This window comes from Gadus chalcogrammus, chromosome 14 (genome assembly GCF_026213295.1).
Source record: "Gadus chalcogrammus isolate NIFS_2021 chromosome 14, NIFS_Gcha_1.0, whole genome shotgun sequence".
Taxonomy (NCBI): Eukaryota; Metazoa; Chordata; class Actinopteri; order Gadiformes; family Gadidae; genus Gadus; species Gadus chalcogrammus.
In genome coordinates, this window is record NC_079425.1 from 11,943,871 (window position 1) to 12,014,864 (window position 70,994).

The 70,994-nt window shown below is 46.2% G+C and overlaps 4 protein-coding genes across 11 annotated transcripts in view; 2 read left to right on the forward strand and 2 right to left on the reverse strand.

The window, feature by feature from the left end:
- The first annotated feature begins 8,339 nt into the window (after nt 1-8,339).
- On the forward strand, nt 8,340-32,184 carry sema6dl (sema domain, transmembrane domain (TM), and cytoplasmic domain, (semaphorin) 6D, like). 6 transcript variants are annotated; one of them, XM_056607694.1, is made up of 20 exons: nt 8,340-8,495; nt 15,188-15,363; nt 15,822-15,933; nt 16,931-16,991; nt 17,231-17,293; nt 17,451-17,552; nt 17,668-17,758; nt 17,979-18,098; nt 18,484-18,572; nt 19,643-19,860; nt 19,985-20,116; nt 20,877-21,032; nt 21,502-21,675; nt 22,900-23,040; nt 23,307-23,384; nt 23,562-23,620; nt 24,347-24,403; nt 25,047-25,232; nt 26,338-26,579; nt 26,675-32,184. In XM_056607694.1, exons 2-20 carry the CDS (start codon nt 15,237-15,239, stop codon nt 27,800-27,802), a joined length of 3,336 nt encoding a protein of 1,111 aa, XP_056463669.1. In that variant the 5' UTR covers nt 8,340-8,495; nt 15,188-15,236; the 3' UTR covers nt 27,803-32,184. The 6 variants fall into 6 exon arrangements, with proteins under 6 accessions (XP_056463669.1, XP_056463672.1, XP_056463671.1 ...); XM_056607695.1 differs by lacking the exon at nt 8,340-8,495 and adding an exon at nt 8,848-9,124; XM_056607697.1 differs by lacking the exon at nt 25,047-25,232.
- Nucleotides 32,185-50,687: 18,503 nt separating this feature from the next.
- LOC130403829 (E3 ubiquitin-protein ligase RNF128-like) lies at nt 50,688-52,343 on the reverse strand. The gene has a single exon (XM_056608331.1). It carries the CDS (start codon nt 51,930-51,932, stop codon nt 50,829-50,831), a length of 1,104 nt encoding a protein of 367 aa, XP_056464306.1. The 5' UTR covers nt 51,933-52,343; the 3' UTR covers nt 50,688-50,828.
- A 6,612-nt stretch (nt 52,344-58,955) lies between these two features.
- slc24a5 (solute carrier family 24 member 5) lies at nt 58,956-64,815 on the forward strand. The gene is made up of 9 exons (XM_056607949.1): nt 58,956-59,337; nt 59,554-59,733; nt 60,014-60,097; nt 60,403-60,506; nt 60,708-60,808; nt 60,969-61,246; nt 61,695-61,904; nt 63,439-63,540; nt 64,158-64,815. Exons 1-9 carry the CDS (start codon nt 59,178-59,180, stop codon nt 64,478-64,480), a joined length of 1,542 nt encoding a protein of 513 aa, XP_056463924.1. The 5' UTR covers nt 58,956-59,177; the 3' UTR covers nt 64,481-64,815.
- The window catches only part of myef2 (myelin expression factor 2), an 8,409-nt gene continuing 1,605 nt past the window's right edge, over nt 64,191-70,994 (reverse strand). Inside the window, exons 3-17 of one of the 3 annotated variants that reach the window (XM_056607952.1) lie at nt 70,886-70,938; nt 69,986-69,993; nt 69,775-69,868; nt 69,461-69,652; nt 69,209-69,362; nt 69,062-69,111; nt 68,745-68,805; nt 67,694-67,801; nt 67,444-67,488; nt 67,238-67,327; nt 66,990-67,064; nt 66,736-66,795; nt 65,773-65,954; nt 65,564-65,615; nt 64,222-65,367 (exon numbers count right to left, since the gene is read on the reverse strand). In XM_056607952.1, the coding sequence (XP_056463927.1) occupies nt 65,204-65,367; nt 65,564-65,615; nt 65,773-65,954; nt 66,736-66,795; nt 66,990-67,064; nt 67,238-67,327; nt 67,444-67,488; nt 67,694-67,801; nt 68,745-68,805; nt 69,062-69,111; nt 69,209-69,362; nt 69,461-69,652; nt 69,775-69,868; nt 69,986-69,993; nt 70,886-70,938 (1,388 nt within the window). In that variant the 3' untranslated portion in view covers nt 64,222-65,203. Of the gene's footprint in view, nt 65,368-65,563; nt 65,616-65,772; nt 65,955-66,735; nt 66,796-66,989; nt 67,065-67,237; nt 67,328-67,443; nt 67,489-67,693; nt 67,802-68,744; nt 68,806-69,061; nt 69,112-69,208; nt 69,363-69,460; nt 69,653-69,774; nt 70,804-70,885; nt 70,939-70,994 lie in introns of those variants that run through there. The other 2 variants (XM_056607950.1, XM_056607951.1) reach the window with 2 other exon arrangements.

The window sequence follows — 70,994 nt, forward strand, 5'->3', positions numbered from 1 at the left end:
GTGTATGTGTATGTGAATCCTGATGATGCCCAAGGTAAAGAGAGACATTACCTTGTAAGACAGGGATGTTGTGCTCCTCAAGTGCAGATGGCATTGGAACTAAAATAATTCAATCATTTAATTGGCGGAACTACCATGATGTAGAGAAATTAAAATAAAAAATAAAACATAAAATCTGAGAATTTAATGGCGCTGTAACAACTGTTTGGGGTAGCCCCAAAATAGGGATTTGGGGAGAGGCTGTGCCGTTTTTCAGCATGCTTCAATTTGGTTCCAACCAAGTCACACTCCTTTTTCAGTCTGCCCTGACAACTGCTTTTTTTAAACGACACCCGATACAACTGGACCCTCCTGGAACCCCCACCCTGCCAGTCTAACCCCCCCCACCCTCCCAAACCCCCCCCGTCCTCCTCGTCAAGATAAAGATACACTCAGGGAGACAGGTGGGGGAGGGGTACAGAGCTGGCTGGGATCTGCGTGTGTGCGTGCGTCCGTGATGTACGCGAGTATGAGTGTGCGTGCAAGTGTGTTTTGTCTGGGGTCCTGACGCCAGGGTTGCACATCTCAATTCCGTCCAGTGCTGTGTCTTCAGCATTCCACTGGGCCGCTGACAGTTCGGAGTCTCACACATACATCCCACTTACTAGCCCCCCACCGGCGCCTCTGCTCCTGATCCAATACTTTGAGACTACACACAAGAGGGAAGGTCAATCCTGAACTGTGTCTAACCTAAAATAGCCTGTCTTCTGTCCGGAGCACAGGTACAGATGAGTGATGGGGGCAGACTTTGAGCAGTAAATGGAAATAAACAACACAGTTCCGCTCACATATTGAGACAAAAAGGGGGAGACTTAAGCTGCCACTCAAACTGAATACCGGAGAAAATTTGAATTGGTTTGCTTGGTCCACTCATCCATCTATGCACTCAATGATCGAACAGTCTCAGTGCGAGTGTGTATGTTTGTACGTGTGTGTGTGTGTCTGTGTGTTTGTGGGTGAGTGTAGGTGCATAGGTGCGGCTATATGTATTGTGTTTCTGAGTACATGCATGTGTGTGTTGTGTGTGTTGTGTTTTCTTGGTTGTGTGAGTGTGTATCTGTGTGTGTATGTGTGTGAGTGCTTGCGTGCGTGCGTGCGTGCGTGCGTGCGTGCGTGCGTGCGTGTGTGTGTGTGCATTTGTGCATATGTGCATCTAAGTGTAAGGGCAAAAGGGGACAAGCTGCAATGGAAGACGGTGCATGTTGCAGCCAGCCAAAGCTTCAAATGGATTGGGAGGTGGAAGGTGAAAGGTACTAACCCTGAAATAGCTATCTGTCTAAAGAGGCGTGTGTCTACGAGAGGTGGGTGGGTGGGGTGGGGATGGGTCCAAGCAGATCACGGCCCTCCGGTGAGGAGGGACGAAAGGGAGGGGAGAGATTTCCCTGCTGACGAGTGTTAATTAGGCCAGAGGTAGGCCGACCTGCTGCGGCTTGTTCCATGCGACACAGACCTGCGGAGACGGGATTTACCTTCTCCAGCTGCTCCCGAACCCCCCCCCCGGTGCCTGGCCTAATGCCAGCCTTATTAAAGGGACATGTGACATTCAATAGGGAGGGGCGGCTGGTGATAGCACTTGGTACCGGTCTGGGGAAGCCGGCGGTTTAAAACTGCCCGCTCTATTTATCTCTGACTCGATCTCGGTCTAATTCCAACTCCCCCACCACTCTCTCTCTCTCTCTCTCTCTCTCTCTCTCTCTCTCTCTCTCTCTCTCTCTCTCTCTCTCTCTCTCTCTCTCTCACTCTCTCTCTCTCTCTCTCTCTCTCTCTCTCTCTCTCATTTGCCCTTGTTCACCCTGCCGAATCATCTTTATTAGCCTATTGAAAATAGAGCAGGTAGGGCATGTTAAACCATGTGTTCCACATGCCGCCGATGACAAACGATATTACCGTTAATGGAGAGTCATTAATACTTATAAGTGCCTTTCCTGGATTCGGTAGGAAAGTCAGTTTCTTGTGTGGTCAGGTATGATATGGCCTGAGGTAGCCAATCACAGAAAATTGGAAGCGAGAAATCTGTGGTGAAAGCAACAGATTCCATGGTGGGAGGGTATGTAGAACATGGGTAAGCACATGCTCCTGTTCCATATTCTTGTAGTGTCTTCTTACATGGGGACAGTTAAAGTAATTGTGTGAAGGGATACCAATGCTACAAATGGATTCCAGGCAGGCCGGTATTCCTTGTTAAAAGCTAGCACATGCTATTGTCATGCAGTGAATAACACACGCACGTGCACGCACAAACACAATACACACAGATAGCCTTGCGTCCAGTTGACAGTGTGTGAACACCTGGTGGGGATCTAGGAGCAATTGACATTCCTTGGGCCATAGGGTTTAATCCCTCCAGATTAGCATAGATAGTTTACCTCGGGGGTCATCAGCATGCAGCACCACAGACCTGCAGCCAGTCTTAAGGCTCCGGCAGTCAAATCGTCTCACAGAGCTCAGTGGATGTGGAACAGCGAAGCCCACAGTCCATTGCCAAATTCTGTTTTGTGCATGGAGAACGTGAACTAGTAACATATGCTTTTCCACAGTGTATCAGTTCCTCCTGACTCCTGTCTGGGAGTCTCACACGAACACAGGCAAATAAATACCACACACACACACACACACACACACACACACACACACACACACACACACACACACACACACACACACACACACACACACACACACACACACACACACACACACACACACATCAGCACTCACACTCACATACAGACACAATCACAAACACACCAGTGCTCCCAAAAAGGGAGAGAATAGCCACCTTTTGTAGCGTTTTCGATGTTTTGCTGACATTCAACATTTGCCATCTCCTGCCTTAGGAGAAAGTCCCTGGATGAAGGGGCTTTGGCTTAAAGCCTTGATTGCCTTAAAGCTTGCCTGCCTGGCGGGGCTTGTGATAGGGGGGGGGGGGGTGGGGGGCTGGCCGACGGCATGCAAGGTGAGGCTGGGTCTCTTTGAGAGGTGGGCTTATGGCTGGCGCTATGGAGGAGGTCAGTAAAGAACATAGGTAAACATTTGCGGCGGAGATTGCGGTGGGAGGGGGGGGGGGGCGGTGACTCTGCCTGTGCCTCGACCGTGACGGGGTCGGAACCCCAGTGCCATGTTCTTGTGAGCAGTAACACACGGCTACACAGTGACTATGATATGACTGTGATATGACACAAGAGCTGTTGCGGAGGCCGTGGCCACATGATCAACGACAGCGGAGACACAAACCCCAGTGGGATTTGTGTGAGTCATCGCAGTTGGCTCTTCAGGGCCTGGGAATGCCCCTTTACAGCTGCCCTAGTCCTCTAAGTGTAGCAATGTACAGTACGAGTGTGTGAGTGTGTGTCTTCTGCTGCATCCGGTGGGGTGGTCTGAGAATGCAACAGCTATACCTCCCGGCGCTCCTCTCCCACACACAGCTGCTCATCATCCAGCCAGTGTGTCGCAACATAACACCTGTCTGCGTGTGTCTGCCTGTATGTGTGTGTGTGTGTGTGTGTGTGTGTGTGTGTGTGTGTGTGTGTGTGTGTGTGTGTGTGTGTGTGTGTGTGTGTGTGTGTGTGTGTGTGTGTGTGTGTGTGTGTGTGTGTGTGTGTGTGGTGGTGTGTCTCTGGGCCTGCCAGTGAACCAGAATGCAGTGACACACTAGAAGGTACATTCAATTGCATTAGCAATCCCTGCTGCACCTTAGATGGAACAGTCATATCCTTCCTCTGAGCCTGTCTGTGTCTTCATTACCGCCCCCCGCCCCGCTCCACTGCTGCGTCGGGCAAAAACCCATTCATTAAGCACGGCTACAGTGATGGATCTGACCAGAGAAGTCCTGGGATCAATGCTGTAATGAAGGGCACAGCCGCGGTGTGTGGGTTTGTGTTTGTGTGTGTGTGTGTGTGTGCGGATGGGAGGGTGAATGCATTTATTATCATTAGCAGAGATAATGAAATCTGCATCCTCCCCCCCCCTCCACTCCTTGCTAAGAATGGGCTTCCTCCAACGCCGGAGTGAATGTCAAAATGAAACGCGGGCACGGCCCTAAGGGTGGGCCAAAGGAGCTTTGTGTGTGACAACGACAACCAGGTCTCTCATGGTTTGAGGCCCGGTGGGTGGAGGGGCCTGGTGTCATGGGAGGACTCTGTGGAGGGGATGGGGGGCGGTGGGGGAGGGTAGGCAGATTAAAACATTTAGATAGGAATGGAAATGGGATCAATAAAAAATGAGTGAGAAATGTCACGCACGCCTCTCAATCATGAGCGATCGCAGCCTCTGCCACCTGCAAATTATCCACAGCATTGGCTATGAATAAGATTAGCATTTCCATTCTTACTGGGGAAACCCTCATAAACTAAATTACAGGGTATCCAGGTTTATTTCATACTTTTCCGTGCGTCTTAAATGCGTCAGTCTGACAGTCATCGCGATTGCATCGGGGCAGACTGAATCACTTCCTGGAATTCTGAAGGGCAAAACAAGTTAGGACAAAATATGTTTGCTTTGCCCCTACCTCTTTCATCGCAGCGGAAAAAGAATGAAAAAATGAATGAAATATATAATGAAATAGAACTGATGGAGTTATATAGCCGAGCAGAGTCAGGTCATTTTACCAGAAAATTAGTGGAAACTTTCCAATACTGTCTCCTGTCTTTGAGTAAAGACCCACCATTTGTCACTTTTCTCTGACCTTTGGATGAGATTAATGTCATACGGAAGCAATTTGCGGCTTCAATTGGATGGAGAAAATGTTCATATATACAATTCAGGATCAATTACTCATACCATTGGCATTTTCAGCCCTCACCTGCAAGCGTAGATTAGTACTGAAATTATGTGTCTAACACATTTCAGCAGCCACAACAACGACAAGGGCTGTTAGACATCCAACCCCAGAGTTGAACTAGTTATCTAAGTGTCTTCTAGGTTGACAGTATGATCCTACAGGGGGGGTGAACCGATTCAAGCAGGACATTGCTCATCCCTTCTAATAGGTTTAGACTGGTCAACAGTAGTTGATCGCTAAGCACTTAGCGGGGCTAAGGCGAGATAAGTCACCTGCTTAGAACACATGGTGTTTTGGTAAAGTTCTAGATATTAGGCGGGTTTTGTCATCTTAAAGATTGCCTCAGAACTCATCGGAGAGACCTCAAGGATTCGTAGCACCCACAACCAGGGCCTCTTGAGAGAATTTTTCTATAAATATATAATTATTAGTATGGGCTATATACTTAAACATGAATAGGCTTGACATAACTTGTTTCTATAATCTCGGCTGAATATATTCATATCACTTTGCATTTGTTTGAACCCAAAAAATCCACTACATGCGATTTGCTATAATTGGCGCAATAATTGGAGAAATAACGAAATGGAGTGATGAGTTCCACATGAATAAATACATGTCGTCGTCTCCCCGACATGGTGGGCCCTTGGCTGCAGGGCTAGCTCAGAGCAAGGGCTTCAGGGTGCAGACTGGGGGGCCAGGCGGCACCACAGCAGGACTGCACAGCCAGGGGACAAGTGGTGGCCGGGGCCATGGTGGAGTGCCAGGAATGGCCTCTTAATCAATCAGAGGTCACTGGAGAGGACCATCCCCCCCCCTCTCCCAGAGAGAAGACCATCTGATAGAAGACTCACGGCCAAGCCACTCCGAACATCGACATCTCTCCCTTAGCTGCACCACCTTCGCCCCACCATCGCACCCGTCGCCTTCGCTAAGCTCTGCACACCCACAAGCCTGTTGTTGTGATTTGTCTTTATCATGGCGTTATTGACGTAAAACCATAAAGACACGCTGCCCCCGTCGGACACCCTTCCACCCTGTCCACCGCTGTCATTGGATGGAGGTTGGAATGGATATAAATGTGTTTTTTTTCCAGCAAGTAATTGCATACTTTTTTTTTTTGCCATTGCATATTTCTAGACCAATAGGTCCAAGGGGAGAAGTGTAACACCTGGTGCCTTGGTATTTATCTCAGGTGGGGCTCTTTTGCGACGTCCTCTCCTCGTATCATGCAAATGGTGACACAGCAGGACAATAGCAAAGCCTCTCGCTTGTTCTGTCCCGCTGACGGAAGCTCCAGGCTCCATCCCCTCCTCCTCCCTCTATTGTAGGACCCACAGCCATCTGTGGTGGCGATTCAGGCAGTAAATTAGGGAGCGGACACGGACGTCCCAGCGGTCAGGCTGTGACTAAAGGCCGAGCCCCCCTGTATCATCCCCCTCACATCCACAGGACCACGCACCTCCCTCAGGGTCAGCCGGCACTATGCGTGGCTCCCCAGGGAGGGGACAGCTCCGCTCTGCCACGGGCCCTCGGCCCTCATCAGGATCCAATGCATATGGCTCTACGCCCGCAGCACAACCCCCACCCGTCCCCTCCCCCTGTCCATCGCCCCGCCCTTCACCTGCATATCGCCTCCCCAGCTCTGATCGTGTTTGTATTTGTTTTTGCCATCATTTTATACACTCGACCGGTGTCAGTAAGACTCCTAAAAACTAAATCATCAGCTTCCCTGCTGATGATACACAGTATGTGTCTATGTGTGTATTTGCACAGCTGGATATACAAGTGTAAGGCTCTATAGTTTGGAAAATTAGCTCAAAAGTTTCTCAAAATGATGGGAAATACGGACCTTTGGGAAATATGTGCAAATGATTATGGGAACTATGAAAAAGACACAGAATTGTGATAATTGACCGTTAGATAAGGAAAGCCACAATTCCCTGTCAACAGAGAGTCTCATTAAAAACTGGGGATTTAGAGACCGACTAATCAATGTGTTGCCTCTTCTTCATTTCCTAAATCCAGACTATTAAAATTCCCTTAGGGTTAATTCCAGTTCACATTACCGCTCATACGGCTTTAATATAAAACAATACCAACATGCCGAAGACAAAGGCATCAGGGGCGGTGCAATAAAAATACATTTAGCCCTGTTGGGATGGCCTCACGTACCGTGCTGAAATAAAGCTGTCAATGCACAGAAGGGTGAGGCAAGTCAATACACTAGTGCCCCCCCACCCCCCCCCCCCCTCCCCCCCATCATGCAACACCTAGCCTCTCCACAGATCCACCCACCCCATACCCATACAGCAGGCACTTAAACCCTGTTCGCCTGGACGCATCCACCTATCCGTCTACGTCACCTCCTGCCGTGACGGACGCTCATGCTGATTCAGTACTCCCTGGACCCGGTGTCCAATAGGAGAGGCAGACAGACTGTCAGTCAGTTAGACGGACAGAAAGACAGACTTTGATGAACGGGAAAAGTTGAGTAGAGTGCTAACAATCACAGATGATGAATTAAGGTTCAGAGTTAAATGAAACAGTGCCACACACATGCAACCAATGAACTGAGACGATTTTATCCGTCGAATTACCATGTCTATGTGTTAGGGAAATGTAGGTCTCCTATGCCATGATGAGCTCAAAGATATGGAGGGATGAAAACAGGGGGCTTGTTGAATGCCAACGCAGGATTAAGTAGATCAGCAGAGCAAACTAGTATTTCCTGTGGACATATTGACATGCAGATCGCACTTCCACAGCTCATAATGGGGGGGTGGGGGGGGGGGGGGGGAGGATGTAAGGAGGGTGTGCTTGCTACGATGTTTAACAGATTCACACACATCTGTTAACTCGCTACTCTAATAGGTTGCAAATGGACCACTATTGTCCCTGCAAATCTCCCTTGCATGACCTGGCTGATAGAGATGACAGCTTTCATTCGAAGCCCATAAAGTTGCTAATTCTAGTTAGGGATCAATACATAAATAACCGTGTAGTCACCTTACTGCATCCTACTTGTAAATAACCCAGGGCATTTTATTCTAAAGTAAAACAAAGGGGGAAAAAATATTTTCCACTAAAAATAATTCAAAAAAGAAACTTGGAATCCCTTTTGGTAGGGCAATAGGTCTGCAACACTGATTTTGGAAAAAAAAGTGAAAGCGATAGGATACAATGCAATCCAGTAAATAAGTATTTTGCTGAACAGGCTTTCAACAGCAACTCTTCTGGTGGAATGGTTTTAACTCGGCGCTCTGCTGACTTAGAGAGGGGGATGGGTTTTTGTGAGTAACTGGGGTGGGGAGGGCTGGGGGGGTGCAAAAAAGGGTCACCGAGGAGTGGTGGGGGCTGTTTTGATTTTCTCCACAGGATCTCTGAAAGAAAGCGCACGAGAGAGGGGAGGCAGTCACAGTTTGGAAGAGCGAGGCAGGGATAGAGGGAGAGAGAGGGGTGAACTGGTTGGGGGAGGGACTGGGAGAAGACCGCGGCTTATTGGTAGGCTGTAGAGCTCCCTCCTGATGGATTGACTCAGCCTGGATCGAATTACACCGTTTGCCAAGCATTTGTTTTTTCTCTCATAGAAGGAGAGCGCTTTCCGAAGGAACTTGCTTCGTTGCGTGCAGTATTTTGGAATACAGAAACACAACAACATACGAGTACAAATGAGGTGAGTTTTGCATCAGCCGTTCGCGCTGCAAAAGTAATACAGTTACCGCGCAGTTAAGAATAGTAAATGGTACAGTGCTTGATTTCTCGGTTCCACGCTTCCCTGCAAAAGTGATGGCTGCAGTTCCTAAACAATACCGTCTCTACATGTTCTCTTGCATACACAGTGGAAGAGTGTATGTGAATGCGTTCAGTGTTAAATAACTGAAAATATATGCCGGGGTTAAATGGGTGAAATTGTGCCGCTTTGTTCTCAAGCACACGGTTAATGTTTACGTTTCCCTCTGGTTCCCAAAGTTAATAGTAAAGTACCTACTAGTAGGGGGATGGTGTTCGGGGGAGGGGGCTGTACGCACCGCTATTTGATCGTCGTAGAGCTTTGAAGATCAGTCAGCAGTGAGCAGGGCCCGCGGACGGACAGAGCCACATAGAGTGAGAATGTATCTATCTATCTGGCGATCGGAATTAAATTGTTTGCGCTACTGAGGAAAAAAAGGCAAGTGGGTCCCAAATGGAGCGCCAACCTGAAGGGATTTTACACACTCACTGTTTTTGTTCTTAAATGGATTACAAAAGGAATACAACATTCGATTGGATTTTCCCATACATGAGTAATTTTGGATACTCAAGGTAGGTCTTCTCCGTGTAGGCTAATTGTAACTACATTATATGGTTGTTTTGTTCATCAATCAAGTTTAAAGCCTTGCGTAAATCGGTAGGCTGTTAAAGATTACAGGCGTACGGGGTTTTGTTATTTCTTCTACGAGGCAATTAAGGCACTTTTGAATCGACCCCCTTTGGGGGACGGGCGAATATATTAGGCTAGAATAAGATTGCGAGTTTTCGAGTAGCCTACAGTTTGGCACATACGCCTTACTGTAATCATATGGCAAGCACAGATTCGGAATGTCTGCCGGTGACTGTCTACCAGATCTTCCACTAAAATCTCCCTTTAACCATGTTATTCACTTTGTACGGTCGGGAACTGCACCGCTGTGTATAACCAACCCAAACGCTACCCAAAAGTTTTCTCAAATAGGCTATTTTATGCTATAATAGCCTGGAAAATAAACGATATAAAAAACATTACACTTTCTTTCATACTTCATTTCACAAATCACCCATGCTGCATGTATTCCACTCCAATATGAAGGTCGACCAGGACAGACGGGCTAATTGTATTGTTTGAACCAGGTTAGGTTGTACATACAAACTTGCCAATCGGATATAGTGTATAGATAGTACTGTACGAGTTTCAATTTGAAGGGTACCCTTTTTAGAGATTCAACAGCACGGGTTCGTTTTTTTCCCGTGTAGCCCAGCCTTGTGCATTTATTACCGGTGAAAGCAATTCAACGCATCCCTCCCCATCACTGTTGTCCCTGCACCACTGTCCCTCTCCTCTTTGTTGTCCTTTGTATTGGACCAACATGTGGACTAAAAGGTTTGAAAAGATTTACCACGGGTCGATCTTGAATGGCTGTCCACCCAGTCCGGACAATGCGAACATTAGCATCCGAGTAGCCTACTGCGTGAATTCAGTTTGCAAAGGGGACCCGATATAACCCACGCACTCTCAGTCAGTGAAATCGTGTCACAAAACTTGAAAAATATTCCAGCAAAGAAAATAGCATCCTTTTTATTTTTGTTGACAAGTCAAGACTGGAAAGGAGAGGCGTAGCTGAAATGGGAGTTTATTTGTTTGGTATTGGTACAGAGGAGTGTCAGCGCTTAAAGCTGATGTTCCACGTTGCTGTCACAGTGCCCATAATAAAAAAAAAAAGACCAATACAAAGGTTTTGGCTTTCAATAAAATGGACAGTGATTCAGTCCTTTTTTCATTTCAGTTTTAAATATTCATGAGGATTTTAATGCTACAAAAAACACCAACAACCCCATAGCCTACAAATAGTAATTGGATCTATAATTGATAATTATACAGAGGTTAATGTGGTTTATGAATATAAAAAAACATTATAATGACTGCAAATCTATAGAGCTTGATGCTGGACGTGCAGACCAGGTATGGAATCAGATCCAGCTGTGTGTTGGCGGACGGTCCAGGTGGGCTATGTAGCTCACTCTGCCTGGTCATGCGGTCAAATCCACTGACCAGAACGATCACCGTTAACCCCCCACAATAGCCAGCTGTAACCCCGGAACCAGTGGTGCAAAAAGCCCCCCAAATGATCAGCGTTAACCCATGGGTGCCTTTAGGGGGGGTGAGGGGAACCCCTCCATCCCTGTGTATAATTTGCCTTTTCTAGTCTTATTCATCTCTTCCAATCCACGAGTGTTTTTGGTAGCCTTTCAAACAAACCCCCCCCTTTTATTTAACCTTCTGGGAGCCGTAACGCTAAACTCTGGATTCTCCCGAGACCGGGCTCACTGATGGCTGCTGTTTGGGGTGGGGAGCTATTGTGTTGCGCTTATCCAAAGCCCCTTTGTTTATCAGTCACACCTGCAGCTCAGCCTCCATTGTGTTTTCACTACAGCCCAACTACTGCTGAGCACACCCTTTCCTCCTCTCGCCAAGGCAGGGAAGAAAGCAGCAAAAAGGGGAGTTTATTAGTATTTTCTTTAAAGGTGGCATATCCTGCTCCCTGTGTCAAATCTCCGAAGCAACAAGTCCAGCCTGGCCCTTGCTCAGTAGTACGCCGTGGGTAAACAGTGAGTCGTTTTTGGGAGTCATTATTGTAGTGTGTGTGTGTGTGTGTGTGTGTGTGTGTGTGTGTGTGTGTGTGTGTGTGTGTGTGTGTGTGTGTGTGTGTGTGTGTGTGTGTGTGTGTGTGTGTGTGTGTGTGTGTGTGTGTGTGTGTGTGTGTGTGTGTGCGTGCAAAAATAAAAATATATTTGCTACTACCACCAAGATCTGCACGCCACCGCCCGGCTGACTCTTTGTGGCATCTCGATTTGCTTGAAATTTCTCAAGGTGGCAAAAAACCCAAAAGATTCTTGAGTAGAACTCCTCCATGGTCGGAAGCCCTTTTGATAAATAATATAAAAGCACTCGTGCGCAAAATAAAACGTGTTTGGCGCCACTGCCGTGAGCTGGTGGGACGAATGACGGCCCTGAAACCGAACTCGGCTCTGATCTGATTTCCTGTGCTGTAAGTTTGCTGCTCTGTGCGGTGCCAGGTGACTGAGGACTTGGCCTGAGGTGATGTGGGGTAGGAGGGTGTCGTTGTTCCACTGGGATTACACTCACCAATCACATCCCCCACCCGTGTTAGGACATCCCACAGTTTTACCACCATCCCCCCCCCTTTCCCTGTGCCTCCCTCCTTTTTATTGGCCTCAATCCTCGTTGGTTTACTTCCTGGTCCAGGAACCAAGGAAAGGGCCAGAGGACAGGGGGCCATCGGCTACACAGGAAAACAAAAGAGTTATATGCTGAGTCTTGCCTTGCCTGTCGACTCCCATAATCCTCCTCCTTCGCTGATCTGTTAAGAACACAACCCCCTTCTCCCCTACGAACAGCAATGGATATTCCCTGGAGTTACCGGACTCCTCCTCCTCTATTGGTTTGAGTCCCTGGATGGGTGCCAACAACATCAGCGGAGAGAGTGCGTGATTGCAGGACACTGAAGAGCCTGTAATAACAGAGGCCGGGAGGAGCGTGGACCAGGCAATGCCGTTGTTGCGTGACAAGCCCAGCGTCTCCAGGCTTGTTTAGGCCTATACACTCACACACGCATGCACAATACGCACGCGCAGACACAAACCCACACGCACACCCTGGAGGGCAGGAACCACGGAACTCTATAGGAGTAGTCAATAGAAAAAAATACGGCTCACTGGAGATTGGGTAGTAATTTTAGCTCGCTGACCTGTGAATGTCTCCCGTTTCTGTTTTGCATTAGAGTTTCTGAGGGACGGCCCCACCGTATTACGATAGCCAAGCAAGGATCATGGGATATCGCAGCTCCAGCTCTGCCCCTGAAAGGAGTGTTTTTCTTCAATTGTGCAGCTAGAGACACGTCAAGAAAAAAGTTTTTGGTGTGTGCGTGCGCACGTGGACTTATCTTTCTAAGAGGGAATGATGTGAAGCAGGTTGCTAAATCCTACCAGCCTGGGAGATGAATTAGCCATGAATAGAGCCAAGGTGTGTCTGTAAGCACAGCCCGGAGGCTGTATGATAACCGTGCAGAATTAAAACGGGGGGCCTGTTTTATTTTTCCTCCTTGTGTTTTTTTTATGCTTTCACTTTTCTTTTATCTTTTTCCTTTGTGTATGTGGTTTGGGTTTGTGTCCCGGGGATCAATCGGAGATGCAGGAATTCATAGTCGTAGTTTTAACCCTGCAGGCGGATTGTTAGGTGCCTCTTGACTCAGTGGGAGGTCAAGTTTGTTTTCCTGCTTTTGTCGAACTTTCCTCTGTATTATTTTCCGTCTCCCGCTCTCTCTCTGTCCCCGGCTCTCTCTCTGTCCCCGGCTCTCTCTCTGTCCCCGGCTCTCTCTCTGTCCCCGGCTCTCTCTCTCTGTCCCCGGCTCTCTCTCTCTGTCCCCGGCTCTCTCTCTGTCCCCGGCTCTCTCTCTGTCCCCGGCTCTCTCTCTCTGTCCCCGGCTCTCTCTCTGTCCCCGGCTCTCTCTCTGTCCCCGGCTCTCTCACTGTCCCCGGCTCTCTCACTGTTCCTGGTGCAGAGCAGGCGCATCACTTATGGTTTAGATGGGGTTGCTAACGGTTGCCCTTCTGAATCGATCTGGGAGTCCATGTGGAAAGCGTGTGGGTCGTCGTCGACCATACGATCATTTATATCTAAATGAGGGCGCCGCGTCTCCTGCTGCCTCCTCCAAGGTAGAAATTATAGTCAGGGGGGTAGGTGACCTTTTTACGCAGCGCTAAGCATCTTTGTGCTTGTCGAAACGTCAAAACCCTTAATTTCTCGAATAAGTGGACTAATTGGAGTGAAGTGCAGTCTTGCCCGGGCCTTGCATCAGCCAGGCCCATAATGAGATTGCTCTTTCATCGCACTCGCCGTGTACCAGGCAGGGCTGAATAGCCGTAATGAGACGCCGCAGACGAATCCCCGTCGTTTTATCAAGGCGGTGACACATCGTGGCTGCAGAGTCCCGCCAGTGACCGTCGGCGGTGCCGCGGTTAGCAAGGCACATCTCCATACATTAGCAGCAAGCGCGATGCTGTCATTAGCCTTTTTGTTGCGTAAACAAGCCCTCGAATGAATAACACTGGACACTGTTGGAAAATGAGGTGGGGGGGGGGGGGGGGATACAGCCCCCGGGGTAATCCATAGATGTCCTTTTGTGCCGGCTGCTCAGCTGCCCGATGTGGCGTGCTTCCTGTGCAGATCAATCAGGGCTCTAATGGAGTGGCAGGCGGGGCTCGCGGACCGAGCGGTAGCAGGTGTGCCCCGGGTCTAATTGAAAAGCGCGTCGATATTGCTGTGCGCTTTTGCGTTTGTGAGAGCAATTCTTTCATTAGTACATAGGAAAAGGTGATTAGGCCACCTCTCCGCCCCGGGTTGTGTGTTACTATGTGTGAATAATGCGTGTGTGTTTCTGTCCATCCCACTGTTCTTTGGGGCTAATTTGTCCCGACGGCTGTTTGTGGCTTCTTCGGTTAATTGTTTATATCCGTTCAGGCTTTGTTGGCATCAATAATTTGTTTGCTGTATAAATATTTGACTGTACATCATTCATTAATGTGCACAGACTTTGCTGTATCGTCAAAATACACAAGAAATTAAGTACTTGCAGAATAGTCGTTGGGAGGGGTAATGATTCATGCTGGTGACTGGTTTTCAGTACAGTCACTGGTTCAGGGGCCTTCCAGTATTTCTACACATGAAGTAATTAGTTATATTACTACTGGGAGATCACATTATATGCAAATCAATGACATTAGGCCCGCGGTACTTTTAAGTTGGAAATACACATGCAACAAAATCCGGATAGCAATCTTAAAGTATGTACCCCAAATTCACTGAATATATTTGATGTGAATGAAACCACAAAATATGGCCCAAAAAGATAAAGGAATAGGACGGTTTCACACATGGAACCTATTGAACCCATTGATTTAAACACGCGCTTAAAAAAGGTCACACAGCAGATCCCCACAGCACCTAGATCCATCGATCGCTGCACCGCCGCTAACCTGGGCGGCGCCACGCGTAACATGTAGCCGTAACACCGACGCAATAAGCTGCTAATAGAAGTCAGCCCAGGTCACCACAATAACAGGCACTCTGATAGTGACACTGATGAAGTCGCACAAGCTGCTGATTGTTATTGAACGCGGCCCGCTGCTAGCGATCGTTGAGCAGATGTGTGGTGGCGGCGGGGCTGCCCTGGACCTGACAGAGCTCACTTCCTCCCCGTGCATCGCCACACCGAGCCCCCCACCTCCACACCCGATTGGACCGTTGGCCGACCTTGCCTCAGACAGCAGATGCTGTTGAGGGTTGGAGGGGAGATGCCAAGCCCAGTCAGCATAACACACACGGTGTGAGTGTGTGTGCGTGTGTGTGTGTGTGGGGGGGGATCTGCTCTGCAGACCTCTCTGTAGGGAGGTGGGCTGTATCTGCTGTTGGAGCCAATGTTTTGAGTCGGGGTCGGATATGCACATGCTTGTCGTAAGGTTAGAGTTGCAAGCATCGACCGGGTACGTAAACACACGGTTGAGAGTCAGGTCATCAGTGTGTGTGTGTTTGTGTGTGTGTGTGCTCTCCAGGTAACATCTCCAGCAGTGTAAACCAGGAAGTGCGGCCGTACCAGGAGCCATGGGCCGGAGAGCACTGCCTGCGCTCTGTGAGCTGCTGCTACTTCTGCTCCTGACCGCCTCGCTCACCGTCCTCGCTGTCAGCTTCCCGGAGGACAACACACCCCTCGATGTGGTCGACGCCCACTGTGAGTGCACACACGCACACGCACACGCGCACACGCCAAACACACACATACACACACACACACTCTAACGTATCAATAAACCTAGGTTCACAACAAAGTGTGGGCTGTTAGGGGAACAGCTGTTTATCCTGTTGACAAAAAAAAACTTCCGAAACCTTTTTAGTTTCAGGGTTACAGACATTTGCAGATTACTGTGTCGAAATGAATTAAGAATATTTCAAGTGCAAGTAAGGAATAACACAAAATTGTTGTGGGAGAAGAAGCACTGATTTGGCTTTTAGTTCTCGCTAGACTACATTGTACCACGGCTATTTACAGAAGCGTTAAAAATGACACCTGGGTGTTGGTTGAGGATTGGTATTACTACTGTTGACTCTGCCTCCGCTACAACACTTGTAGAGTTTTAATCAGTAATACATCGTATTCACTGTGTGTGTGTATGTGTGTGTTTTTTCCAGTTTCGAGGCAGTACCCTGTTTTCAGAGGCAGGCCCTCTGGAAACGAGTCGCAGCATCGCCTCGACTTTCAACTGATGACCAAGATACAGGATACCTTGTTCATCGCTGGCAGGTAAAAAAAAAAACTCCTCTTACTCTCAAACTGATAAACAAATACACTTAACACGCACGCATAACATCACACACACACACACACATACCAATCGCCACCCACCCACACGTGGAAACGCATACACTCACAACTCGGTGTGAACAAACACACATAGAAACACAACGTTACACACACTCAAAGTCCACCATTCACTTCCTCTCTCACACACCCCTGCCAACCCCCCCCCCGTCCCCCCGTCCCCCTCCCTCTTTCTCTCACATCTCTGCTCATTTCTTGATGTCTGCCTACTCACTCCTTGGCAGGTATCGCAACAGGAGTGGGGGCGCTCTTTAGTGATATTAGATCTGTGGCGTCCACAACCCCCCCCCCCCCCCCCCCCTCCTCCTCCAAGTCTGATGTATTTTGGTGGTATCGATCAGGACGACACCCGATGCAAAGTCAGGGCTTTCCTGGTGTCCTGTCTCAGCGTGGTGTTCTGGTGTGTCTTTACGAGGATTTGGATTAAAAGTGAGGCGGCTAGCAAAGAGACCCTGGTGGGAAATCACTCCTGAAAGGCCAGGTTATAAAATCCAACACCGTGACTCGGCCTCGGTAATCAACAGTAAACGGACGCCCCGTGCTGCAAACGCAGCCTTCTGTGATTTGTAGTTTCCTGCTGAAATTGTCAGGAATTTACTGTCCTCCACCGGTGCAGACCACATTACGACCGTCAGGCTTTCACAGTGTGGTGTAATGAAGGTAGCAAAAAAAAGGAGACTATTTCCCTTTTTTTCCCTCTCATTTAGGTTCTCAATTAAAAGCAGCAGGTGTAAAATATTTGTTTAACAGCGTAATTGCTTTCACATAGTTACTCTTGAACAGTGTCACATAAAAGGTGGGCCGAGGCGGCTATTGGATTTGTATATATCTCGCATGAGGTCATCGTATTAATTGTGCCACGCGAGGGATGTTGATATGGGCGGGGTCATTCAACTGTATTGGTTTTGTCTGCCCACAGAGACCAGGTGTACCTTGTGAGCCTCAGAGAGTCCTATAGGAATGAGATCATTCCGTACAGGGTGAGACACACGCACACCAGAGAAATTGTTTTGTGCGTGGGACATGAGGTCATTATGTGTGGGTTACAGCAAGAGGGATTTATATTTGTGGAAGTGCATGTGTGAATGTGGTATGTGTCTGTGAATGTGTTCCTGTGCGAGCATGTCCCTCGTCCAGTTTGCGTGTGTGATGTTTTATGTGTCTCGCCAGACCCTACTTTGGGTGTCTTAACACGTGCTGCTTTTGTGGATCTTTCCAGAAGCTAACATGGCGATCGGGCCCAGCAGACCGAGAGATGTGCGCTGTCAAAGGGAAACACAGAGTGAGCAGCGGGCTATTCACTCACTTCTCAAACTCAACATTTACCCAGCTGATACTGGGCTGGAAGACAACGTTCAAATAAAAATAAGATATGTGAGATAGACTCTCCCTGGTCTTTTGTGTGGGTGTCCTAATGTCTTTTTTTTTTTTTTTTTAAGGACGAGTGCCATAACTTTATTAAAGTTCTGGTTCCCCGGAACGATGACCTTGTCTTCATCTGCGGGACCAACGGCTTTAACCCCATGTGCCGGTACTACAGGGTGAGTCATCCATACAACTGTATGTGTGTTTGCGTGTGTGTGCGTGCGTGCATGCGTTTAAGCGGTTCTCACCCGTACCGGTTATCTGAGTCTTTTGTTTCTCTGGCCCAACCAGCTGGACAACCTGGAGTTTGACGGAGAAGAGATAAGCGGACTGGCACGTTGTCCCTTTGACTCCAAACAGACCAATGTTGCACTTTTCGCAGGTAAGAAAAACAAAATCGGCAGACGCTTGACGCAGAGAGCCTCATAATGTCGACATCTGCGGCCTCATTATCGACTCTATCCTCATTGAATGCGACTCCGCCTCACCAGCCCTAATAGATTAGGGCCTTTTATCATATAATGTGGAGCGGGGGGGGGGCGCGACGGCAGAGAGTAGTGTAATGCGCTATCTGATCCCGGTGTCACGCGGTGTTCTCTCAGACGGGAAGCTGTACTCTGCCACCGTGGCCGACTTCCAGGCCAGCGACGCTGTGATCTACCGCAGCATGGGGGACGGCTCGGCCCTGCGCACCATCAAATACGATTCCAAGTGGCTTAAAGGTAAGAGGAGAGAAGGGGATCGGATCTCGTTTTAAAAAAGTAGATGTTTTTGTAGGCGTAGGCCTCTGATACACCTGCATGCGATGCGTCCACGGGAGCGTGTGGCTGGCGGTAGGGCTGGATGTGGATTTGGGAGAGGGATGGATAGCTGGGAGCGTTGAACCCTTGGGGAACGGTCTGCTTCTCCCCACCAGGCGATCTAGGTCACACTCTGAGCCATTCACCTCCCGCCTCCGGGGGGAGGACTAAATAAATATATAAGTGACAAAAAAAATAAACCCCCTGAAATATTCAAGCGTGTGCCGCGACGGTGACGCTGCAAAATAAATAAGTCAGTAAATAAATAAACCCCACTTCCCACTGCGTTCCTCTCCCTTTCTCCCAGAACCCCATTTCCTCCATGCAGTGGAGTACGGCAACTACGTCTACTTCTTCTACCGGGAGATCGCGGTGGAGCACAACAGCCTGGGCAAGGTAAGGGCCGTCCGCCTGGAGTTATCCTCACCGACCCCCCCTCCCCCACTCCACACACAAATGTCTGTGCATCTTGAAAACAGACTAGTTTTTCCATTCCGCCAGCGTGAGCATTTTGTAGCGTTGCAGGGGTCCCCGGTGGAGATCCCCGGCGGCAGCGGTCCACTAGTGCGTGCTTATTTCGTGTTAGGCTACATGAGTCAACTCCAAGGGCGATATTCTCCGGTTGATGTTCTGCCCCTGTGTAACTATTATGCTGGGAGCGGCTTTATTTCTCGGGGGTGTGCCCTCGCTTTCTGTCGGTCTCGGTCTCTCTCTCTCTCTCCCTCTGTCTCAAACATGCGTTCACCAGGTCAAACACAGACATGCACGCACGTCCATGCCCGCCGAGGGAATTAGGGTGTTCTGTGTTTGGCAGAGGGAATTAGGGAGTGCTGTGTTTGGCGGCAACTTCCGTTTGCACCAGATTGGGGGGGGGGGGGGGGTTGTGTGCGGTCTGCAGCGGCTGCCGGAAGCACGCTCTCCACGCCGCTTGATAAATAATGTAGTGATGCTAATGCTGCGGGTTAACACCTGGCGTCTGATGGAAGTTTGAACTGCTGAATTATTGAAGCTGTCGTAGCGGGCCGCTTCACTGGCGGCCTCGTCTGCACTCGAGCCTCCGAAAACTCTGTGCGATTGTTTGCCCAGAGAGACAATACGCACACACACACACACTGACGATCTCTGCTGCACAGTCACTGCACTGCCGGACAGACTGGCGAATTAAATAAATCTGCTCCAATCAAAGCATGTGAACTTAAAAGTGGAAAGTTTAGTGTGTGTGTGTGTGTGTGTGTGTGTGTGTGTGTGTGTGTGTGTGTGTGTGTGTGTGTGTGTGTGTGTGTGTGTGTGTGTGTGTGTGTGTGTGTGTGTGTGTGTGTGTGTGTGTGTGTGTGTGTGTGTGTGTGTGTTGCATGGTGAAGACATGCATTATTTACAGCGTCAAAGTGTTTTTAGTGACGCTCCTCTGCCTCTTGTTTTCCCCCTCTCCGTCCCCCCTCTTCCTGTCTCCCCATCCGACCCGCCAGGCCGTGTACTCCCGGGTGGCGCGGATCTGCAAGAACGACGTGGGTGGCTCCCAGCGGGTGCTGGAGAAGCACTGGACATCGTTCGCCAAGGCGCGCCTCAACTGCTCCGTCCCGGGCGAGTCCTTCTTCTACTTCGACGTGCTCCAGTCGGTCACCGACATCATCCACATCGACGGTGTGCCGTCCGTGGTGGGCGTGTTCACCACGCAGATGAACAGGTGAGCCGGCCGATACAGCGTGGGGTTGGACTCTGGTTCCAGGCCCAGGGTGAAATACAACGCCAGGAGATGAAAGGGCTGGTTGTAAACGGGCCGGTTGTTTGTTGTGGCACTCCCTGTGCAGCATCCCGGGTTCGGCGGTGTGTGCCTTCTCCATGGGCGACATCGAGAAGGTGTTCCAGGGGCGCTTCAAGGAGCAGAAGACCCCCGACTCCGTGTGGACCCCCTTCCCCGAGGAGAAGCTACCCAAGCCCAGGTAATGCTCCCCGCTTTGTTGGTGTAGGCTTTCGACACTAGTCGACACGGCAACATTTTTGTAAACATAGCCGAGAAAAAGGTAAAAAGTCCCACTTGAAGATGAAGGCCTCGGTGAATGGGTTCTTCGGTCTGATTTGGATGGCCGCTCGACCGTACCGTCTCTCTGTTCAGTTTAACCCCGGTGAAATCAGACCTATTTTGTTATTGGGCAGACCCCTGATCTGGTTATTATCTCACGTAAATGCCAGCTGCTTATCGTTAAATAATTCACCGGCCATAATTAGACAGCTTGAATTTTGAACCTGTTCATACTGGAGCCCATACGGTTACATGGGTAGTCCTGAATGACGTCCTCGCCACGAAGTCTATGATGCTGCTCATTGCTCTTGTAAATCATTCATGGCTCGGATAACGTGCATATGTATATTTTATGATTCCATTTGGGGCCTTTTTGTGATCTTTAAAAGCACCTGCTCCCCAAACAATACGCGCACATACACACTCACCATCCCTTCTCCCAAGCATCTCTCTCTAGGCCTTTCAGGAGGCTTCATCCTTCCCTGAGTGCTAGTATTATATAGTTTCTGTTTGACCCTTTGCCGTGTGTGTGTGTGTGTGTGTGTGTGTGTGTGTGTGTGTGTGTGTGTGTGTGTGTGTGTGTGTGTGTGTGTGTGTGTGTGTGTGTGTGTGTGTGTGTGTGTGTGTGTGTGTGTGTGTGTGTGTGTGTGTGTGTGTGTGTGGCAACCTTTAAATCTTAGGCCCGGGTGCTGTGCGGGCCAGGGTCCGGCAGAGTCCTTCAAGAGCTCCATCGAGTTCCCAGACGAAACGCTGCAGTTCATCAAGTCCCACCCTCTGATGGACACGCCAGTGCCCTCCATACGAGACGAGCCCTGGTTCACCAAGACGCGCGTCAGGTAACATCAGAGAGAGAGGACATTGTCACGTGGCTCCCCTTCGTACACCTCACTCTGATCATCTTCACATTAAAGCCCAATCCCATTTCTACCCCTTACAACTTCCCCTTACCCCTCCCCCTTGTTTTAAAGGGGTAAGGGGGAGGGGTAAGGGGTAGAAATGGGATTGGGCCTAAGTATGATCCAATAAGTCCTAATGAGTACACCTGGGGCAGTGAGGTGAAGCAAAGTTTCCCTCAAATCATCATCGTCAGCCTACGCACAAAAATGTAATTGGAGCGATCAGGGTAGTCGTGGCGCTGAAACCCCAGAAAACATCCCCGCAGTAGGTTAATGAAGTCCGACCCCGGGCCGCCCGAGGGCTGACGGAACTGACGTATTCAAATTGACTGGCCTATTTTGCATGCACCGCCATCTGCCGTGACTGACTCGTACGTGTGTGTTTGTGTGTGTGTGTGTGTGTGTGAAGGTACCGGCTGACGGCGCTGGCGGTGGACACGGCGGCGGGACCCCACCAGAACTACACCGTGGTGTTCATCGGCTCGGAGGCTGGGGTGGTCCTCAAGGTGCTGGCCAAGACGACCTCGGCCTCCCTCAACGACAGCCTGCTCCTGGAGGAGATAGATGTGTTCAACAAGGCCAAGTAGGGACATGACCTCACCCTCGTCCTCGCTCTGTCTTGCTCTCCTTTATTTCCTCATTATATATCCTCCCTTTGCTTTCCTTTCGTTTGGGTTCCCCGATGACCTCTTTCTCTGTCCCTCCCGCTCCCGCTCTCTCTGTCACATTTTGTTCTCTCTCTGTTCATCCTTTTCTTTCTTTGTCTGTCCCTTTTCTCTCTCTCTATTTCCCTCTTTCTCCAGCGGCCCGTTATTTCTATTAGAGCTGATCATGTGTTAATGTAATTCTGAGATTGTCGCATGAGACAATCATCTGGGATTTTGGGAATAATCCTGTAATATTAGTGATGCGGCTTACAAGCTTTCGTTTCTTCCTGTGCTTACATGCTGCATTACCGAACCACATTTTCATCATCTTAGGTGCATTCACCTCACCAGCTGAGGTGAATGCATAATGAATGCCTCTACAGTATATCCTCAGATCCAGGCCACATTTTGCCAATGTTTTGTTTTGAGGCAGGGAAATGGTCATCCTAAAATATTGTAAATATTGGCGGAGAACAGATGTGTCTACAAATATGGAAAACATTGGCCAATGGCTTAATATCAAGTTAGCCGGTTAAACATGGTCATGGCTCTGCAGCAATCTCTCTTGGTCGTGTTCACAGTGATCTCCTTTTACCGTCCACTTCCCTTTACTTGTACTGGATCAGCAACTGCTAACTGTCAACTAAAGTGGTACTTCCTGGCGTTGCATCAAGTGTCTGGTTTCATTGTGTGTGTGTGTGTGTGTGTGTGTGTGTGTGTGTGTGTGTGTGTGTGTGTGTGTGTGTGTGTGTGTGTGTGTGTGTGTGTGTGTGTGTGTGTGTGTGTGTGTGTGTGTGTGTGTGTGTGTGTGTGTGTGTGTGTGTGTGTGTGTGTGTGTTTTTGTTGTGTTGGCTGGATTTGTGTGTGTGTGCTGCATGTCGAGAGCGTGTCAAGACGTTTCAGGCCTGTTAAAGGGGCGAAGAAGCGCGGCATGGATATTCTCTGCACTCAATGTCCGATTGGATCCGCCAATTATGACGGTCATACTTATCGAAAGCGACCGCTGATCAAGTTCCTTTCACTGTCTCTCTCTCTCTCTCATAAACTTCCTTCTCCCTTTGTCAATATCTTTATCTCTCTTATCTCCCTCCTATCTCTCTCTTATCTCTTTCGGACTCTTGACTCTAACCGATATCCCTCCCTCCCTCCCTGGTTCCTAGATGCCTGTCCAGTCACGAGGACGACAAGCGGGTGCTCTCGCTGCACGTGGACGCCGACACCCACAGCCTGTACGTGGCGTTCTCCAGCTGCGTCATCCGCATCCCGCTGAGCCGCTGCGAGCGCCACACCTCCTGCCACAAGTGAGTGAGAGGCACACCTGAACCTCAGACAGCAGCCTCAGGGCCAGAGGGGCTGCGGGGGGCACGGAGGGCCTGGTGGGACCAGCATCGGTCGGTTCCTCTTTGGTTTAATTTTTCCTCCCACAGAGCTCATAAAAGCAAAGGCAATAATACATATCAATCTTTAGCCCTCTTAAACCTGGTTAATGTTTAGTTGAGCAAACTGAGTTCAATAGTGTGTCCCACCAGCTCATCGTGTGTGTGTGTGTGTGTGTGTGTGACCACAGGTCTTGCATAGCGTTGCGGGACCCCTACTGTGGCTGGAAGAGCCATGGCGCCTGTGAGAAGATCCAGCCAGGCGTTCTGTAAGTGTCTCGGGGCCGATCGTGGAGTTCCTATTACACTACACTGGCTCCAAGAGGTCCAACCTATCAATAACATACCAGCCAGCGGTTTGGCCGTTTTTTTAATGCTCGATTCTTCCCCTCTTCCCCCCCCCCCCCCCCCCCCCCCCCCAATCTCTTTCTCTGGGCCTCTCTTAGGACTGGATATGAGCAAGATGTGGAGTTCGGAGACACTGCTCAGCTAGGAGACTGTCATGGTGAGGCTTTCATCACCATTTCTTTCCATCTGCTACCACACGCACTCTTATACAGGCACACACACACACACACACACACACACACACACACACACACACACACACACACACACACACACACACACACACACACACACACACACACACACACACACACACACACACACACACACACACTCTCTCTCACTTGGACACACATCCACATCCACACGCAGACAGAAACCATCCTCACACACCATGAACCCACGCACTCCACACCAGTAACCCCCCCCCCCCCCCCCCCCCCCCCCCCCTCCCTCTTGCGTCACTCTCTCTGTATTAACAAACACATTCAGCATATGCTCGGTTCCATGGCCACCTGTGACTAATGTGGCCCAAGAGGACCTCAGAGGGCCCAGGCTCAGCTGGTACAAACGCTAGAGGCCCCCCACAAACAAAAAAAGAAACCAACATGCAGGGTGGACTTTTGGTTCCCCCTGGGTCCCTTCCTCTGTACCAGCTGAAGCTGACCCCCCCCCCCCCCCCCGCCCCCTACCCCCCCTACCAGGCTGAACCCTCAGTGCCGGACAGAACCAGAGGCACCGCCAGCGAGTGCTTTGCTGCCTTACTGCTCCGCCCTATGAAATGCACTCTTTTACTTTCTTTTACTTTTTCTCCCCCACCTATTTTACTTTTGAACCCCTGAATTCATTACTGATTTCTTGTCCTTTTTTGAATTCTTTGTAGCATTTTTGCCTTCTACGTCAGCGCCAGGTTACAAATCATTTGGCGACCCGACCTCTGGTTAGTTTGATCTTTTACTCAAATGGTTTCCCTCTCTGAGTTCAGCATCTCCGACCCCGCGTCGCTCCTCTCCTCCCGACTCATCCTCCTCAAACAAATCCCTTTCTGAGAAACTTTGTCATCTTCCTCCTTTTGATCATCATTCTCATCATCTTCAACAGCCCCTCTCTCCCCCCCCCCGGGGCCACACTACTACCACAGCATAGAATCAGTGCTCTGTTCTCCGCACCGATCTCGCGCACTACGCCTCACTCACCACTTCCTGCTCCTCTACTTTCTTCTTCCTGCATGAACCTCACCAGTGCCCTCCACAACAAACTCATCAGCATCGCTGTGGTGTACCGACTCCTTCCTTTACCTCCAAGATGTGCTCCTCTTGATCCTTCCCATCTGAGCACCCCCCTCCCTTCCCCCTCCTCTCCCTCTTCCCCTCCCCCTGATTTGTCAATGTCAAAAGTTCAAATCCTTGTTTAATGTTAAATGTGACCCGTTGGCGTCTGAAAAGTAACATTGGTTCATGGAAAGCCATGGTATAGGCCACTAACCCCTCAAAGAGTGATGACCATGCTTACTAACGGGGAATGATAACCGTGTTTTCCCGACATGTGTGCACCGTTTGTTAACAATTTGTTTGTCACCACAGACATGGACTTTTCATCCGCACCAGTCACTGCTGGCCTGCCCAGTGGGCCCATACTCCCCCCAGTACTCATTCCCACTCAGAGTCCCGGTTCTGGGCCTGATCCAGACGCGTTTGGCTCAGGCCATGTGCTGCAGGATGACCCGGCCACCTCCCATTCTTTAGACTCTGTCCCAGGGGGGCATGAGGGTAAGGCCATGCAGAGTGGAAGCTGCCACATGGAACCCAGTAGGATAGCTGCCAAAGTACTGCTTTTATGAAGACACGTATCCACATCAGTTACACATTACTCACATATAAACGCCTATCTGTTCAGTTATATAAACCTTCTGGATCTGTTCCAGACTATGTTCAACACATACAGTTGCAGGCACATTGGCAGCTATAAGGGTTTTCCATCTAGTTACGGCCAATTTCATTTTTACCTGTTTTTGTTAATAGAATAAATTATTAAAATTTCTGTTATGTTACTCTTTCACCTGTATGTTCATCTTTGTTCTTTATTCTTTGAATCAATATTATCCAAACAATAGCCTTCCTCTTTTTCTTTCTTTGTTTCCTTCTATTGACTCTACCAGTCATTCTTATCAGTAGATTTTAAAAAGATAAAACTTAAAGAGTTCCTTCTTCCTTCTGCTTTGATTTGGCATCAGCTTCTGCCCAAATAGACTCTCAAGCCTTGGCCGCCGTTGCGCTTTAGCCCAGGGTGCTAGATCATTCACCATCTCCGCTGAACCGCATCGCTCTACTGACTGCACGGATGACTAACACTTAGATAACTAACTGTTCCATGTCTGTGGTTACTCACAAAACCTCCACTAATAACCACAAATGTCTTCACACCTCGGGAAATCTTTGGTTTTCATTCCCTGATGGAAATGCATCACTAACCTCTCTTTGTTTTTTGTATACCGATTTAAACAAATCAAAAAAAAAATCTTCTAATGGAAACTGGATCAAGACACCATTTTGATTCCATCCCTCCTAAACTAACAGATCGACTTCTCCTGTAGAGCTGGTGATCTGGATGTCGGCACCTAACAATTTTTGGCCCGAATGTTGCCAACTTTCTTCCTTGACTCGTCTTAAGAGGAATAGGAATCGGTACATGGATCTTGCTTAATCACTTTCTTGGCGTGTTGGGAATGGGCGTTGTAGTAACAGCCACTCATGCATGATTGACTTCTACATGCACAAACATGCACCCTTCTACGGTTGAACAAAGGCTGGGCTAGAGAGCCGCTTTCACCGGCCCCACTGTGCGTTTTTAACCCATTCTCTGTCGGGTTTCCAGGCATTTGGGACATCCAGGCGAGTGAGGCCAACCAGATGGTCCATATGAACATCCTTATCACCTGCGTGTTCGCCGCCTTCCTACTCGGAGCTCTGCTGGCAGGCCTGGTGGTGTTCTGTTACCGGGACTCGGTACTCCACAAGCCCAGACGTGTCCGCAAAGACGCAGAGGCCGTGCCGCCCTGCTCCGACTCCACTGAGAGCTTTGCCAAACTCAACGGCCTCTTTGACAGCCCTGTGAAGGTACAGCCACTGTCGGAGACAGAGATACGATGCTGACACTGTTGTTGACCCAAAAATTGCTTTGGGTACGATTTGCTCATTGAATTATGTTTCAGGAATACCACCCCAACATGGACTCTCCCAAGATGTACACCAACCTGCTGAGCAACGGCAAGGACCTCGCCTCGCCCAACGGCGACGTCAAGACCATGATCCTGTGCGACGGCTGCCAGCCCCCCGAGCTGGCCGCCCTCCCCACGCCCGAGTCCACGCCGGTGCTCCAGCAGAAAGGCTTGCAGCCCATCAAGAACCAGTGGGAGCGGGCCAGCGCCAAGGTCAGCAGCTCCCGGAAGGAGTCCAACCCGGCCGCCAAGAGCTCGCAGTTCCTCCCCTCGTCTCCCCCGCCTCCCCCCACCGCCAACCCCCACCACCCCCACCCGCCCCTGGGCCACTCCCACATCCCCAGCGCCGTGGTGCTGCCCAACGCCACGCACGAGCACCCCGACGACGAGCGCGCCGACGGGGCGCCCCCCTGCCTCTCCGACAAGAAGGCGAAGAACCCGGAGGCCAAGGGGAGCCGGAAGGAGCAGAAGCGGTCGGTGGACGCCCGCAACACGCTCAACGACCTCTTGAAGCACCTCAACGAGGCCGGGGCCAACCCCAAGGGCCTCCTCCAGGAGGGCCCGGGCCCGCGGCCCCGGCCGCACCTCATGCTGGAGCCCATGGAGGCGCTGACGGAGGTGCCGCCCAAGGTGCCCAGCAGGGAGGCCTCCCTCTACTCCCCCTCCTCCTCCCTGCCCCGACACAGCCCCACCAAGCGGGTGGACGTGCCCATGCCCTCCAGCCCCACGGGGAGCCTGAGCATGGGCGGCACGCTGGAGAGGCAGGCGCGGGGGTACCACCTCCACCGGAGCGCCTCCCACCGGCAATCGCTGTCCACCTCGCCCAACGGGGTAACTATGGGCGTGTCTATGAGCCGCCAGCACAGCATGAACCGAGGCGGGGGCTACATGCCCCCGACGCCCCCCTCCAGGATGGACTCCCACGGCGGAGCCATGGCGGCGGGCATGCACTCGCCGCACCCCCCCTCCCTCTCGCGGCAGAGCAGCTACAGCGGCTACGGCTCGCTCCCGCGCACCGGCGTCAAGCGGACTCCGTCGCTCAAGCCCGACGTGCCCCCCAAGCCCAACGGGTTCCCCCCCCAAACTCCTCAGATGCGGGTGGTCAACAAGTTCAGCTATTGAAGACGGGGGACGCCTTGCGGTGAGTGAGCTCCAGGACGCTCTGAGCTAGGGGGGGGGTCCCGATGGCCGTGGCGCCATAGGATGGGATAAGGTGGGTCCCAGCGTGGGATTGTGCGCCACTGCGTGTTCCCCAACACGGAACACTGCACAATCACCAAACGACACCGGGGAGGGGGAAAAGACATTGCACGGGTGGCCAAAGATTCTCGTTGGGTCTCGTTCGTTCCCCTCGTCCGCCTCCCTCGCCAGCAGTAGCCCCGGCCCACGACAAGCAGAGGGAAAGGGTATCTGTGGCCTCGCCCCCCGGCTTCAAGCGCCCTGTTCCCCTCTGAGATGACAAAGGGTTAACGGCACCGGCTTTGGGTTCGCTGCGCGACCCATGTATTTTCGGTACGTCGTTTCAAAACACAGAGCAGTGCTTGAAGAATGGGTCCAATTTGTCATAATCTCTGAGCACTGTCTTCCCACTAATGTGAAGGGAATAAGGGAGCGTGTTAATTCGGCCGTGCGTGGTTCAAATGACTGATTTAATAGCGTGGCCGAACGAAGAAGTATTCTGGCTCGGTGGCCGCACGTGGGAGACGCGGGTCCACTTCGATCGTGAATTCTGGCGGGATACAACAATCGACGGTGAATGCCCATGATTGGGCTTGAGTGTGTGTGTGTGTGTGTGTGTGTGTGTATCTGTTCAATAGTGGCTCAGTGTCTCGACAGCACAGACACGCAGCAACCCCCCACCTGCTGGCTAGAGTGGTACTTCACACAGAAGCTGTGTTGTGTCTTCATCCAATCACATCAACATGAGCAATTGTCATTTAGTTTCCATTGTTAAAGAAACTACTATCTGAGCCCATTTCCAACTTCAGAGTGTGGGGCGGGGAGGGGTTCGTCTCGATGACCCAAAACTTCAATCTCACTGTTAATGGTTAATAGTGTTAATGGTTAATACGAAGCTGTATTTTTCATCTCACATCCATTTCCAATGGTTCATTTATCCCTGACTAGTTCTGTGTGGATCGGAATGCTTTCGGAAGAGTAGTGTACATTTTGGGCTACATTTACACAGATGTCGGTCTGGATCTACCTGTTTGGCTGTGTAAGCGCAGCACTAATGCACTGTTAGACGTGAATAGTTCCCCCCCCCCACAGGAGACGCCTCGCCCCCATGTAGGAGACTTGAGCTGTCACCATAACGTCTACTGCCCTCTGATATGGATGTCTTTCTTTATGTAGCAAACTGTATTATTGGGGGGGGGGGCGGGGTGGGAAACGCTGCTCACGGAGACATCAAGTCCCTTCACAGAAGGGTGGGCCTGCTTTAATATTGTTTTCTGTTTCGGAAAATCTGAGATGAACCCGTGTGTGCAATTTAAAAAGACTTAGGAACAGTGTGATGCATTAATCCTATACGAAACATGGGGCTCGTCTGAAATGACCTTGGTTCTGTAAGCCTTTGCCCAGGTGAAGGGACCCAACCGCAAACCCCACCCAACAACAGACCCATTGAGTGGCCAATGTACAATCAACACCATTATTACCAATGTGTCCTAAAGTCATGCTGGTAATGACGATACCCTGTACATACTACTTATAAATAGGAGCATAAATATTTTTAGGTGAGGCCCTGAATCTGTGCATTGTGTGCCTTATTCAACGAATGATCAATCTCCACTATGTAATATTGGCAATGTCAATTGGTCTGCAGTATATTATTGTTATGTAGTGGGGGGGGGGGGGCAAATTCTTATCAAATTGGAACAAAATGTGTTTTTGAAGAACCCACGCCTTGTTTTTGGGGCAAATGTGGAAAGCAAAATATAATTTGCAGTCAATCGCATTTCAAAGATAGGTGGAAAGGAGGTGAGAGCTGCTAAATCATGAAAGGCAAGGTGTTAATTAGTGTCGATGTGCCATGCAGCGAATGTATTCCCCTGGAAACGGGGACGTGGTGTGGGTTAGGCGTCGCCCACCCCCCTTCACAGTATATCTCGAGCGGTCCGCTCAACACAGTACGACACACACAGGAGGGGTTGCGTTCGATTAGTAATGACTACATCTTATGGGTGGTAACTTTACCGTTTCGAGTGATTTACATGCCTGTTTGAGCCCAAAGCCCGCGTTTTGTTTACAAGTGATGATTGTATTTATGATTATTTTTTTGTTTTGTTTCATCATAACAGTGTTTGGGCTCCCTCTCTCTTTCTCACACACACACACACACACACACACACACACACACACACACTCTCGTATAGTTCTAAGGACATGCACTAACACACACATACTCTGACATAAACACGCGGAACAACTATGTACCAAGAAATACACCCAAACATACCGGCTGTGCTCCACTGCCTACTACATCGCTATATGAACTCCAACTTTCGGTGGCGACCGAAGCCTTTGTGTGTCCGTGTGAGCTCTCTGTATGTGGAGACGTACCGGATTTGGTCCACGTGTACTCTCCTTCAAATACTTTGCAACACACTCGCTGCAAGGCCAGGTGTACATATGTTCTCCAGAGTATTTCAGCGTGTAGATATATTGTAAAGTTGTACTGTGAATGTGTAAATAATATTGGTCTTTGTTTCATGATACATTTTCTTTGGGTTGATTTATTATTATTTTTTTAACACGGCATGTAGAGTTGAAATAAAATATTACTGCACAGTATATCCGGTGGTGGAATGACCTTTTTGATATTTACGCAGGTGTTGAAATCTGTTTGTCTGTGGCATCTCATGCCACCAAATGCAGGTGTTGAAATCTGCTTGTGTGTGGCATCTCATGCCACCAAATGTGAGACAATCAGAGAAAGGGGTTGCCTTAACAGATACTTTGCTGCTGTGATGACCTGGTCTCAAATATCATTGAGATATCTCTGGGTGCTTGACAAAGAATATATTTGAACGTGCCGTGTGACCCTGATAGCTAATGACCAGGAAGGTTGAGAGTCCACAGAATCATTAAGAGCTTTAGATCTATTTTTGGACCATTGGTGGTTTTGAAGTTGGAGGCCACTCCAGATAGCATATGGGAAAGCTTCCAGAGTCATTTGTTGCCGTAGAAACCAAACATCTGGATGACTGCTGCTCTGGGATTACGATGTGAGACAGCGATTAACAGAGTGCATACAGACACACACAGGCAAACTATTAATATGTGGGGCATGTTGGGAGTACACAAAAATAGACCACAACAAAGATCAGAAAAGCTCAACATATAAGGACGACAAATCCAGAATGGATGGGTGAGGGGCTGTTTAATAAAAATAGGAAAGTATTTCATGTTTATGGTTAACAATGTGACACTGAACTAACCTGCCGCTAATCAATTTAGACTCAAACAATATTCATCAAATTTGATTACTTTTCTGCAGTTAATACAGCTTCTGTGTACCCTTTTCAACATAACTTTATCCTTACAATTACATTTTCTGTTTTGAGATTCATGTTAATTTTATCCAACGTTACTAGTGTCTGTATAACGACGCATTGTCCAAAAACACTTGAGTTGGTAGAAGAGGTGTATAAAGGGGACATGAACACTTTCGATCGAGTATTTCGATCGAAATCGAGAAATACTGAAGCGTGCTTCCAAATTGCACAAAGCCAAGATTATCCATGAACACAGCTACTTTTCCTCGACTTCTTCGCACAAAGCAAGTCATCTTCTCAAGTGAACAAGATAATAATCTAAATTTCCCCAGCAAGCCAATGTGACGCATCAAAGGCAATTTGTTGGCTCTATTATTATACTTCCACCCTATTACATGCATAATTATAGAACATACAACTACTTTCTCCATTCACACACATATAGCAATACCAATTGGTCCGTGGACACTTATAAGTTAAATACCTACCCAGTCCATGCACACCAAAAGTGACACATTCCTACTCAATCACATATTTACAGGACAGATTCATACTAAATCCATGCATATTTACAGGAGAGATTCCTATTTGGTCTATTCAGACTTATAGGACAGATTCCTATTTCATTCATGCACACTTATAGGACAGTTTCCTGCTTGATCCATGCACACTTTTAGGACAGATGCCTACTTGATCCCTGCCTAATTGATCCAATCACACTTATTGGATAGATGCCTACCTGTTCCACGCAGACTTATAGGACAGATGCTTACTTGATCCGTGCCTAATTCCTCCATGCAGACTTATAGGACAGACACTAACTTGATCAATGTATTCTTCTGATCTGTTCGCCTATCCTTACCTTAAACCATGTCCTCTGTATCTGCTCTCCTCTCCTTCTATTGGTCTCCTGGTCTCAGCCCACTGTCTGACTTGCTGTCCTTTTCTTAGTAGGATTTATTTTTGCAATAAAAAATACACACTTATTAGTATACAAAATATAAAAAACACACGCATGAATGCGTGTGCACACACATGTACGTACACATGCATGCATAGAAACACAGACACACACATACACATTCACACTCTCAAACAGACAATACACAGACACTCACAAACACACAATACACACCAAAAATACACACACACACACACACAGACTCATAAACACATTACACACAGACACACACACACACACACACTCACAAACACACATTATACACACAGATAATACACACACACACTCACAAACACACATTATACACGCACAGAGACACACACACACACACCCAGAGGCAATCAACTGCATTCTCTCTTGGTTTGTGCTCCATGGGGAGATTGAGTGTGTAATTGAGTTCGGGAATGAGGCACAACAAAGAAGCACCTCTTGCTATTTTAATGTATAACACATCCTCTCAGCCTATCAGGCATTCCCTCCGCATTTACGGAGGCAAGGCAAACACAGCCAGAGATTCTATAACCTCTCTCTCGTACTTGCCAACTTGCCAGGCCGGACTCTTTATTTCCAGATACTTAGTCTATATGCACATGGTTTTATATTTGGATACTAATCATGTGTGTGTCTGTGTATGGGTGCTTGTGTATACGTACGTGTACCCGTATATTGTGTGTGTGTGTGTGTGTGTGTGTGTGTGTGTGTGTGTGTGTGTGTGTGTGTGTGTGTGTGTGTGTGTGTGTGTGTGTGTGTGTTATGTGTCTGATTGCATGCTTTTGGATGTGAGCTCACTGCTGTCACAGACCCATATCACAAGAACATACGATAAGATCACCATGAAGAACATGAAGAACCTAGTGCATGTTAGACTTTAAACTTGGAGACACAAATAGATAAAAGGTACAGAGGAAGTTTTGTCCACCAACTATGTGACTGAAGAAGAAGAATGTAAATTAAATGTTCAGGAAAAAACACACAATCCTCACAGTCCCTTTTGTGCTTCATTGAGTTCATAACCCTTCCATCTCTCAATCTCTCTCTCTCTCTGTACAACTGTCTTTTTCCGCCCTCTAAGTTATTTTCTGCTGTCTCGATATCTTTCTTTAAGGGTCTGTCTGAAGTTTCTCTCTACCATTATGGCTCTATTCTCATCATCAAAGCGAGTCCGAGAAATACTTTAAAATGAAAGAGCCATAAAAACAACACAGTGAAAGTGGAAATCTCTTGTAAAGTACAAACAAGAAAAACTCTTTCACACCTTCAAGGCAGTGCTCCAAACTCGCACAGAGAGCAAACGCAATCTACATCTTATCCACGCGTCAAAGCTGACACTTGGTTAATGGCATACATTTAAGGGACTAGTGGAAACAGTCGACAAGTCAATAGGGAAGCACAGAGAGGGGGGGGGGGGGGGGGGGGGGGGGGGAAGAGACATTTCCCGTCCCTGCACGAGGAAATACAGATATCGCTGATCACGGATGAGTTGCAGACAAACAGACATAATGAGATGAGTGTAATGAGTATTCGTTTGCATGCAAGCATGTAGGGAGGGGCGGTGTGGGGGGGGGGGTCCTTTCATATTAGCATATTAGGTTGCCACTAACCGCACTCCTTGACTGAGGCCTCGCTTGCCTATCTATTACTGCTTTGGGAACAAAGAAAGAGAGAAAGAGGAGGGCGGCCGGCGTTTCGAGGATCTCCCGCATGGTTACATAATGAGTCCTAAGTGGTTTCCACGCCGCATGGCCACCGGATGCCCAGATATATCCCCCAGTCATTATCGCTGACGTCTTCTCTTCCTTCCCTCTATGTGGATTCCTCTGTACGCCTTTGGGTTTGGTTTCGGGTGTGTGTGTGTGTGTGTGTGTCTTTGTGTGCATGTACACAATGTGTGTTTATGTTTGTGTGTGTATGTGTGTGTATTCAGATTATCCTTGTGAAGTATAGCTTATAGGGAGAGAAAGTACTCCCCCCCCCCCCCCCCCCCCCCCCCCTGCCCCCAACCTGAAGAACACTCAGATGAATGGTTTAGATAATTGAATGTCTTGGTACAACATGATAAGCAGGGATGAACAAGTCCGCTCATGATACCGGGTGATAAAAGGGATATGGGCGACTGCAGCCTCCATTTATAGCTGCGTAGTCTTCGACACATGGGCCTTTCAGCTCTGATTGGCCTGTTCTGACAACACACAAGGTTGGACTGGACTCATGTACAGGTAATGCGATACATGGGTTGGGTTTGTTTCATGGTCCCACACGTTCACCTTGGGCGACGGGAACATGTCATTGGGTTTGGGCCAATCTTCCGCCTGGCTACAGTCATGCCAGCTGTTGCTGGGAGATCACACGCCATCGAACCGTACACCTGGGGAACGAGTATAAAGGCGTAGAAAAGCTGTGTGTGTGTGTGTGTGTGTCTGTACTTGATATCCTGGGGGCGAGGCGCAGCTAGGCATAGCAGTTCTCTCATGCAGAGATTCACTTTGGAACCCCTCCTAGATCAACCCACCAGGACCAGCATAGTGTCATTAATTGAATGCACAAAGCACACGGTTCCTCCAATATTACAGAAATGCTTTGTCTGAAAGCGCACGCAAACACACAAACACACACACACACACACACACACACACACACACACACACACACACACACATACATATACACAGAGACACACACAGACGCAAACACACACATACACAGACAAAACACACACACACACACACACACATACAACTTTACTGTATGTCTTTGTTTCCCACCCCTCGCCCCCACCCCACAGAGCCTCCACAGTGTGGGTGTTCCAACAGCTTTGTTGGTAAACCAGCAGATGATCCCAACTGCTTTATGACCAGAGCCAACCCTGCTATTACTGAGCTTTGTCATTGGGAACCCGCTTCTTCTCAAGACACGCACCCTGGGCCACTCCCATGCACACCCTCCTTCCCGCCTCTCCTTTCCTCTACACTTCCCTCCCCCGGCCCCCCCCCCCCACACACGATAGATCCCAGAACAGACCTATCTCTTCCTGCTGGGGCACTCATCCCCTTGCAAAGCCCAGGGCCTGGGAAAACCCCCGCTGAAGAGAACACACACACACACGGGCGCGCACACACACACAGATACACACAGATACACAAACACACACACATTGACAAACACAAACAGGCAGTGATGCATGCAGAGACCCACGCACGTACTATGTCGAAAATATCAATAACTTAAACACACACAAATGTGCCCATTCGCCCATGCAGATATAGCTACTTGTGTAGGCCTATGCCTGAGGCTGCACTATGTAGTTCTACCTGAGTGGAATGCTGTGAAAACAATGATAAAAGCATGTAGGAAAGGAAGCAGTGAAGAAAGGCTCTTTAGAGACGTCGAACACCTGTCCTGACGGCCACTTAGAGACTTCTGGGTCATTTAACTCAGTTAGGAGCCTTCCTGAGCAAAATACCTCAACCAGAGACTCTGTCTCCCTCTCTACTTTTATTATTTCCTTCTTTACTAGCCCATGTTTGATTCCCGTCTCACATCATCTTGTTTTTTTGGCCATTTGTTTATCTTCTTAAGCGGATTGGCTCTGGCTCTCTCTCTCTCTCGCTCTCTCTCTCTCTCTCTCTCTCTCTCTCTCTCTCTCTCCTGTGACTCAGGACTATGTTTTTGGTTTGAGAGATTACATCGCAAAGCAAAAATAAAGAGAAGGAAGTGAGGTTGAGTACCGGTATGAGGAGGAGGAAGAGGAGGACGAGGAGGAGGAGGAGTAAAAGAGGAGTGAGTGACATAGAAAAGAAGATTGCACGAAAGGAGTGGGATGGACCAATTGCCAAAATGTTGCACAACGACCCACCCCCTTAGTCTCTCCAACAGGCAGGATTATCATTCAGAGCATTAACACATCCAAATAAGATCCAATGACTTGGGTGGGCAGGATTCATCTCCAGCCCTTCCTGATAACCCAAACTGAGGCAACCCAAACTGAGGCAGCCAGTCATTCACAGCTATTGTGAACCATCGTGTTTTGCATCACATAAGTATGAACATGGTAAAGAATCTCTGAAACAACAGACACCAGACATTACATTTGCAAGCGCACAATCCTCAGTCAGTGAATGTATATGGTGTTTGGTCTGTTGGTTAATGCAACTTGTTCTAGCGTTGCCGTGGTGATTCATATGGAGGCTTCTATCCGTGAAAGCACTCAGCTTGCATGTCATTTGAATCGGCGTCTTTGCGTTGTGTAGTCATCTGAGCTGTTATATTCAGTGCTATTTTATGTAAATAATGATGTGTCTGAGGAAGACATTTCTTCTTCTATGGAATGGATTAGGACGACGTGTTTCAGGGGTGCACAACGGAAGTCCATGTTCGCTTTGCCTCCGCTGAAAATAATCCATTTCAACGGTTCCTTTATACATATTGGTTAACAACATCAACCGTGACATTAATACCGCTTTTAGATGATGTCATTTCTCGAAAAACTTGGTGTGACCCAGGCATTTATTGTGTTTTGTATGTACTTATAAAAGGAACCGTTGGAACAGATTTATTTTGGCCGAAGCAAAGCGAAAATAGACTTAGTGAGTGTGGTGCATCACAAAAACACGTCATCCTAGTACATCCAAAGAAGAATACATGTCATCTTGGGTCACTCCAAAAAGAATATTTGAGAGAACATCATCAGTTACATAAAATACTACTGAACACAACAGCTCAGATTACTTCACCAACGTGAGACCGAGAATCAAACCACATGCAATCTGAGTGGTTTTAGGGATAGCAGCATCCATATGAATCTTCATGGAAACGACAGAAAACGTTGTAACAAACATACTAAAGATCATATACATGCACTGACTGAAGATTACGAAAGAATAAGAATTATATAACGTATGTCATTCATTTTGGTAAAACAGAACCTTGACATAAGTGACGTATTGCTGTTTCTTGGAAAGGGGGCTAAAACGTTCATATTCGTTCATTGTTTAGGTTGGAGATCACGTTGCGATTACCGTGAAATCCGATTTCTATATTGAACAATAAAAATGTAATTTAAAATTAAAGTCCAAAAAGCATGTAGCCTACTATGTGTTGCGAGACACTATGCCATTCTAATCGACATGTAACCCAACTGTATCCCTTGTGTTATGAGAAACGCTCTCGTTTTGAGTTCAGGTAGATAATATCACACGAATCACAGCATGCATCCAAACAATGCTGTCTTGGCAGGAAACCTGGTTTAGTGGCACAGTTTGAAGCACCAATCAAAACTAATAGCTGCTGCGACGGTTGTTGTGAAAACAGGCAAATGATGGTTAAAGAAAAAAATATCCAATTGGATTCCTTCCTGTAGATAACCCAATACCATATGTGGTATGTTATGACACTATGACAGAAAATGGTATGCTGGTGATCTTGCTCTTAAATGCTGGAAAAAGGACAAGGAGATACAAATTGAATTGCTTATCCAACACAAAACCTGGCTTTGAATAGGTAATTGTTGTTTAAATGTGTAACCATAAACCCTGAGTGAATACGTTGTCTTTGTTTGGAATCTTGACATTTGATCCAGCTTTTCTGCAGAAAAAAACGGAAAAACATCCATGGTGCGGGAGGCAAGTCTTGAGTCAAATGCGGGAGAAAAACAAATGTTGTTCATCACAATGCTGGCTACATGGAGCTTGCGGCAGCTGTAGGCTAGCCGCTAGCATCTCTGCATGACGTGAAACGTAAGAGGCTGCCGTCTGGTCGACATGGTGTCAGCACTCCAGAAAGCCCTGGGCTGTTTGGGCTGGAGCACATGTTACACACACACACACACACACACACACACACACAAACGGGATGTAATGGCTTACCGTGTGTATGTGTGCATGTGCATGTGTGCGTGTGTTTGTGTGTATGTATGTGAATGTCTGCATCATGCATTGGTGTATGAGCGTATACATGTATTTTTTGCGTAGGTGTGTGTAAGTGTGTCCATGTGTGTCTGTATATATGGGTGTGTGTGTCTGTATATATGTGTCTGTGTGTGTGTGTGTGTGTGTGTGTGTGTGTGTGTGTGTGTGTGTGTGTGTGTGTGTGTGTGTGTGTGTGTGTGCATGTGTGATTGTATGTGTGAGAGCGGTTTTCTAAATAAATTTCTGCAATCTGCATTGAGTGTGAATGTGTTGGTGTCTTTTCCGTGTAGGTTCATGTGTGTGTAAATGTGTGCTTGTGTGGGTATATTTATGAGTGCGAGGGCGTGCTGGTGAGGGGAGGCCTATTAAAAAGCTGCCTGAGGAGAGGGCTTTCAGTGGGGAATCGGCAGGGGGGCCGGGGCCATGGCAGGGGCCATTGTGTGTCGGAGTCCCATCCTGAGAGCCGGAATGAGAGGCATTCTCCTCTGCTCGGCTGGAAGACGTTGTACCACCACCGACCCCGGCTGTAATTAGAGACGCTCGGAGCCCACAACCCAGAGAGAGGAAGGTAAAGGAGGGCTAGGAAGGAAGAAGGAAGGGGGCAGGGAGCGAATTAGAGGAACAGAGGTCGGGGTTAGGCGGGGAAAACATGTGGGAGGAACGACGTGTCCTTTGGGGGCAGTTTTCCACTTAACAATGGGATTCGCGGTGGCAGAAACCACGTTGGCGCGTCTGATTGCAAGCACAGTGGACTGCGTGCGCGCTAACAACGGGAGGTCAAACGTGAAGCTCATCCCATGATTGGAGAACCGTTGGTGTCTAGAAACATGAAATGGCGATTGATTGTAATCACCGGCGCTTACACGGGGGTAGTCACGGGACGTGTGAGGCGTTTGGGGTTTTGGCCTGGCCGTATCCCTCTCACAGAACGCTTTCAAAGTTAGCTATATTTAGGAGATTGGCGACGTGCTCTCTGTGAAGACGATGTTTCACGGATTAGCCGAACAATGTGTATCTGTGACACAGTGGACCTTAATGTGGGTAATGGTTTTGATTCAGGGTCATCATGAAGCAAATAAACACCGATATAAAAATGAGTCCAGGAATGTGTATTTATCAGTGATCACTAAACAGAGAAATTAGTCAGATAAACGTCGTAGGCTGTTTTCTCTGCCATGGTTTGCTCTATTTATGGCCTGTTAGGTTTATTTATCTTAGATGTGCTCATGGATGCAGCAGATAAACGAGGTGTCAGACTCAATCTATGGATAGCTCATTCTGCTCGATGTTTAATGACATTAAAGTTCTGGGCTTGCCATTCTGTGCACTTGGCCGTGTGTTAGTAGGCTTCAACATCAGATTGCTAATGCAGCAGCCACAGTGCTGGCAGTCAGTGACGTTTTCGGTTACATCCGCAGGGGGATTTTAAATGACGGTCCCATGAGGTTTCCCCAGAAAGACTAACAGAAATAATAACGGTGGTGACGGTCATCATGACCTTTCTGTGTGTGTGTGTGTACTGGAACCTCCTTGTCATGAGCAGGTGCTTAGTTGATGACGGGAAATAAGACCTACAATAAGGCACCACAAGACTGAAACTCTCCTCCATTTCACCTTCAATACTCAAACATGCATGCACGCACGCACGCTCACACACACACGCAAGCACGCATGCACGCACACACACACACACATACAAACACATACACAGAAATGTGCACTCAAGCTTCGTGTGTGTGTGTGTGTGTGTGTGTGTGTGTGTGTGTGTGTGTGTGTGTGTGTGTGTGTGTGTGTGTGTGTGTGCAAGCGTGTGCATGTGTGTGTGCATGCATGTGTGTATGTGTGTAGCATGGAGGTATTAGGTTTTGTCTGAGTGTGTGTGTGCCTGTGTGCGTTTGTGTGTGTGTGTGGGGGGGTTTTGTGTGCGTTTGTGCGTGTATGGCGATGTCTGTGCATATGTATCAGACATGGCTATATTTGGACAGGCTCTCCAGTGTCTTAATCCCAGGCTCTGCTGTGTTCCACCTGATTACTCTGATCATTCACATCTGACAGGCCTGTTGTTAACCCTGCTCTACACACACACACACACACACACACATACACACACACACACACACACACACACACACACACACACACACACACACACACACACACACACACACACACACACACACACACACACACACACACACACACACACACACACACACACACACACACACACACACACACACATGCACACACACAAAGGTATTGAGCTGGATAGGAAAATAAGCCTGTAGATGGAAAAGGTTACGGTCTTGTCTTTCCCATTCCCTTTCAGTGCTCCAGTGTAGTGACAACACACAACGTACAAAAAACAACCACCAGTACATGTTAAAGCTTGGCTCACACAGGTGTGTGTGTGTGTGTGTGTGTGTGTGTGTGTGTGTGTGTGTGTGTGTGTGTGTGTGTGTGTGTGTGTGTGTGTGTGTGTGTGTGTGTGTGTGTGTGTGTGTGTGTGTGTGTGCGGGACGGGGGGACGACCCTTGTCGTGTCTATGGGTTTGTTGATCTAAGCAGCGTCCCCTCTGTCCAGTGACCACCGTCCCCGCCCCTCTTAGAGCGGCTCCTCCTGACAGACGCTGTGTGATCTTTGACACGTTATTGTCGCCGTCTGCGGATGTTGTTCAGTTTTCCGTGCCTGCAGGACCCAGAGATCTGGATTCAGCCACGACCCCTGTGACAGCCAGCAGCAGCAAATGACAATTATTAACAAGTGTGTGTGTGTGTGTGTGTGTGTGTGTGTGTGTGTGTGTGTGTGTGTGTGTGTGTGTGTGTGTGTGTGTGTGTGTGTGTGTGTGTGTGTGTGTGTGTGTGGTAGTTCACAGAGGGCTCGTGGGGGCAATTTCAAAATTGCAATATAAATATGAGGAACCTGACCTGACTTCACTCTCACCCGAGGAAAAAACACACCTCCTCTGAACCACAAGTCAAAACTTTTATTCCCAGCGCACATCTCTGTGGCCTAGAACACACATTGTGCATAGACAAAGAGCAGCAACTGTGGTCTACAGTACAGGGACAGCAGACAAAAGAACAAAACATAACGCATGTCAGGTAAGCCGTCTCTTTTTCCACTCTCTCTCTCTCTCTCTCTCTCTCTCTCTCTCTCTCTCTCTCTCTCTCTCTCTCTCTCTCTCTCTCTCTCTCTCTCTCTCTCTCTCTCTCTCTCTCTCTCTCTCTCTCTCGTGTGTGTAATGATTCCTTTGACACCTGGGGACGTGTTCTTCTCTGTCTACAGGTTAGCGCTCTGTGTCTTGGGTGACCCAACGTGGGGCCAGGGACCCATATCCCTTTACTAGAAGACGCCCCCTGCTCCAGGCACAGCTCCAGCCCAGGCCCAACGTCAAGGCCAGCCCCGCTATCCCATTGCCTGGACAAAGAGACCTTGGCTGTGAGGTAACCAATGCCTGGGAAACGGTAAGCCACTAGAGTCCTTATTTATTGACAATATTCGTTTGTAGTAGTAATAGTCAATAGTCAAATCATCTAATGGCTATTCATTAGTAAGAAATGATATAACGTGAATCAACGTGACTAAACCTGACATAAATACAACTTTGATACATAACACCGTCTGTGCAAATTAATTATTTTGCCTGAGTCAGGTCTGATGGTTTTGCAATGGCAATGGTGGTGAGGATGACATTCCCCAGCGGACAACAGATCCCACGCTACTGCACAACGTCATCCAACTTCTTTGGTTATTGTTGATTATATTTGTTCCTTAAATAGTGGGAGCATGCAATAATCCAACACTGTAATCCAGCCAACATGTAGTTGAACAGGTAACTACTCAGCAGTACTCTATGTCTCGGTCTGGCCTAGGCTGAATCTCTGCCAGGGTCTTTAGCACTGAGAGCTAAAGGGTGAAGGTGTAAGTCATTTTGATGAATACCTCTGCCCTTGGGCAATTTAGGTAGCACTTCCACGGGCTGTTTCTTCTCTGACAAATAGCCGGGGTGCTCAAATAAAAATAGTGGACGAGGTAACAGACTTCTCTCTGTTCCGCAAAGCAGGGCAGGAAGCGGACGATCGTCTAAGTAATTTAGTGCTATAGGTTGCTTGATTCACCGGATGAATACAAGTGGCTGTTGAAATAAGAGCCTTGTGTGGTGGCTAATAAGCACTCGTTCCATTTTACCGAGTCATATAAATAGCCTCCACACTGAATCCAAGCTAGCTGGACACAATTCAAACAAAACAAACAATCGTCTCCTCCCACATCTTTAGGCTGACTTCTATGTTCTGACGTTTTTCTTTCACTCTGTGTCTCTCTGTCTCTCGCTGGAGAAAGAACGAGAACCATCCATCTCCAAGTCTCTCCTTCTCTCTCTCTCTCTCTCCCTCTCTCTCTCTTGTGGCAGCAACTGCTGTGTCCACCTGCAGAGGCCATCGGGCGTGAACCCTCTCTCTGGCTCTATGGCGTGAATACTGATATGAGGAAGAGGATGATCAGGACCGTTCACCCTGAGAGAAGCACTGCAGAACCATGGCATCTGAAAACAGCTGCGTGAAGCACCCAACACGTGGGTGCTTGTTGTTATCATCATTATTCATATTGTTGTGGTTGTTGCTATTATCATTATGATTGTGGTTTTAACATATAGATGATTCTAATTATTTTCATCAATATTATTATATGAACACAACATAATGACCTTTTTATTAATAATTAGGATAAATGCTATAATCTTTTTATAAATGACCTATACTTTTTTTTATAAATGACCTCACTACCATGTAGTAGCTAAAGATAAATGTACAACCACACCAATATAAACAGGTATGGAGGACTAAAGCTGCTTTCACACCGCCGCGCGGCATCTCGCCACCTCCATTCATTAGAATGAGGCAAGTGCGGCGGAGGGGCGGCGGTTACAAAAGCGTCTGTAGACCAGGAAGCGGATGCCGCCCACGTGAACGCGCACAGATTTTGCCCCTACCGCTCAGCCTTCCCCCGTGTAAAAACTTTCGGCGGCGGCAGCTGAACCCACCGGTAGCGAGGCGGTTACCAGGGTGGTTACTGCCCTGCGGTGTGCAAGCACCTTAAGGCTACCGCCGCAAATCTTATCACAGATATATATTGTTCCACGTATCAACTAATGCCCTCAGAGGCAGCCCATCATTTATCAGGCTTTGGTTGAGTTCCTCTAATTGGGTCGCACAGCATCTTATTGCAAGTGAGGCCTATCGGACTACACTAGTGTTGCATTGGATCCAGCTCCCGAGGCGCTTGTTTCGGTCAGCACCCGAGTTCGATCGCTTCGTTCACGTTCGCCAACAGATCCGTACCAGTGATTCAGACTTACCAAGGTAGACTTACCCTGCGTTCACACCAAAAGATGCATTTGCTGCCCGAACGCGTTGACCCCTGAGTTTTGCGGCGCGTCAAATCAAGTTTTGCGGCGCGTCAAAGTTTTGCGGCGCGTCAAAAGTTGAAATATTTCCACTCGAGCAGCATTTGACACGCTGCAAAATACGTGAACGCGCCCTTCGCCCGTGCCCGGCAGCGGGCACGGGCATGCCGCGCCGCAAATCAGATTTTGACACGCCGCAAATCAAGTTTTGCTGCCCGTTTTCTCGGCAGCAAATGCTGCGGCAGCAAAGCAGCAACGCGTCTCTACATTCACTTTGAATGGGATCACGACGCGCGTCAACTTTTTGCATCTTTTGGTGTGAACGCAGGGTAAGGGGGCACTCACACTAGGCAAGTTTGCCTGTTCCGTGCTGCAGGAAGATTCAGCACGATTCCCCCCCTCCCCACTCACCCCGCTGGCCCGTGGTCACACTGCTCCCAAAGGCCATGGCCTGGGCACGATTGCTCCTTCATACATACGTCATCACGTCGTAATACGATAAATACGTCATCCCCAAGCGTGGTGTCGACTGAATGCTGTCGTCGGCCCAAATTTCAAGTAAACACTCGACTTCACTATCGTACCAACGTAAACCCACTCGTGAACCGCTTGCCGCCATTGTTTAAAATTATTGTTTTGGGGAAGAAGGGCATGGACCTATAAAGAAAGAAGGGTCACGCAAGGACTACCTCATCCAGCTCACATTGCGTATCCGCGCGTGTGCACGTGTCATCTCATTAGCATCTGTACTTTGGCCACGGCACACCTCTCCCAACTGTGCCGTGGCCAAGGGGCTGTTCCGTGCTGGAATACGGATGGCGTGGTCACACTAGTCAAACGTTCTAGACTTTAGTATGCAAATAAGCTCGGGCACGGGGCCGCGGCCCTAGTGAGTGGCCCCTTAAAACAGACCAACATCTGAGCTTGTGAAAGCACCCTACAAGACAGCAAAGATGCAATGCATTGTTGAGCCTGCACTATATAACTGTCCCCATTAGCAGCCTCTAGTGGCTGAAATTGTAGCAACAGAGGTAGCTACATAATTCCCCTGAGATATTCCCATAGCGAATAGAGAAAAACGATCTGGATGATTTGACTAGTGGATGGGCGCATATTTTTCTTGCTCAGATATTTTTGAATATACAGTAGCTACAGTAGAGAAGTTGCAGAGTGCAGGTTTTATGTAAGCTTAATTTTGTAACCTATTGTGGAACAGCGTTCTTAAGATCACCCTTTAAAGCCATGACCCAGCAGTGACCTTCGGTAAAAAAATATATGAAAAAAGACAGGCAAATGTCCGGCACAGATTGTCCACAAACTGTGCACCAAACGGCCAGGCCAGGCCAGATGGTCAGAGGCATGGCTGGCCGTCAGTGGGCTCCTGTTCTCCTCCAAGGGAAAAAACAACACATTCAGCACATTGACAGACAGTGGATCCCAATACATATCACCCATACATGCACAGACACACACACACACACACACAAATAGACAATATGGTCAGAGAGGGCTTTTAGTGTAGTATCTTCCCGCCTCCTTACAATACGTAAGAAACATTATGCCCAACTTCACCACCCCATTAACCCCCTTGCTTCTCCTTCTTTCCATTCTCTGCTCACAGCAATTAAGCAAATGGGCATTAATTAATCGCTCTGGGCAACAGGACACAGAAGGAGTGGAGCAGACTGGATGGATGGACTGCTGAGAGAGAAAAACACAAGCACACACACACACACACACACACACACACACACACACACACACACACACACACACACACACACACACACACACACACACACACACACACACACACACACACACACACACACACACACACACACACACACACACACAAACAAAATCGCAAATGTAACCACTACACAAATGCAAAGATAGATTCGAGCAAAACCTGCATAATGTACTTGCCTGAACAGAAGGCTATTTAGGCACACATACACACCTACAAGTACAGAAAGGCAAAACACACAAATATTGAAACAATAAACCCAGATTATGGCCATTTCTGGAGACATCAATAGATTGTTGCCTGAATGAAATAAATAAAAACAGTCAAATGAGTAAACAAGTGCTGAGCCGCAGGTTTTTCCTTACAAAATGCTTGGCCGGGAACCATTCCTCTGGCTTTCTGCGATTAGAGCTGGACCACTCGATAGTACACAACCCAGTCTATCAAGGAGAGACTGCTGACAGATCGTTTCTCGGACATAAACTGTAAAGTGGGCTATTGGTGATCGGCAGAGCCCTGATATTCTCTATTGTATTGAGTAAATTGGTCTTTATATCATTACAGGACCCAGTGTGTGTGTGTGTGTGTGTGTGTGTGTGTGTGTGTGTGTGTGTGTGTGTGTGTGTGTGTGTGTGTGTGTGTGTGTGTGTGTGTGTGTGTGTGTGTGTGTGTGTGTGTGTGTTAGTATATCTTCTTTTTATAGCCAACATAGACAACCGAGGCAACAATTGATTTACTTATAGTCTACAATCAACCATCTCTTGAAGACTTGGGCCAGATGTAAGTGGTTCTGAATTTGTTAAATATTTTGTCCCATTCAAGCACTATTACCCTCTCTCCACTAGAGGGCAGACGTCTCGATCAACGCAACAATAAACTGCAGATGATTAATTAATAGACTTGGCATGAATCACTGCCTTGACCGTCAGTCGGACCACAACATCACCATCCTACTTTATGATCCAGACCATGTTGCCAGGGTTTTGTGTGTGTGAGTGTGTGTGTGTGTGTGTGTGTGTGTGTGTGTGTGTGTGTGTGTGTGTGTGTGTGTGTGTGTGTGTGTGTGTGTGTGTGTGTGTGTGTGTGTGTGTGATCCTCCTGTGCTTTGCATGATCTCATCCTGACTTGTTTTGTTGTGTGTCAGCAGCAGAAGGAAGGTGGTAGGTCAGGGACCAGGGTCACATGGGACAGGACCTCACGTGACAGAGACGCTGCGGCAGCACTGTCACAGGATGAGGGTTGCTTATTGCCTCACGTGTGTCAGGTTCCCTCAGCATGCAATAGTCTGCCTGCCAGACTATAAGCGTGGGCACCTCTATGTTTTATCACAGGATATGACTTTATCATATGGGCTCGCAATTGTAAGTGCTTGGCACTTGTTTCTATGAAAGTCTGCGATACATCTTGTTTTCGCTTTCTTCTGATGAACAGTTTGTTCTGCTGGTCTTACCTTTGCAGTTCCCTCTTGAGGATCAATGAATAACGTTTTGTCTTGTGACCTGCATTGCTGTAAAACAGAGCCTTTGCTTTTCAACCTGCAAAACGTTATTCTAGAGCAAACAGATGAGGAGTTACTTACAAAGTAAGCTATCCAAACCTCTCAAAACCACAAGAAAACCAAAGTTAACAAAATGCTACCTACCAGCTATGCTACAAAGATGTCAAAGTTTATATCCAAATAACTATATTCACAAAGCTATTCAAATATACTTTGTTTACCAGAGCATTATATTTAATATTCTGTGTACAAAGCAACCCTGGTGAAAAATGAACGACTTATTGACTAAATGGATTCATTTGTTTCGCCCGGTGCACATGTATAATCTAATCTCCCTTCCTTCATTAAGATAATTAGTCGGAGAGGCAGGGACAAGAAAGCGTAGACAAAACCAGCTAGCGTAATTTAATTATGGAGGTTTTTGGACGTGGTCTATGTAACCAACACACACACACACATACACACACACACACACACACACACACACGCAAAATGATTGTGTGATTGAGCAGGGTTGTTGTAGTATGTTGTGTAGTTGTTGCGTATGTAGAATGTAACAGTCCAAAATCGATTCAGTATTTAAGCTTGACAAAAGTCAAAGACACTGTACTTTGCAGTGAACCAAGTAATTGCAACACACATTTGGATGTGAATGATGGCTTCAGACAATTTGAGAATTTAAACACAAGCAGCATAGTTATTTACATTCACCACTAGGGAGCACTGTGTAACTAGTATTATGCAGAACACGACATACAGTGACTGAGCTGGTTTATTGGCATGCCCACTCAAATCGAATACATGTGTTAATTTTGGCGGCGGAGTGGGGGGCGACGACGACGACGACACACAATCCTTTCATAGTCCTGTTTCATTGTTGAATGAAAGGTGTCGATTGTAATATAGATGGTTGAAGATTGGCAGCCGTGTAGAAAATGGCTGATTTAAAAATTCTAGAAATATACTTATTTGAATCACTTCAAATTAAAACATTGAAGCAAAAATATATGTATTTTCTGGTAGGAGAATGTAAGTAAGGTAACCCTTCCTATTTCTAGCAAAAACTATGTTCAAACTGTATAGGAAAAATGCATCATAGCATAAAGGATAAGTAGGCCTATACAGTTTACAGCCAAACTGCGTAGCCTTGAAGGCTTTTGCTCATAAGCATATTGCCAGTTGTTTGGTTCATATAGTGTATTTGTGTGTGTGTGTGTGTGTGTGTGTGTGTGTGTGTGTGTGTGTGTGTGTGTGTGTGTGTGTGTGTGTGTGTGTGTGTGTGTGTGTGTGTGTGTGTGTGTGTGTGTGTGTGTGTGTGCGAGCGCTATTGCTCAATGTATGTGTGCATGCTTGCAAGTGTGTGTGAATGTTTGCGTATGTTTTTGTGTTGTATGCAAAAGAGGTGTGGAGTAAAGTCAATCATTGCGAAACTGTCAACGTCAGAGATAGGATCTCCTCTTAAAAGCATCCAATGGTATGAAGAAGTAGACAATCACTGACTTCATTCCAGTAATCATTTGGGAATCTCATTCAACCGGTTTATCAGTTTATCCCTTTCAAACAATGGGCGTAGGTTAACAAAAAAATATTTTGGATAATTGTGTCTATTTTGGCCTTAATACAACCTTATTATTAAGAGAAGGAACTCTGTCCTCCAAAGACTATGACACTCAACAACACACAAAAGTAATGAGCAACGGTGTAGCACCATCAGGAGTTCATTTTTAGTCTGTACACCAGATGGCGCCACAACAACATTCGGCCACCGTGAAGCCGTAAAATAAACTAAATTATGAATCGTGCCCACATGGGCTTCTCTAAGATATTTCCACTGAGTTTGACTCTCCAATTGAAGGTCAAGGGCTGGTGTTCGAGAAACAGCCACGTAAGCTTTTAAATGAAACCCTTCTGCCTCATTTTCTTTCTTAACAACCATAATAAATCAGAAAAGTCAACACCAGGGAGGCAGTAAGGCAGGGCCTGCCACTTGTTTCCAGTTAGTTTGGTATTGATTCTCCCTCTTCCTTGTGATAGCACTATAACCATCTGACCTGATTGCTGCAATAACCACACTGGCCTCATATCCAGCAGGCATCGCCCTTGCATTAGAGGGAGAAGGGGAGAGTGAGAGAGGGGGAGAGAGCGGGACAGGGAGATTAATGCCACAAGCTGACTGACCTCGGAGAGTGGCCTGGGGTATCTCTGGAATGTCACACAACTCTGAACCTTGGGTCCCACTCATCCCATAGCAATAAAATGTCCATTATGTTTTCTCTTAATAAAAAAAGTAAAATAAATATGTACGAATAGCAGTGTCTTGCGATATCAGTAGGCGCCTACCAAGTGTCTCCTACCAAAGACTATGCTCTCATTGTTATCGATAGTAAAAAACATTTGGAGATATAACAATTCACTTTGTAACACCGAGAGAGCTTTATAAGACGATGAGCTTTATAAGAGGATCTCGGATTCATCTTGTGTTGTTGTTTTTTATCCCTCTTAATACCTTTCAATTATTTCCACTAGGCTTGGGCAGTATCTATTTTTTCCTACCTGCATACCACCTTGATATTTCACTGTGTACGGTATATTATGGTATTTCTGTAAAAGAATACATTAAAATGATAAGAAAAAAACATTAAAGCTGAGGTGCTGGTGATAGAAGAGAATTTATAAGATGTCGGAAAAAATGTAATAGAAAGAGACATGCTGTATAATTGATGGTATTGAATATCATAACTTCTGTATTTCTCCCCTAATACTCCTAGTATACCATTATACCGTGATACTGCCCAAGCCTAATTTCTGACCACTTTCAGCAACAAACCCAGGAGATTTTCCTGAGCACTCTAGTTGAAAAGTTTAGTGACACCATTTGAATATAAGATGCATGATCATTTGGTTTGTCCTCATTTTGAGGGATTTATTGTGATCTAACAAGCATCAATGTGATTTCTTAGACAGACATCACACATATTTTTTACATACACTCAGCAAACTGCAAATAGAGGAAAACAACAACATAGAAAAATATGTTGTCCAACATAATCAGAGGTAATAGCAAACAGGGAAATCAAATGATTCCTTAGATTTATCTTTTACCAAGCGTTTACATCATTTAATTTTAGGAAAACCATTAATTGTTTAGCTTGTTATTCAGTTGTTAAGTTCAGAAGGATTACTCACAACCCTCCTTTCGTCCGACTGGAAGACCTAATAATTCCTCCATGTTGTTAATTAAAGGCAAAAGAATCCTTCATACATTTACATAAAGACTTATTTTCATAATAAGACAATATTGCTTTGATTGACAATAACACAAATCAGAGCTAATTGATATCCTTCAACAACAGTCCCTTGATGTTGATGTATTATCTTTCCCACTTTCATTATCAGCTGGTTGAATATAACAATTTACAACAACCCTTTTATTTCAAACAAAAACAAAAAACATTCACCTCAACACATTCAAATTGTACCCAGATCTGAAAGTCATACTCCAAAATAAAACATGCACAAAGACTTGATAGTTGTGCTCATACATCTTACAGGGAAACATGATACCTTCAACCATAATAATTCTTCTTTAATGTGATTATTATTATCCAAATACAAACAGATTCTGACCAAATTTGAAAGGGTTATTGCATGAGTTCTGCTGTCAGGGAGAACAGGCCTCTTTGCTATAGAGCATTGTTTGCTGGTTGTTTGGCTGACTTTGTAAACAGTCAAACTTACTAAGAGTGAGAAGTGCTCAGTGAATGCTATGAATGCTCATGAAATACATTGTCATCGTAACATTTGGATTATTTGTGTAATGGGGGTTCGTCCTGGAAATCTGTGTGATAATTTGTCAACATTTGTATCCAATATCTGCTGCCACTGAAACGTTGCACTGTTTTAAAAAAGTGCAGCAGGAGGCCTAGCATAAATCATTAGCAATACAATCCTTGAACACATGGAAAATCTTGTGTTTGCATTTGTTGATCGATTCCTGAGGGGTTTGTAGACAAAATCAAATTGATTTTAATGAACCAGGCATGTCCAATCAATCCAAGAGAAATTGAGTTAGTCCACTTTCAAGAGAAACGTGACCCTGCATTTAAGTACAGAAGTGGCCATGCTCAACCTCATCCACGCCTGTCCTGTGCGTCTTCCTCAAATGCGTCGTTGACGTAGCGGTGCTGATGTTCCTGTGGCTCGGGGGTTTGTGGGCCGGTCAGTGGCACCTCATACAGGGGCTCCCCTCCGGACACCGTGATCACAGTGACATCTGGTGGCGGATACGAGTAGGTGTTGCTGACCTCGTTCTTTTCGTCCACATTTTCGACCCCAAGAGCCTTGAGGATGTCGCACTTGCACATGGGGCAGGTCCTTTTCTCCAGGAGCCAGGGTTCGATGCACGCCTTGTGGAAGATGTGACCGCACGTCAGAACAGTGATCACGTCCCCCGCCTTGTAGGATTCGATGCACACAGCGCACGTCTGAGCGTCCAACCCCGTCTCCGGGTCGCCCCTTTTGACCGTGCGCACCACCAGCTGCTTGATGGCCTTCTTGGCGTCCTTCTTAAGCCTGTCATCGGAGCGCCTCTGCATCCGCAGGTTGACGAGCCGATGGGCAGAAACAAACACAAAATAGCCAATGGACGCCGCTGTCACGATAAAGAAGGCGATGGACAGGAAGTAGAGCCAGTAGGTGTCCATCCAGGGGCCGTGAGGATTACCCAAGTCAATAACCATTTCTATAGGGATTCCCATATTGACCAGTTTGGTGATCTCCAGCCCTATCCCATTTCCGATCATGATGGCCACCATCCCAGGGGCGTCTGGGTGGGACATGTGCATGGTTTCGTTCCTGGTCCCCTCCACGTTGTACACCACAATGGCAGCAGCCCCTTCTGCCTGGGCCCCTTTTATCTTTTCGCTGAAAGTGCAGTTGCCCCTCTTGACGAGGGCTATCCAGGGGGGTATGCTGTTGTTGCGGCTGTAGATAGGGAGCCCAACGCAGCCTGTTGGGTCTTGAATAGGCATCATCAGACGTCCGGAAGCCCCCTCCAGGGGGGAGTTGCGGCCATACACACCACACTCACAGTAACGCTTTATGGTCAAATTGGTTTGGATGTCCAGGTAGCTTATTTCCAACAAGGCCGACCAAAACACGAACGCCGAGGAAGCCTGAACAAGTCCGGACGACAACACCAGGAAGAGCACACATTGCCCTACCTTTAGATCCATGGCAACGCTTTTCTCTCAACAAAAAAACATGAAACGCTTTCCGTAAAGGGAGTAACTTTAAATACTTGTTTCAGAGTTGTCCAGTTTTTATGTTCCAGTTGTTGTTGTCATTTGATCGACGGCGATCGGGATAGTGCTAGCGTTTCACCCAACCTGCTCTCGATGGTAATCTGATATGAGCCTCTTGTAACATAACACTGCTCTGCGTCAGCCACTCACCTCTCGTTATCTGCCTGGACCTTGAACAGTGAGCACTCCTCTCACAGTGCAAGTCACTGGCACTTAACAAGTTGAAGTTCCGAACTGTTTTGAAAGCCAAACGAACGCAAGCCAATAAGAAAGGGGAATGACGATAACTGAATGATAAGGCATATATGTACAGGACAAAGTCATAAAGACAAGGAACTTGTGTTATAAGGGGCTGTTGACTTTTCCATTCGTCATGCTCACGGGGAGAAATCTGTGAGGCTGAATTTCTTGTTAAGCTTGTTCCTCTTCTCCCTGAAATGTGAGCTCATGTTGTTGAGTTTGAGCAAGATGGGAAGCTTGTTCTACCAGCCAGGCAGCTCTTTAATCTTAGAAAGGAGAAGTTTATCTTTTCTATCAGAATGGAGAAGTGTCTCCAATCTCCATTCTGAACTTTTCATGACATCCAAATGAATGCAAACACGGGTGACCACAAGGTGGCCAGTAAATACATGAGACAATGGAACCTAGATTTTGCATGTGCTTTACAGACTAATGTTAGTTGAATAGGTCATGGGTTGTATTATTTTGCAAAACAATGTAAGGAAATAATGAGCTCTCCAAGCCTCATAGCTACGAGGAACATCTGAGACGGTACAGGATTCTGCCACCCATAGGCATTTTTTTCAACAGAGGAACATTTCAATTTCTTCCTCCCTCAACCAACCTCCCTTCAGCTCCCTCTCACTCTCTTTCTCTATCTCTCTCTCTCTGTCTCTTTCTCACTCTCTTGCTCTGTACCTCTCCAAGACTTGCACGTGTGAACACACACTCATCAATGTAAACATTAAAGGTCCCATGGCATGCTACTTTATGGATGCTTATATATAGGTGTTTGTGGGCCCTTAATACAGTATTTGAAGACGTTCAAGAAATTCAGCATTGGTGCAGAATTACAGCCACTGCAAGCCAGTCCCACAATGAGCTTTCCACAAACGTGCTGTTTTTTTAGAAGCGGGTAAAGGTAGAGGGCAGAGGTGTGGCTCTGTGCAGCTTGTGGCCACAGTACCATGCGCTAGTGTTTAGATTGGATGTATAGTAATTGCTCGGATTCATTCATTCATCATCCGGAGGCGCACACAGCTTTCGGCCGTGTCCTGTAAATAAACACGCTGGGTGCTCCGGCAGGAGTCCTGGAGATCTATATCAAAGCTGCCGAGGCACCACCGCCACGGAAGTGACGGCAGCGGGCAGCGCCGAAGCGGTTGTGCCTCGCGGTGGTGGTGCCTTGGTAGCGAGCAGCGGGCAGCACGGAGGCACCTACGCCCCGCAGCCGTGGTGCCTCGCGGCGGTGGAAAGATTCCAAATCGGCGTGCCTGAGCTTTGTTTTTTCAAGGAAGAGCAGGATAGCCAGTGCTCGTTTTACACCTAACACCATTTCTAGCTACTGGGGGACTATAGGCAGGATAAGGGAACTCATATTACTGTCAGAAAACTTCATAATGTTGAACAAAAACACCTTCATGGGCGGCTAGGCAAAGGATCAATAAATAACAATGCATCTTGCCAAAGGGCTATTTTCTTTCTTACAATTATCGATCATAAATATTTAACAATACTAAACAAGTTAGATTAAAAAAAGGAAATTAAATTCAAAGTCTTCAAATTGCAGCATGGACATGATTAATTGGTAAATACTGGCATCTGCTGGCAGCATTCAAGGTGGTTTAAACAGTATGCATTGCTTGCAAGCTGCGAAACAATCACAGCCAACACTTTGAAAATATCATGGAATTTTATCATAACTTAAAAGCAATTTCTAATAATAATAATGATTAGAATATTTTTTATTATTAAAGAGAAATATTAAAGAGCCATTGTAAAACATGCTGTTCCAACAACACTTTGTCGCTGCTGTTAAATTTAGGTGACATGGGACTTTAATGTACAAAAACATGTCTGAACAATTATGCTACCACATGATCCAAACGTTCACTGAGACAGGGACCGGGGTTGCATATGGTGAGACCTGCCACCCTAAAATAAAAAATAAGAGAACCACCTCCAGCTCAACATCGGCAAGACCAAGGAGCTGGTGGTGGACTTCCGATGGAGCAGGAAGCCCACCAACCCCCATTACCATCCAAGGGGTTGAAATAGGGGCGGTGGACGCGTAAAAGTTCCTTGGAGTGCGCATTAACAATAAGCTGGACTGGACAGACAACACAGAGGCCCTCTATAGGAAGAGTCAGAGCAGACTCTTCTTCCTGAGGAGGCTCAGGTCATTTGACGTGAGTGGCAGGCTCCTAAATATGTTCTATCAGTCTGTGGTAGCCAGCACACTGTTCTTTGCTGAGGCGTGCTGGGGAGGAGGCCTCAAGGCTGGGGAGTCCAACAAACTCAACAGCTGAGGAAGGCTAGCTCTATTGTGGGACTAGAACTGGACAGTCTGGAGGTAGTTGTGGAGAGGATGAGGGACAAATTCAAGTCCATTTTGGGTAACCCCTACCATCCCCTCTATGTTGAGCTGGCCAGATGGGCAGCACCTTTAGCCACAGATTAATTTCCCCCAGGGGCAAGACAGAGCTCTTCAAGTGCTCCTTTGTGCTAGCAGCCTTCAGGCTGTGTGTATGTGTCTGCATATGCATGTCTGTCTTTTTTGTATGAGTGTGTATATGTGCAGTCAGGTCCATTAATATTGGGACATCGACACAATTCTAATCTTTTTGGCTCTATACACCACCACAATGGATTTGAAATTAAACAAAGTGCTTTAACTGCAGACTTTCAGCTTTAATTTGAGGGTCTTTACATCCAAATCAGGTGAACAGTGTAGGAATTACAACAGTTTGTATATGTGCCTCCCACTTTTTAAGGGACCAAAAGTAATAGGACAATTGGCTGCTCAGCTGTTCCATGGCTTGGTGTGTGTTATTCCATCATTATCCCATTTACAAGGAGCAGATAAAAGGTCTAGAGTTCATTTCAAGTGTGCTATTTGCATTTGGAATCTGTTGCTGTCAACTCTCAATATGAGATCCAAAGAGCCGTCACTATCAGTGAAGCAAGCCATCATTAGGCTGAAAAATCAAAACAAACCCATCAGAGAGATAGGAAAAACATTAGGTGTGGCCAAATCAACTGTTTGGAACATTTTTAAAACGAAAGAGCGCACCGGTGAGCTCAGCAACCCCAAAAGACCAAGAAGACCACGGAAAACATCTGTGGTGGATGACCGAAGAATTCTTTCCCTGGTGAAGAAAACACCCTTCACAACAGTTGGCCCGATCAAGAACACTCTCCAGGAGGTAGCTGTATGTGTGTCAGAGTCAACAATCAAGAGAAGACTTCACCAGAGTGAATACAGAGGGTTCACCACAACATGTAAACCATTGGTGAGCCTCAAAAACAGGAAGGCCAGATGAGAGTTCGCCAAACAATATCTAAAAAGGCCTTCACAGTTCTGGAACCACATCCTATGTACAGATGAGACAAAGATCTACTACTTGTACCAGAGTGATGGGAAGAGAAGAGTATGGAGAAGGAAAGGAAATGCTCATGATCCAAAGTATACCACCTCATCATCAGTGGAGCATGGTGGTGTTAGTGTCATGGCGTGGGCATCATGTATGCCAATGGAACTGGTTCCCTTGTATTTATTGATGATGTGACTGCTGACGAAAGCAGCAGGATGAATTCTGAAGTGTTTCGGGCAATATTATCTGCTCATATTCAGCCAAATGTTTCAGAACTCATAGGACGGCATTTCACAGTGCAGATGGACAATGACCCGAAGCATACTGCGAAAAGCAACCAAAGAGTTTTTTAAGGCAAAGAAGTGAAATGTTATGCAATGGCAAAGTCAATCACCTGACCTGAATCCGATTGAGCATGCATTTCACTTGCTGAAGACCAAACTGAAGGGAAAATGCCCCAAGAACAAGCAGGAACTGAATACAGTTGCAGTAGAGGCCTGGCAGAGCATCGCCAGGAATGAAAACCAGCGTCTGGTGATGTCTATGCGTTCCAGACTTCAGGCTGTAATTGACTGCAAAGGATTTGCGACCAAGTATTAAAAAGTGAAAGTTTGAGTTATGATTGTTAATTAGTCCCATTACTTTTGGTCCCTTAAAAAGTGGGAGGCACATATACAAACTGTTGTTATTCCTACACCGTTCACCTGATTTGGATGTTAATATCTTCAAATTAAAGCTGAAAGTCTGTAGTTAAAGCACATCTTGTTCGCCTCATTTCAAATCCATTGTGATGGTGTATAGAGCCAAAAAGATTAGAATTGTGTCGATGTCCCAATATTAATGGACCTGACTGTATGTATATATAATGTGTATATATATGAATGTATGTAGTATGTGTGTGTTTATGTGTATGTGTATATATAGATATATTATATATACATACGTGTATATATGTACGTGCAGTTGGTATGTGTGTGTGTGTGTGTGTATGTGTGTGTGTGTGTGTGTGTGTGTGTGTGTGTGTGTGTGTGTGTGTGTGTGTGTGTGTGTGTGTGTGTGTGTGTGTGTGTGTGTGTGTGTGTGTGTGTGTGTGTGTGTGTGTATACTTGATCACTGGACTACTTTTTCTCTTTGTTTACAATGAATCTTGATAAACATTGCATTTGCACTTTATAATTTACACTTTATGCTTTACACTTTTATAATTTATAATTTATACTGTTTATACCGTCTATTTTGTTTGCCCTATTTGTTGTAGTTTGTTCTGTTTGTCGTGTCTTCTCCTTACTTTTAGCATTTCGTTTAGCATTTTCCCTTAGCATATACTTTTGTTTGTATTAGTACTTTGTATTCTTATTGTATTGTATTTCTTTTTTTTCCACAGGAATATTGTATTCCTGTGTTTTCCCACTGCTGCTGGGCTATTGCAACAAAGCAATTTCTACGGGGCATTGATAAATTTGCATCGTATCTTATCGTATAATGTCTAGCCACCCTAGCTGGCACCCGAGTGATTGGGAGACTAACTGATTATTTATTTGTTCCTTTTATTGATCTTTATTCTCTTCTTATCAATATAATAGGCCAAGTTAACAATTAACAAACACTAACTAAGACAATTAATATTTAATATTTATATTTAATATTGAAAGTCTTATTATTTTAGAAAATGTTGACATTCATTGTCTACAATGTGACTGTATTTAGGCACTTAATTCCTCCAACCTACTCTAGAGTTGGGAATATAACTGCACTCTCTGTGAATTTATTTTCAACTAGTAATTTTCAGTACCAATTCTATTCTGGTTGGGTGATTAATAGCATATCAATATATTATTGAATAATAAACATTAATGGAAACTGTATGAGCAAAGACAATGAAGAAAAAATCCCACACCCCTTTTCCTACCCAATATATATAATCTACACATGGAGGCGCTGTTCAGCAACGTATGATTAGACATGAACAAGACCAGTATGCCTCTCATATAATCAGTGTCTAAATAAATCATACAGATTTAGAAATGATACAAAGCTTCACTTACGTACTCACTAGAGGAGGTTATCGGTCTATAACGACTTCTAACGTGCACTCCAGATCTTCACCCACTGTAAGCAACATCCACCTGGAACATCAGCATGAGCATGCCTTGCTGAAGAACACCGCAGCAATTGCCATAGAGCTGGAGAACAACTCTACAATAATACCCAAAATAATTCTGCTTTGGGTCAGATCGGCCTTTAAATTATGCACTTAAACAGCCGCAAAACCCAAGTTGTTGGTCAAATGACGATAACCTATAACATCATATTTCCAGCCAATAATATCCAGATGTAAATAAACACATCAGGCTGGGATTTTACAACAAGATGTTCATTTGTATCAAAGTACTAGGCCTACTTTTATTATTTTCACATTTTCCTTCCAGACGAGACACAACAAAACCCAACAATGTGGCAGCCTGCTCCTTAGTCCTATACACCCAGTATATTACCAAACCCTGTTCATTCTGCTATCATCATGCATAGGCTATTCACCACAGTGAGTGTGTGCCCCCATTTCAAACTAGAATTTGCCATAGAGCCTGTTATAAAACACGCATACACACGCACGAAAACACAAACATCCAATGCCAATCAAACCTTGAAACATCATGACACCATAGTAACTTTTGTTTATATTCAGATGCCTTTTTAAGACGTTGGCCTAAGACTTTTGGTTTATAAGTCAAGAACTTTACCGCTGCAGACAACTACCAATATTTATGAAGATATCTTACCTTTTTTGCTTTCATTGTCTCATCGAAGGCCTACTGATGATATTGTTCGTGTAGGGGCACCAGGGCGCTTAAAGATGCTCTTCCATTTGGGGGTTTTAGTGAGAGCATTAGAACAACATGAGTTGGTGAACTCGACGGTAGGGCATGCCCAAACATATTTCGCACAACGACCCCCGCAACCACCACCGCAACCAAGCCACCACCACTAAAATCTCGATTCGCTGAAAAATATCACGATTAACAAAGTTGAAATATATGGCAACTGTTGTGGTTAAGGTTCGAATTTATATTTGCGTCATTCGTTTTGCCTCAATAACATTAAACAATTAGGTAAATATAATTAGGCCTAGGCCAATGGCCTTTTACCGAATTGTTTTGAAAAGGTTATAAGGCTAGGTCTACTTTATAATTCAAGAAAAACGCTTGAGAGACTATGAAGGCCCATTCATTGTTTCAAACATCCATGTTTATAATCCTCCCATCCTGTGATTTCATGCATTTGAACCCATTACCTAACAGGCCTCCCACACCACCCCAGGCTGAAAGTCTTTCCAAGTCGAGTGGAATGAGTGAATCTCGTGATCCCCCATTCTGGGCATGGCAGTCCTTACAAGATGCTTTCTATCCCCCTATTTATTCCTTTCTTTACTTTGTAGTGTAGTGTCATGATCGATGCAGTGTATACACGGAATTGAATTGCATAGGTCTACCCAGAAAACAGAACAATATTTGGAAGGCATATTACTTCTGATTAATTAGGCTACTCTCATTTAATACTTGTCACATTTTGTACTCAAAAGACAATGAGTACGACCTCAGCTATGCACAAAAAGAAAAGAAAGGATTTTATACCATATTTTCTCGGGCTAGTTGTATTTTTGTATTGCATTGTTCATCTTATTTCATTCACTGCTACGACAGCAAAACAGTCGTCCCATTCTGCACGGATCCGCCGGGCTCTTGGTAAGACCTCTGTGATAATTAGGGTGAATAATCGATTGGATCTTAAATGCTTGCTAAACCAATGCGGTAATTGCATGAAATTGTGTGTAATTTGCCAAACAGAGTACACCCCAAACAACATTGTTGTAGTCCTACTTTATCAGCAACCGATTATATTGGTTAATTTACAACATCAGCCGTGTTTCTGTTTATTTATTTATTTTGGACTATTTACAGATAATGAGACGGAATGTGTTCCACCGCAGTCCTCCGAGTTCCCCGACGGTTTCTTTACTGCCCGAGAGAGAAAAGATGGGGGACTTGTCATCTACTTTATGATCATTTTCTACATGTTTCTGGCGGTCGCTATCGTGTGTGACGATTACTTTCTACCATCTCTGGAGGTCATAAGTGAACGTAAGTGTTGCTTAAATAAAGCCATGCATTATGAAAGAAAAGTCAATGAAAGAAAATTGTTGAGAATGATGAGAGCTGAGCTTTGTTATGAAAATATTATGAAGGCATATGAATCCCTCAATGGTCCAAGTTAAAAAATATAGATTTTTAAATTGTGTCTCAACTTCCAAAATATTATTTTAATTCAGTTATTTTGAATATATGAATATAGGCTACATATTATAATATAAAATGCGCTATACTATCTATTTATATGTAACATGTATTTTTTCGGAACCAGGCCTAGGACTGTCTCAGGACGTAGCTGGAGCTACCTTCATGGCAGCTGGGAGCTCTGCACCTGAATTGGTCACAGCCTTTTTAGGTAACAGGACAACCATGCTGGATGTTGTACAACCCCAATCATTCTAACAGTAGTACAATTACTTAGCCGACATGATAACGCAAAGACAGGCACCAGCTGTGCTTTTAATGCAGTTCCATTTAACGCCTTGTTAAAGTCATTGTTACTAATGATGTCTAATTCATGCTTATGTGTGTGTGTGTGTGTGTGTGTGTGTGTGTGTGTGTGTGTGTGTGTGTGTGTGTGTGTGTGTGTGTGTGTGTGTGTGCGTGTGCGTGTGTGTGTGTGTGTGTGTGTGCTTGTGTGTGTTTATTTGTGTGTGTCAGGGGTGTTTGTCACAAAGGGAGATATCGGAGTGAGCACTATTGTTGGATCAGCCGTTTACAACCTCCTAGGAATCTGTGCTGCATGCGGACTACTGACCTCTATGGTATGCTTTCACACACACACACACACACACACACACACACACACACACACACACACACACACACACACACACACACACACACACACACACACACACACACACACACACATTCACTCACATCAAAACATGCTTATTGGAAGAAAACCAGAAAGCACACCGCGGTCAACGTGTATTTTCTCATGTCTCTTCCTGGTACATCAGGTGGGCCGTCTGACTTGCTGGCCGATGTTCAGAGACTGCCTGGCTTATGCTATCAGTGTCTCCGCTGTGATCGCCATCATCTCTGATAACAAAGTGTACTGGTGAGGCACTCATAACTCATAATATGCTACTAGTTTACTGTACAGCACATGTTCCGCCAACCCATCCATGTTTCTATTATCGAGAATGACGTTCCATTATGTGTGGCCTTCCACATGGCCTCCCGACCTCCCGCGTTAACACGGTGCGTGTGTGACGCAGGTACGACGCGGCCTGTCTGCTGCTGGTGTACGCCGTCTACATCGTGGTGCTGTGCTTCGACCTGCGCATCAGCGAGTTCGTCCTGCGTCGCTTCAGCCCCTGCTGCACCTGTCTGGGGAAGAATGCCGGGGGGCCCGACGAGGCCCGGCCCCTGATGGGCTTCGACACCAGCCTGAGGGCCAACAACCGGTCGCGGACCGACAGCGGGATCTTCCAGGATGACTCTGGCTACTCTCACCTGTCGCTCAGCCTGCACGGCCTCAACGAAATCCCCGAAGGTAACTGGAGGAGTCGCCGGGTCTCCGGTGGCTTTCAGAAGCAACACACACACCCTGGCTCCTGGACTGCACACCTTGGTGGGGTCCTGAACCACATCGGAGTCTACCACTGCCATGACATTACCACGACCACTGCCCATCCCTCCAGAGTCAACCAACATATAATGCTGTCACACACTCCACACACAAACAGACACTACACACTACACAGGCACACACACACACACACACACACACACACACACACACACACACACACACACACACACACATACATTCATCCATACCTGGTCATGCACATTTACACACATACACAAACACTCAAAAACAAATTAATTCATATTAAAGAAGCATACACTAAGCCAAATCCTAATATTACTAGTCTTAATACTGCACACACATAATCAAGCATTCTGATATGTGTTTTCTGTGTATTTGGTGTCCCCAGAGCCTAACAAGAGTGTATTTGCGGTGCCTGAGAGCGATGTGAAACGGATCTTCTGGGTTCTTTCTCTGCCACTCATCGCTCTGCTTTTCCTGACCATACCTGACTGCCGGAGAAGGTTCTGGAAGAAGTGGTTCATGGTGACCTTCCTCATGTCAGCTGTCTGGATCTCTGCCTTCACATACATCCTGGTGTGGATGGTCACCATCGTTGGTAAATACGTTGTTTATTAATGGCATGATTTAAAACTTAATTTGGTAACTGCAAATGGTTTCAACAGTGGGAATAAAAGTCCACGCATCGTTACTTATCTTGGCTTTCTTTTAGTGGACCTAAGTGTGAGGCACTATTCCAGGCCAGATAGGGAACTATGTCGATGGATTATGAGTGAGAGCAAAAAATATTGTTTGCAGAATCACATGTGGGTCTGCTGGGTAATTCCTGGGATACCTTTGACTTTGTGTGTGCGTGTGTGTGTGTGTGTGCGTGTGCGTGTTATTGCTCTCAGACAGTCCCAGGAGTAGAATTAGAGCCTTGCATGTCCCCCTCTAGGGCAAAACAGTCATGTGGGAGAAGAGTGTGACTGTATACACACACATGGACGTGTGTGTGTGTGTGTGTGTGTGTCTGTGTGTGTGTGTGTGTGTGTGTGTGTGTGTGTGTGTGTGTGTGTGTGTGTGTGTGTGTGTGTGTGTGTGTGTGTGTGTGTGTGTGTGTGTGTGTGTGTGTGTCAGTGTGTGTTTGCTGCGGCATGTGGGGTACAGCTGCATCATGTGACCTCCAGTATAATAGGATTATTATGGCAGAGTGATTGTAAAGGTCCTCACATGAGAATCAGACCTCATGAAGGGTCAGGCACGGGATGGGCCAGGTACCACCCCCCCCCCCCCCCTCTGTGTGTGTGTGTGTGTGTGTGTGTGTGTGTGTGTGTGTGTGTGTGTGTGTGTGTGTGTGTGTGTGTGTGTGTGCGTTTGTGTTTGTGCATGTGTATCTGTGTGTGTGAAAGTGAAAGTGAGTGAGAACGAGATCACATGTGTAACCTGCTGCATACTGTATGTTTAAACAGTGTTAATTAGTACAGCATACAAATGTAAAGAAAATATCATTGGTGATCTTGTGATTAATCCTATATTGCTATATTTCCATTAATGTATGTGATTGGTTACAAGTGCTTCAGGTATTTCCTGTAAAGTTATGAACCCTCTGCAGCCAAAGGCCATATTCAGACAGAACATAGCTAACTAATCCTGCTTAATCCTAATTCCTAGCGTACAATTTAGAAGAAAGCTTTGCAGAATGCATTCAAGAATGTGTATGTGTGTGTGTGTGTGTGTGTGTGTGTGTGTGTGTGTGTGTGTGTGTGTGTGTGTGGTCTGTGATTGCGAGGTGAGGTGTATGATATTTGTTACCATGGAGAATACTATACTGTCCTGAGGATACAGCTTTTATGAACACAAATGGGTACGTCAGCTGAAAGTGAACTGGACACATCAAAAGCTCAATATAACTAATTTGATAGAATTACGGCATTTTGAGGGCCTTATAGTATTCCTATTGCATTTCTTGAGTCGAGGCACCGCCAACATATCCAGTGAGCCTATCTATAGGGCTTACATATAATGGTGCATTAGATGTATATAGAAGAAATACAAATACTAATATCTTCTATCAAAAGAAGATAAGTAATTCTCAGCTCGGATGTTGTTTGTTCCTGGTTGCTTCTAACAGGATTTCCTTCCCCATACAGGAGAGACACTGGGCATCCCGGACACAGTTATGGGTCTGACTCTTCTGGCAGCAGGGACCAGCATACCGGATACCATAGCGAGTGTAATGGTGGCCAGAGAAGGTAACCACATTTTAAATTCTTCCATTATTTTCTCTTCAGAAAAATGTAAAGAAATTATAAGATACACCCTATTTAAACAAAAATAGGCTAATGGCGGAGTCTAGTAATCAAATACAACATTTCAAGTGTGGTGCGGTGACCTTCACGATCCTAAATAAAAATATCCTGATAAGCTTATCAATGATTTACATGTGTGAGGTCAGAGTCCAAAGGTGTGATTTTGATCATTGCAACAACAATTCGAAAAGGAGAGCTGGCCTTGAGTTTGTTTGTTGAATTAATGAATAAATACAAATAATTGAGAATATCCAGTGGAACCTAATTTGATCTAGGTTGCGAGTTACACCAACTTATAAGTACTAGTATATAGTACAGGCTTGAGTACAACTTACTGGCATGGAAGAGGTTATCAGAGGGAGTGGCTAGTTTGCAGTTTATTTGGCAGACAAAAACCTTGTCCTTCAAACAAAGCTTTTGAATCGCGTGTGTTGTGAAGGGATCAGTATTGACAGCAAAAACCTGCATTTTTGTGATTCTCAAATAATAAATAAGGTTTATTTACTTCCTTTATAGACAGAATGTCAATCATTTAAATGCATTTTCATTTCTTCCTTCAGGAAAAGCAGACATGGCCATGTCAAACATCGTGGGCTCCAATGTGTTCGACATGCTATGCCTGGGCCTGCCCTGGTTCATTAAAACAGCATTTGTGGACACCGAAAACCCTGTGGAGGTCAACAGCACGGGGCTGCTCTTCATTTCCTTCACACTTCTACTGTCCATAGTCTTCCTCTTTGTAGCAGTCCATATCAATGGATGGAAGCTAGACTGGAAGCTTGGCATAGTATCCCTCTTCTGCTACATCGTGTTTGCAACTGTGGCAATCCTGTATGAACTGGGAATCATCGGGAATAACCCAATCCGACTGTGCAGCGACTGATATGTGAAACACCCCGCATGAGCTGAACTCTATCGATTGATACCTCATAGAACCAAAGTAAGCTTCAAGCTGTTGTTGAAGGCAGAGGGTCGTCTACTACAACGAATGGTCCCTCATCCCCACTGGTCTTGTTTAAAGTGTTTTCTATGATTGCCAAGAACCAGCACACACCAACTGTTAATACACGTTCTGAAATACCTTCTGGGGTACCATGGCTGTTCATATGAATGCTGAAGACTTGGACATGACCATGAAATGCGTGTTTGAAGCAGTGGCATAAGGTCAGTTAAATTAACCTTAAATTTAATGACCAAACTCAGGAAATAAAATATTTAAACTTGATTTAAATTGTTTACCTCTTTAATCAAAAATTAACCAAATATATAACTATGCCAATGTCGTATTGCAGGGTAGGCAATAAATTGTATGTTCAATGGAATCGTCCCAAAACACTTTATTTATACAAGTAGGTAGACAATAGGCAGACTTAAAAATTAAAAAGTTTCTTTATTCAACCAAACTACCGGAAAGAAAATGGGGGGGTTTACAAAAAAGATAAAATAAAGAACAAACAGATTTAATTAACAACCAACATGTTGTGACAGGGTAGACATGAAAATATGGAATTAAAAGTGTTTCTAAAACAAAACGAAAAAGATTTGGCGAGCAAGGACCCTGTGTCGCTGCCGTGGGGGGGAGGGGGGGGTTGTGTAATCGTGGCGTCTAGACGTTGCGGTCTATGCGGACGTCCACCTCTCGGCCGTTGATTTTGGTTCCATTCATCATCCTGCAGGCCTGCTCTGCGCCCTCCGGGGAGTCGAACCTCACTGTGCCGCAGCCTTTGGACCGGCCGTTCTCCATCTTGACGTCTGCGAACATCACCTGGCCTGCGGGTCACACCAGAGACATGCAGGAGGAGTTTAACTGAATCCTGTAATCCCCCAAACAGAAGATGTAGCGGTTTTCCAACCGTCTGTTGAACTCATCGGTGGAGTTTGGACTTTTTCTTTTACTAAATATATAAAAGTAAATAATATAGCTTTGGAATTAAATAAGCAGTTTATAATCCATGAAGAGACCTACCACAGTGGCTGAAGCTCTCTTTCAGCTTCTGCCAATTGAGGTCATAGGAGAGCTGTGGGACGAAGAAGACTTGTGATTACGGGGATTTAGTACAAAGAAAAAAAAATATATATATATACAAAAATGAGGGAGTAGCTTCCGCAGACATAAAATCAAGTTGGCAGAGGATATGTTTCAGGCTTGCAGCCGGAGGACATTCCTGCACTTACATTTCTCACAAATATCACACAGCCTCCCTTGGCCCCGGAGACGCGGTCGGACATGGCTCCGCCCATGTGTGCTCCGCCCCGGCCGGCCCCTCCGAAGCCCCCGAAGCCCCGGCTCATGTCCATCCCAGCCATGCCCATGCGGTTAACACCAGAGCCCATGGCCATGTTGCCCATCCCACCACCTGCAATTCAAAACATACACCGACCACACCATTAATACTCCACCATTTTGATTTGTGTAACGACTTGTTATAGACAAATTATTATCTTTATTATCCATCGTTTATCACTAAACATGTAGAAAGTCTATTGCATCGTAACAGGCACTATAGGGTTCAGATAAGGGCGCGGTAGGCCGATTCATCATTTACAAATGCAATGATTGCATTAATATTTCATGTTTACAATATTCTCCATTCACAGTAAAGGGATTCACAATACATCTCATACACGTCACTTATCTTGAGATTACGGATAAAGTATACAATAAAAAAATATATATAATTAAAAAGGAAACCATGCTATACCGCAGGACCTTTGCTTCAATTATAGGCATGCAAGCAGCAAGACGTGGTTTACAGCAATACTAAACTGATTTTGATTTGAACCATAGGAAAAAAAAAAAAAAGTGCTTTCTAGTAGCCATGGTAACTTCTGAGGATGATGCTATAGCTGTGGCATGGTTTATATGCGTTAAAACATGCCGGTCTAAATGAAGCATTCATCAGTTGCACTTTATAATTGTGTGACACCTTTTGCCTTACAGATATTTGGCTAAATATACAGTTTGTTATTCATTTAAAAACAAACAACGATTGTGATGGGCAATAGTTATGCACGTCACTAGCATGTATCCACTTTAGCGTCCGATTAGGTAGGCTGAACTGATGATTAATCAAAAGGGGAAGTGTAGAAACGGAAAGAAACAAGGGCTGGGGAGATGGGATGGAATGAGTGATGTACCTATTCCAGTGCCCATTTGACCCATGCCTGCATTCCCCATGCCTCCACCATAACCACCTGCTGAGGAGAGAAAGCATGCCAGCATGCATCCAGTTAGAAAACACAACAGAACACGCAGCCAATCAGAATTGAAAGCAAGGGAAGAAGCATCCAATTATAATATACCGCCAAGAACACTGGCCCAATAATAGAGGCAGCAACAGTAATTGAAGAGGGGATGATGGTGAGGTAGTCAGGAACAAACCAGCACGTACCCATTGTTCCAAAGGAATTCCCGAATCCCTGGTTCATCTGCATGTCATTGCGTCCAAAGTCCATACCACCCATTCCTGACGATGAGAACATGTATTCATTAGTCAAGAGAAAATGGGAAAGAAAAATTATAAAATTTAACAGATAAAAAAATAAAAATAAACAGACTGTCTAGCATTCTTCAGTCCGTGCTTCTAGCAGGCGAGAACACATTGTTTAAAGAATATAGTACATTTCCTCCCATTTTTACCTCCCATTCGGCCCATGGGTGTCATGCCATGTCCCATGTTGCCCATATTATCCATGCCCCCGAAGCCTCCACCACCACCACCACCCATTCCTGTGGGAGGCCAGCAACACATATAAATGCATAGTGCAGCAAAATAAGGGACAGCTGGACGGATGCACTGAGAGAACAAAGGAAAAGCAGTCTCAAACTAAAGAAAATAATCATACCTCCGCCCAGTCTGTTCATACCGCTGAACCCAGGACCGTCCATACCTAAAAGGGAGACAACAGGCGTGTCAGCATTGTTCAACACACATGCTATGACATTCAACATACATGACAGTGGAAGAGAAAAAAAGATAACTGCAGTGAGTGGATGAGCCTAAATAGCACATTGGACTGCACATAATGGGACAACGGTTGATAAATTGACTGTCTGTGTAATTAATTGCACAGTTGTAGACGTCTAGGTACTGACCTCCAGGCCCCATGGAGCCCATGCCTCCACCTCCACCTCCACCAACAGTGTTTGCATTGATAGGCTGCCCACCTGGTCCCAGGCCCATCCCAATGCCCCCAAGACCCCCTGCAAACAGGATGAGCAGAGAGGGAGAACAGCTGAAGATTAAGTAGACAATAAATTGACGGTATGTAGAATAAAATAAGAAAAACAATCCATGCAAGAATCACAATTCTTATATTCTATGATACTGAATCCATTCAAAACTTGACAAAATTGTTTTCTTCCTCTTGGCATCGGTTTGCCTTTGTGTGTTTACATTATTGCAATCAGTTGATAACTGGTTCAAATATTTTGAGAAAATCCTGTTACAATTTAAAACCCCATGTACTGATCGATTTTGGGGGTTGGCGGGTAAATCAACTTTTCTTCTATGGATCACAGGGAAATCAGTGCGTCAATGGGCCATCCTGAAAGCTTTTCCATGTGCTCCATGACACCTTAACAGAGTCAACCCTCTGCCTGTAGTTGCAGTTTGTAAAGGTACTTTGTGGTCCCATGTCAGCGTTGGATTCTGACAGCAGCTTGGTCAAGAAACCTCGTAGTTGTGCATACATTTATTTGCATTACGTAGTTCTGCTATTAAATCCCCCCAAAATATAGAAATCTATTATTTGCCCTGAATTAGAATCCGCATTTGAGGTTCTTGCATTTAATGAGCCACTTGGTTTTATCAATTAGTATTCCATTCCCCATTTTCTTTATTTATATGGAGCAGAAGGACAAAAGCTCGCTTGAGTCCAAATGTTCAGTTTTTTTACTTGGTTGCATGTGTTCCATTTTGCAACCGTGTTCAATTGGACATAAGTCGTTTTAAAACGCAATTGTAGCGTAAAGGGAATTGGTTGCATTGTCTGGAGGGGCTGCCCTCCATCACTTATAGAGCACTGTGGAAACCCTGACAGCTTCTTCAGAATAGATTGAGAACTTTATATGATACAGTCTTTGCCTTTGAAGACATCATTGGTTGTATTGATAGCTGTGGGTGTCGAAACTGATGCAAACTTACGTGGCAACAGAGGTGCTTTTTCCACTTGACGGAAGTCTTCAATCGGTAGTGACTTCTCATCCTAAAATGAAGCAAGAACTTTTAAACTACAAACACATGTTCTTATAGATTTGAATAATATTGACAACATTTTGATAGAGATGCACTGATTATATTACCCATCAATTTGCAATTAAAACTTCCATTTCAGATATTACGTTTAATTCACTTGATTTGTAAGTAAAAAGTAATAGATCCGATTGGGACTGGGTCTTGATAGTTGGAATAAGGTATTTGCAGTAAATAAATGTAAATCACTGGATAAATGCAACTCGTACCATTTTGACGTGCATCTGTCTGTCAAACAGCATCTGTCCGTTGAACATGGCTGTAAATCAATGTTAAGGAATAAAGACTTGCATTGCTGTTAAGAGTGTTTGTGCACGTTTAAACGGTTGCTCAAGTGCCAACGGGTTGCAGGATACATATAGCTTGCACGGCCTCCAGCGGCTGCTCAAAGGTGACCGTTCCCATTCCCCTGCTCTTTCCGTCCTTGTCCTCCTTCACGTCGGCCCGCTTCACTACACCCGCCATGGCGAACACCTCCTTCAGCTTCTTCCAGCCCACCTTGAAGTCCAGCTATGGGAAGAACCAACACCACCATATCATGATTGAATAGCGACCTTACAAGACTAGTTCTGATCAGGGCCGAGGACGCAGTGCGGGTGTGTCCTTACATTAGCCACAAACACCGTGGTGCCCAGCCGACCGGCCTGCATGGCGTTGAGGATGTCCGGTGGTATGTTGAGGCTGTTGGCGAGGGAGGGAGGCAGATTCATCCCGCCTGGGCCTCCTTCGGGCCCACGGCTACCCGGCATCATGCCCCCCATGCGCTGCAGCACCCGGCGGGCATGCTCACCGTCCGGGTCCTGGATTATGAGGAGAAGGGAGTGTGTTCACGGGGACACGTTGGACTAATAAACTACACATCAACTATGTTGATGTGTGAAATCGGCATTGAGTTTGATGCATTATGTCCAATAGTCCACACCTCCTTGATGTTGAGTGGCCTACCACTCAGGTCATGCTTATTCATGGTGTCCACAGCCTTCTTCACAAACTCCTCGTCTTTGAACTCCACCACACTGGGGAGGCAAGGACAGCACAGGCACTGGTTGAGCCCAACACACTTGGAATATGGGTTACAAAGAACAAATGGAGTAGAAAGAGAATACATGGGAGACCATAATATATGTACTCACCCACAACCCTAAGCAGGAAGCAAAGTGACATCCAGCAGTGAAGGAGATAAACAAGACAATGTTACGTTTACAGCATAGAAAACAAACACTTCTCAATGGGCTTTCAAGTAGTTCCAAATCTTAACATCACTGCGTTTGGCTGGGAGCTGGATGTGCCAGCTCTATTCTTTTCCTTAAACTTAAGGGCAAAAGGGATAAATGTGTAAAACGTTAGGCAAAGCACTCAATTAAATATGAATTTGGAAGATTACCTGTTTGGTCTTGAAAGATAATGGTGTTAGAGAAATGTTTAAAAAAAAAAACTCCATGTCACCATTCTTAACAGAATTTAACCTTTTAGTTTACAATTAGATGGTTGTAGACAAATATTAAAATGCAGAGTTCAGAAATTTCAGTTAGGAGGTTCAGTTTATATATTGCAACAAATGAGATATCTTTGTTGTGACCTCATGTGGCTTTAGAGCTGTAGAGTAAGGCATGTTATTTGTGTTCAATAAGTCTTTTGTTAGACGAGAAATGTGGCACTTACAAAAAACGATAGTAATTTGAGGTTTTGAGGCAAGGAATCAAGATCAAAAAATAAAACCAGAATCACACACTCCACATTTCCCTTTGGAAAATAGCCAAACAGACAATCTTTGAAACCAATTGAAATGACCACAACAAAACAAAGATTTAACCGTCAAATAAGTTAAGACTAGTTTTCCAGAATCAACAAGACTTCAACCTTTCAATAGAAGTATCCATCTGTAGCCAACGTTCAGGCTCGTGACACAACCCACCTCCAGTTCGGTAACTGACAAACCCAAAATAATCAATCAACACCAGTTAACTTTTTTTTTTTAAAAAGCTGCCGGGGGCTTTTAGAACCTCTTGCAGCGAATCACCCACATCACTTACCCTTGACTTTCCTTCTGCATCCTTAAAGAGCTCCACGTATGTAACCTCACCAACTACATGAGACATACAAAAGGAAAAATACCAAGAGAACAAAAGGGATTTAAGTCAC

Bases quoted from the DNA above. Each gene is read 5' to 3' on its own strand.
- sema6dl (XM_056607694.1), top strand. From the start codon at position 15,237: ATGGGCCGGAGAGCACTGCCTGCGCTCTGTGAGCTGCTGCTACTTCTG. The intron at 17,759-17,978 runs GTAAGAAAAACA...GTGTTCTCTCAG, and splicing joins CAATGTTGCACTTTTCGCAG to ACGGGAAGCTGTACTCTGCC. The intron at 23,041-23,306 runs GTGAGTGAGAGG...GTGTGACCACAG, and splicing joins CGCCACACCTCCTGCCACAA to GTCTTGCATAGCGTTGCGGG.
- LOC130403829 (XM_056608331.1), bottom strand. From the start codon at position 51,932: ATGGATCTAAAGGTAGGGCAATGTGTGCTCTTCCTGGTGTTGTCGTCC.
- slc24a5 (XM_056607949.1), top strand. From the start codon at position 59,178: ATGAGTACGACCTCAGCTATGCACAAAAAGAAAAGAAAGGATTTTATA. The intron at 59,338-59,553 runs GTAAGACCTCTG...GACTATTTACAG, and splicing joins ACGGATCCGCCGGGCTCTTG to ATAATGAGACGGAATGTGTT. The intron at 63,541-64,157 runs GTAACCACATTT...TTCTTCCTTCAG, and splicing joins TGTAATGGTGGCCAGAGAAG to GAAAAGCAGACATGGCCATG.